The following is a 72,089-nucleotide window of genomic DNA, read 5'->3' on the forward strand; positions in this document are numbered from 1 at the left end:
ATAAATCATAAAAAGGCAATGTAATTGTATTTGTGACATTAGTTTTGACTTCTGTTTTCATTGGTTCTTTTTAACTATACATGACAATAGAATTCATTTTGACATAATTATAAAAGCATTTTTATAATTTGTTCTAATTCTGTCCCCAGTACATCCACTTCTCCTTCCTTCCTCCCACTGTTCCCTTCCCTCTATTCTATTAGTCTTTCTGCTATTTACTCATAGTTGTATTTTTTTAATCAGCATCTTGTGGATGAACATGATGGTGAGATTCACTGTGGCATATTCATATATGTACACAGGAATATTAGGTCAGAGTCATTCCTATCCCATCTCTCCTCTCTCCCTTTCATTCCCCTTTGTCTACCCCACTGATCATTCTTCTATTGACTTCTGTTTCTTTTTTTTTATTTGTTCTCATTAGCTATACATGACAGCAGAATGCATTTCGATCATTGTACATAAATGGAACACAACTTTTCATTTCTCTTGTTGTACATGATGTAGAGTCATACTGTATATGCAGTCACACAAGTACCTAGGGTAACAATGTTCATCTCATTCCACCAGACTTCTGTTTCTAAATGAAGACGACTTCCTAGGATTTTATCTACAAGTGAAAACCACCCAGCTTTTAAAAATAATGTACCCATAATTTAAGTCTTGAGGATAGTCCCTACCGAGAAACATGGACTTTTTCATACAAGCATCCTGTTTTTTAAAAATATAACCCTAAATTAAAGGGATGAAAAAATGCCACTGCTTTCATGAAACAAATAATGGATGCCTTGTTTTCATAATAAACATTTAAGAGAGCTTGTTCCTAATGGAAACTATTGTTACTGATTAAAAATCTTCTTGGGGAGGAAAAAAGTACCTTCGTATACAATCTCCATTGGGGATGCAAATTGGACAGAAACATACACCAAAGGATTTGCATTTAATCAAATCCAAAGCAAGTCATTTCAGAAGCATCTCCACTGAGTACAGAAGGCTTTTCCACTAGGATCAGGCTGAGCTCTCCAGGGGATCAGGATCCCTTACCAAGGAGTGGACACCATTTGCAGAGGCCCTGTACTGCTGCTTCTAAGAAGGAAATTCACCAAAATCATCCAGAATGGAGAGTGGTAAGTCAAGGTCAATTGTTACAATTTTTTTAAAATTTAATAATTCTAATTTTTATTTTTGACATCACAAAATTATAACACAAAGCAAAGGTAAAGAAGAAATAGCACTAATTTTGACTAGAACATATAAAAATACTGACCAGAAACCAACTATTTAGAACTCTTGGTAACATGTTAACAATTCTAGACACATTTAATTATTAATTATTAGATGTAATTTTGCTGTATTGAATTTAGGTATGTACTCTGAAAGATCCATTTAACTAACATTATTTTTATAAAATTATTATCTGAATATTAATGCATTATTCTCTACAATTGTGAAATTTTATGTTAAATGAAACAACTTCTGTTAAGTCCTCAATTATGAAGTCCAGAAATACCTTTATTCAGGCATCTTGCTTTCAGCTCTTAAGGCTAGGATGAAAGGCAATACACTAACACATGATAAGTAAGAGATTCTCATTTCCTGGATTCAAACTACATACAGATCTTCATCCTGAAGATACGAGTATTAGTGTCAATATAGAGAATAAAACCCCACCTGTTCAGGAATAAATTTGAGATATAAACTTTAGCATTTAAAATGTTAATAAATAATGACAGATAAAATATTTCAAAAATGCTTTGTAAGCTATCTTGAAAAAATATTTTTTAAAATCACAGATCTTCTTATCAAAAAGATAAGGAGATAGTTAGAAAATCACCTATCTTCTGCAACATGGAATTGGTTACTGGCAGTAGTGCTGTTTTGTGATCCAACTATGAGCCTTACAAGGTGGGAATGGAGGGGATGTCAGGAGAGACTGTGGATAGCAATAGTGTCGGCAAACCAAACTTCACCTAAATCCTAATATATTGACTAATTTGGCCTTCCATCCTTAAAATTTTCAGTCTTTCTGATTTCATAAGCAGTATGCATTATTTTCTATTTAATAATTTGAACATTTAATTAGTGGACAAATTTGGAGACTCTATGTTGCCTCTCCTTGTATCTCCTTGGAGGTTTCCCACAGTAAAACTAATATATTCTCTTCCTAGATCAGAAGTAGAATACAAACAATAGCTTCTAGCATGCCCGGCACTAGTACTATTTACTCCCGGGCAGACATCTGCCTTCCCCTCAGTGAGAGGGCTCGATCCTCAGCAAGGCAAGCCTGTTGGGGTGGAAAGAGAGGCCCCCAAAGGATAAGAGGGGTAGCTTAGCCAGACAGTGACCCAACATACCATATTGCCACTGCATTTTCTGGAACCTCATTGTTGGCCCTTTCCTGACAGGCAGAGAATGGAACAAAGATGCAGAATATCCAACAATAACCCATCATTCGGATTTTTACTCTGTTCTGTCTTGATTGACAATGTGCCTCCATGCCAAAGTCACGAGGGATGATAGTTCAGAGACATCATCTACTATCTTCATTGTCCAGTTGCAGAACTCAAAATAGAAATGCTTCTTTTCTAAAGTAACTTTCTTTTTTATTTGTGTTTGTTTCACGTGCTCTCTTTATTTCCTTACCTTCTGTCACAAGCTTAGACTCTCTAATGAATTTCAAAGTAAAAAATGCCCTCCACAAAAATGTCATCAGAAATGTAGAATTAGAATGAATTTCAAATATGGAAAGTGGACTTACCATTTAATCACTAAGAATGGTTTAGGAATCACCTGCATTTTAATTATTAAATCAATTTCAGAATATACCAGTGTGATTTGATGCAAAAAAATGTTTAATTTTCAAAATAATATTAAAGTGATAGCTGCATTAAATCTATTATGGACTAAACTCTCCATCAAAAAAGGGGGAAGAATAAGGATGTCACAAGGCTAAAACAATTTGCTGGGCTGGGGGCATAGATCAGTGGTAGAGCACTTGCCTAGCAGGCTCAAGACCTAGGTTTGATCCCCAGCATTGCAAAAAATAAAATATTTTTTTCTAATAAAAATAAAAAAACATTCTCTGTATGAACATAATTGCAATCATACAGTGCCAAATTTTTATTCCAAATTCTAAAGGAAAAATTGATTGCTATTTATAAATTTGCTTGTGCTTTCTCTCCGGAAACACTTGTCTTTGTTTTCTTAACAACTAATCTGAATGCAAGTTTGTATCTAGAGGATTTGAATAAAAACTCTTAAGCTCTCCTGGTTTATGCAGGTGTGGATTCTTTAAATAGACACATGCACAGAAAAAAAATGTTTGAGACTAGGAATACTGGCAATATTTTTTGAACTCTATATATCATGTCTGTCTTAAAAAAAAAATAGAAAAGGAGATTCAGAAATTTCCCAAAACTCAAAAATCATGAAAAATACTCCAGATGGGATTTTAAATAATTTGTTCAGGCTCCATGCTTTGTCAAAGTCAATTTCCCTTCTGAGCTGTTGTAAAGTGTAGGTGTTGGCCTTCCTGGACCACAGCATGGGAGCATCCTTTTAGCCATGTTCCCATGAAACCCCCAAAGAAAGGACATCTCCACCTTTGTCTTATGAAAGTATTCTTTCCCAAGTTCTAAGCCCATGGCCTTTCTTGCCTTCACTTTCCTCAATTTCTCTAAGGCATTTTGTATATACTACAAGCACTTATTGAGAACCTGGGTGTCAGATGCATAACAGAACTGGTGGTAACCCACTTGCTCTCTGATCCTTCTTCCTTCATTCCCTTGATGTTTCTGCTCTGGTACACAGTGACCTTTTGGGCCTTGCCCCTTCCCCCACCCTGCACCCCTCCCACAGTGGCCCTTCTCCGTCCCTTCCTTCCCCTGGGCTCAGAACTGCAGCCATTTCCCAATGCTCTGTACTTGAACTGTACTCTTCTATTGCAAAGTCCACCTTGGAAAACTTTATTTTCATTGCTTTAATTCTCATAGTTTTTAAGATGTTTCTTGGATGTAGAGTTCTAGCCCAGGTTCTAGTTTTAGGTACGGGATATTTTTAATTTAATTTGATTATGTCACCACAACCTCAAAGTCAACATAGTCAAAATTGAATTCTTCTTTCCCTATCAGAATCAACACTCTACTCTGCCTTCTTAGATTTCTCCTCTTAATCATGGTGTTGTTTTATTGTGTGTGTGTTGTTGTTGTTTTTGTTGTTGTTTTTCTCTTAAATCTGCCCTTTCCCTGTCACATCCAGGTTTGAGGCTAGCCTCTGTTTGTAATTTCTTACTCCCTCCACTTCTTCATCTTTAGCCATTCTAGGATCTACGCTCAGATCCATCTTTCAAAAAATTTTTCAACTCTTCCAAAAAATATGATACACAATATTCTTATGTTGAAAAAAATCTAATTGTTTCCATCACCTATGACATAAAGCATAATCATGCCCTAACTGCATGAAGGACAGCGCTTCCATGATATTGTGTCACCTAGTGACATCATAGTCATTTTAAATTGCATAAGTACACTCTCTGGTGTTTGCACAATGATGAAATCACCTAACGACACATTTCTCAGAACACGTTCCAGTCTCTAAGCAATGTATGCCTACGTATATTTATATAGTCAGGTTTTTAAGATCTTCAGCACCTCATTATCAACAGCAACAACAAAATGCTTTCAACAGATGTTTACTGGAAAGCTGCGTGGAACTTAAGAGTCTTGCAAGGAGCAAACAATAAATCTCTACATACAAAAATTTTACAGAACTTTATAAAGTGGCAAGTGCTACATGGGAATAAGTAGTGCAGGATAAGGGGGATCAAGCAAATTTTATGAGGAAGGTGCAACCTGAAATATGTTCTCATTGAGAAGCTGACATTTGAGCCAAGACTTGAAGGAGGAAAGAACAGTTAGCCATGTGGATAAAAGGAGGAAGAATATTCTAGCTGGTAGACATGGCCAGTGCAAAGTCTCAAGGCAAAAGTGCTTGGTACATTTCAGAAAACTGGCTACAGTACAATGGGCAAAGAGTAGAATCTTGGGAAACGAGAACAGAGGTATAAGCATAGGGTCACATAGGACCATTTTAAGGACTGTGGCTTTTACTCTGAGTGAAATGAAGAACCACTGTAGGATTTTGAAAAGAGCAGTGACCAAACTGGACTTTCTTTTTTGAAAGGATCACTATGGCTGCTCTGTTGAAAGCAGACTGAACCAGGGGTGAAGGGTAGTACAGGAGGACCAGTAGAAGGCTCCTGCAATAATCTCCATTAAATGACAATAGAGAGAACCTGGATATTAGAGATGGAGGTGAAGATAAGTCAGCAGACTCTGGATCTATTGTGTAGGTGGCCCTATTGTGTATTCCCCAAAAATGGTTGTGAAGTTGTAAAGGACTCCAGCCTTGAAATTGAGAAACTAAAAGGATGGAGTTGCCATCAACCGAGGTGGAGAGGACTTCAGGTAAAACCAAAATGAAAGGGAAGAATGAAAGTTCAGATTTGGACATGTAGAATTTGAGATGTCTACGGACATGCAAATATAGGTGGATATCCAAGTCTCAAGTCCAGGTCAGAGCTGGGCTATCCATTTGAAGTTCATCTATGTCTACAAGAAGTTCTGGTTATTTGCCATCTTGTAAATTTCATTCCTCTATTAATTACTATGTAGTTATTTTTTAAACTTATTTAGAAGAGGCATATTTCCCCTAAGCTCTTTGGCATACACAGAAAGTATGAATCACTAATTCAGATTGAAGTCATCACTTAAAAAGCCTTTCAGAATAAAGGGAAGCCAAGACTGTCTGGGAACACACAAATGACCCAGCCTGGACCTCTTCTTCAACTCCGCCCCCTCCTCCTCCACAGGCCCAAGTCCACACCTACTATCAATCACTCAGATGTTCCCCTTCTTGCTCAACCAGAACTGCCTGAATTTAGAATTGCCCCCCTGCCCAACACACTCTGCCACACACAGGAACCTCACTCATAAAGATATTCGTAGTTCTCAAACTTCAGAGAACACCATGGTTAGTTAAACCCATTCCTAAGGTTTCTAGGGTGCTTTGGGGTAGGACCTGAGAATCTACATTCCTACTAGGTTTCTAGCCAATGTTGATACTGAAGGTCTAGGAATCAAACTTTGAGAATCACCTGTGCTTATTCTTGATTTGACTCATCTTTCTGGTTCTGACCCTTGCCTTCTTCCAACCTTGAGTGTCTGAGTTACTCTCCTCCTCCAGGCTGCTGCATGTATATTGGGGCTGTCTTAGTCCCTGGCAATACCATTCTTCCCCACTTACCACCCACCCTTCCTTATTTTAGTGTCAGAGGCTGAGGACCAATTTGTGTCCTTGATTCCACTATATGTCTTCCTCTTTGAAGTCTCCTTCTCTCATTTTTCCCCTTTTCCAAAATCTTAAGTCTTTCCCTCCATTCCATTCAAATATCCTCAATTCCCACTACTGATAAATACACAGAGTTATAAAGCATAAGCAAACCTCTCTGTGACAATGTAATTCCTTCCAACCATCACCCAATCTCTTGCTTCCCCTTCTCATTCAAACTTCAAGAAGTAGTCGTCTCTCTCTCTCCTGTTTCCACTTCCTCCCCTGAATTATTGCCTGGGTTCTAGCCATGCACACTTCCAAAATCACTCTTGCTGAGGTCAACACCAGCCACTGGATTGAAAGCAATGGATGCTTTTCCATCTTTATCTTCCTAGACCACTTGTACTGGCATCCAATACTTTTCCTCCTTCCCCCCATCCCCTGGAAGTCTCTGCCTAAGTTCTACGTGCCTTATTCCCCCTGGCTTTTACTGGATCTTTTCCAACAGTCTTCACGTGTCCTCTTCATAAGGCTTTCTTCCCCTCCTCTGACAGCCCTTCAAATAGAAGTGCTCCCCAGATTTCCATCTTGAATCATTCAGTACCGAGCTTCCCAACCAACCTGTCAGAAATCAGTGCTCAGGGCCTTCCCTAGATGCTGATCCTCTCAGCCCTTGCAAGTACCCCAGCCTGTTATCCCAGAGTGCCAGACACATTATTGTTTTCTCCGTATGTCATCATGTGACTGTCACAGGCTCCCTTGGGGATTCCATCCTCCTCCCTGGTTTCAATTGTCAAAAGTGTCATGATGACTCTGAAACTTACATCCTAGAGCCATAGTGGAAGCTTGAAAATCACCTGGAGTCTTCCCTCTCCTTTCTTTCCCATACCTACATAATTTTACACCTATCTGATCCTTGCCTGCTTATCTCAGACCCCAGCACCTCTTGCCTGAATTATTCCAGAATCTTCCTGACTGATCTCTATGAGTCTTTATGATTCTCAAATCTACCTTCCACACAGCTGCCAGAAGAGTCTATCCAAAATGCAAATCTAACTACACCACTCCCTAGCTTAAGAGCCTCCAGTGGCTCATTGCCGACAGGATGAAGTCCAAGCTCCTGTATACCAGAAACACCATGGTTAGTTAAACCTTACTTGTTTCCCCAGCCTCACTTCCTCCCTCACACCTCTTTCTGTTCTGCAGTCCAGACCTTTACCCAGGCTGCCTGTACATCTGGAATGTTCTTGCCTTCTAGAGTCATCTAGAAGGTCAGGCCCCATTCCTAGGGTTTCACCTCCCCCAGGCCTTCTCTGTTAAGCCTCAGCTCAGAAGCTGTCCCAGTCCTCTCCCTGCTCCCCCAGGAAGCGGCGCAGTCTGTTTCTCAGAATATCTTAGCCTTATTTCTATTGTAGCATCACAATTATCTATAATATATTTCTTTTCCAATAGATACCATGTTCTTTTGTATTCTGTCAACACATAGAAAATAGTCAATAAATAACTGATAAATAAATGTAGCCTTAGGCTGTTCAAAAAAATAAATAAATAAGATACTCTCAATTCTAGAAGCAACATTTAGATTCCTTTGGAACAAACCTCTGGTCTTTGTGTTTTATGTTTGAGACTTATTTGAAAGGAGTACTTCAAGCCTCTTTAATTAAAACACAGACAGGGGCTGGGGATATAGCTCAGTGATAGAGTGCTTGCTTTTCATGCATAAGGCCCTGGGTTCAACCCCAGCACCACACACACACACACACACAAAAGACAGACATACCAAAATTAGGCCAAAGGACCCTTCAAATAATTTTGTTTTGTTTAAATCAGGTTGTATGTGGTTTTCTTTGAATTATGTTTTGGAACATAGATTTTTTCAACTCCTGCCCTCCTCCCCATTCCTCCACAGCCCCAAGTCCACACCTACCATCAATCATTTGGATATTCTCCTTCTTGCTCAACCAGGACTGCCTGGGTTTACAGGCCCAGAAACTTGGTAGTTTCCAAAGCATTTTCATATGCATATATTATTTTTTACTTACAAACCTCTGAATATAGCAAAAAAGAGATCATATCCATTTTAACAGGGGGAAAAATGAAACTGAAAAAATTGTGATTTTTTTTTTTCCCCAAGTCAGTGACTAACATGTAGCTGTGTAAACCCTGACTCAGGCCATCAACTTCCCCCACCCATTGCACCACCCTGCCTCTGGTTATAACTTCAGTTATTTTGTTGTTGTTTGTTTTGTTTGTTTTTTTCCCCTTTCTTTCCTCCTCTCATTCTTTTTGTGATACAATTTTATTTGTATGTCAAGTATCTGTAAATTCAGATTAGAGAATATTTTTGGTTATGTGCTTCATACATTTATATACTAATAACTTCTGACATATATGTTGATGCTAAATTCTGTCCCAGCTGACTTGGCTGGAAAGCCAGCCACACTTCAATTAAAAGGGATTGAAGCCATCCAACCTACTACAGAATACCAATTCAATAGGCAAAATGTATCTTGAAATGTGTCTAGTTCAATCACTAACTTGGTGTTTAAATGCTTTCTAAAACAGTTCAAACAGTTCTCCTGCCATTGCTTGATTATCCCCAGTGACACGGAGCTCACAATCCCTAGAAGGGACGTTGACAAATTTTAGAACCATGAAATAGGTTTTCTCTATATCTTCATGCAATTTCCTCTTGCTAAAAGTGAAATAGTCAATGTAAATTGCAAATCACTATGATATCTTCAGTAAGTGCATGTAGCAAGTGCTCAAAAATTATTTGTTAAGTGAACAAATAACTCTTCCCTTACTGTTGGCTAGTTTTAAAGCAGTAATTCCTCATGTCACCATATTTTTAAAAACAAAGCACACTCTTTTAGTGTAGTAAATAAATGACTTTCCTCTTAGGAATGATCATCCAGTTGACCTGCTCCTTCATCAGGTACCAAGATGTGGGACAGCCAAACAGCCTGTGACCTGAGTCATGCAAATCTAACTTCTTCTACATGTAATAAGAATCATTATTTCAATTTCTATCCAATCCCTTATCTGGTGATTAAAACCTAAGTTATCAATCTTGCTGGAGTAAATCTTGACAAATCAAAGTAGAAAAAAAGAGGACATTTTAAAGAGCTCTTGTGCAGAAGACACAGAGTGTTTCTTGTTTTACTTATACAGAGCCTGGGTGAGTTTCCATCAAGGACCAGAGTTTGGACTCTACTGAAGCCACTTCATATTCCAGATCTCTACTATTTGAATGGGAAAACGGCATCAAGATTATTAACCCTGAGTACATCCCTGGGAGGTTGACCTTACTACCCCATCTAGATCTGACTGACTATCCTCTTTGCTTAAGTCCCAGGAGATTACAGCAAACGAGTATACCAAGGCGTGAGAGTGAAGCACACGGTCAAAGATCTCCTGGCAGAAAAACGATCCAGACAGAGTGACTCCAGACTTAACGTGAGTCCCAGCTTGACACACACTGAAGCCTTAGGGTCCCGGCCCATGATTGAGGGTGGCCATCTCCCCTCTCCCTTCCTCCACGCACCAATCTTCTGCTCCTGGGTCTTATATTCTCAAGAGCAAAGCTCTTATTTACCTGGAACACATTATAGAATGATGTTATTGTTGTGGGTTTTTTTCCTTTTTATTTCTCCTGAGATGAATGACCTTGGCCTGCAGAGCACACCCCCTTGACAGTCTCCTGACTCACCCAGATGTGCCAACATCTCCACTTTAGCATTCCCTCCTCCTGTTGCCCTGTTCATCCTATTGTACGCTGGTTTGGGGAAAGAATTTTTATATCTCTATTTATCTGTATTGATTATATGCCCTTAGAAATAGAATGCACATTCCCTCAGAGCTATATGTTTTGTAAATCACAGTGGAGTACAAGGAATATGAACATAGAGGGAATAATGGTCCTTCCAGGGACAAGCTGTATGACCCTGGGAAAGTCACTTGACTTCTCTGGACCCAACATGAAATGAATTAAACTCTAGGGTTCATTATAATGTAACAATCTCTAAACTATTATTAACATCACAGCACATTTGTTAGCTACCAGCAGTGTTCTAAGAGTGATCTTATTGGCTGGTCATTTTAGCTGGTGGCAATGAAAAGATGATGTGTCCTCACTTTTTCATTTCCCCTAGTCATGAATTAACAAAGACTCAGTTTGTGGAAATAACACTGACCTTCCTTCATATGGCATTCTAAATCCAACAGAGATAACTTAGAAAAATTTATCTTGGTACCATAAAAAAATCAGATTTTAAAATATTAGTAGAAGGTACTTGTATTGCATTTATCACTTCACTCTAAACCTCTGTCATCTATATCTTCATAAATGTCTGAGCTCTGTGTCTAAAATATTTCAGTGGCTTCATCCAAATCTCCAAGACTAATTCAAGAATGGCAATAGGATTTGGCTATCAAGGTCTGTAAATAGCTACCTATTCTGCTAAGTGCCATACAATAACAAGAACATTGGGCATCTGTTGGGCATCTCCAGATAACCAGGAATAAATGAGGCCGCTGTGTACAGGATCTAGTGCAGGGTCTGATGCACACTGGCACTGCATGTCTGCTGAAAGTGGGCACAGTGTTCAACACAGCTCCAAAAGCAAACTCCTGGAACACACTTCAAGTGAATCAACTCCAGCTCCAATTTCCTCATCCAAGAACATCCTGTATTGCTCATTTTCTGCTGTCCTCTTTTAAACCACCTCTCCTAGCTCCACAAATGGAACTTACCTGATACAGAGAAATCTGAACAATCAGTTCTTGTCTGATTCTTGTTTGGTGTTTCTCCTATGCCTGCTCAAAAGCATCTGGAGTGTATGCTAAAAATATCCTTCCAGCTTAGTTTCCTGGTGGGGAGGGGCAGGAGGAAACTCGGTCTACCCAACTTCAAGTGGAAGTAACGTGAGGGCTTGGCCATGGATACAGGCACAACAGACAAGGGAGTAACTGGATTGTGAAACCTGATACAAATCCCAGGCAAATTGTCAGTTATAAGGGTAGGAATCATGCCTTAGGATAAGACCCACCATTAAGAAGCGGACATTCTGTCTGCCTAGTGTGAGGGAAGAGGTGACCCACACCTTGCTGCCGTCATCAATACCGTGATGCAAATGACAAAGCACCACTCCAGAGTTCTATAGAAAGACATGTGATATAAGAGTCACAAAGATACACTGCATAGCCAAATGGTGGATAAAACTTTTCCCCTCTAAAATTTTACCTAATGTGATTTTTGTCCACGATCAGTGATAGTCATGTCATGAATTTTATGTTTTCTCTTTAGTTTTTTAAGTTTTTACTTTTTAAAAAATTAAATGATATAAGCATAATAATAAGTTATATTATTGTATTTTAAAATACAGATTCCTGGGCTTATCCCACATCTACTAACAGAGTCATTAGGTGGGGGCCAGGGAGTAGTCTTTTTGTCATTTTTTATAGGCTTTAACATCACCATTTACAAACTTTACCACAGACCAAAGAGCAAATGTCCAAGCCTCACACCACATCCAAGGCTCCTCTCAGATAAGAACTGGATGAGCTATTGGTACTGCCCTAGTGACACTGAGTTATTGAGAGAGTAGGTTCAAGGAACATGGAGTACCAACATAGTCCCTGCCATTAAACCATAAATAACCTGGTGGAAAGGAAACATAAAAATATTTGTATTTAAAAAACACAAAATCATATAACCAAGCACTAGACTGAATGCTTAAGACCAAAGACCAGACTATAAAGCCATGTGACACAAAATCTGCAATAATTCTTATGTAAGGACAGAGACAGTGCCCCTCTTCATGCATCATCTCACTTCACAGACACACTAGCCTGTGAGGTTGATGTTTACAGTCCCATTTATAGATGAGTAAGCTGCCACCAAGAGAAGAGCAGTGACTGTTTCCAAGATGCCCAGTTAGCAAGCAGCACATTTTCTGGACTCCTAATTTCATATTTAAAAGAAAAGATCATGTGGACTAGCACAGAAGAAACTGCTACCTTCAAAAATAATAATAAAATGGATGAAAAAATATGATGCAGAAAGAAGTGAGACTAGAAAGTATAAACAAGCTCTGACCACAGTAGCAACTAATTCTCCAGTGCTTAGCACATAGGTGTTACAAGCTCACCCTTTCCTGTGTTTTCTATTGTGTTACCCAATATCTCAGTGCTAGTATCTTACCATCAATAATCTTTTAAATTTGGGTCACTAAATACAGAACAACCAAATGTGGGGTGATTTGCACTTACAGCATCTCACAGAGGTGATTGTGTTGTCTACCTGCTCGTGTCTTGTCCTCTACCCACTATTCTAGAATATCTGAAAATCTCAAGGAGGACACCACATTCAGTTATCATCTACTCTTCAGATTCATGTTGATCCTGAGATGTAATTTTTAAAAATTCAATGATTAGCTTTTATGGAACTACATTGAAATAGTGTCATTAAAAAATGTTGGCAATAAGAAATCTGATTATATATTGTAGGTATTAGATGATGGTTCATTATTTTGCTGGGAAGTGTGCAGGAATCACAGAGCACCATGTTGTGGGTAAACACTGATGGGTTTCTGATAATATGGGTAACACTGAGACTACCTCCTCTTTTTCATACCATTGCACTAGGAGACAATGAGTCTAATATCTCAGTTCACATAGGGAAGCCATCCATGAGGCCAGCTCAAAACTTTGGCTGACAGAAGGTCTAGTGACCCAAGGCCCTATGAAGCAGCTTTACTGTATTGTGTTAGGCAAAAAGAAAGAGAAGAAAAGAAGAAAATGGGGAAAAAAATCAAGAAGCCCATGTGAAATCCCTGGGACCTGTGAATATTGCCTCATAGGGGAAAATTTGTGATTAAGTTAAGACTTGCACGGAGGCCACGGGGGAGTTTTGAGAGAGAAAAACACATGCAGAGAAGACATGAAAGAAGGTAAAGTGACTACTTCAGCAGAGATTGTGATGAGGCTACAAGTCAAGGAATCCCAGCAGCCACCAAAAGCCTGGCGAGGCAAGGAACAGATTCCCCTGGATCCCCTGTGGTGACACCCAGATTTTAGACTATGGTCCCCAGAACTAGAAGATAGATTCTGATGGATACAGCAGTCCCGGAAAACCAGTGCACACATATTATGAAAACTATGTCTGTCCCTGGGGACAAGTAGGCTCCAGGAAGGAATTATCCAATGCCCAAATCACTGCTCTTCTCTCTGTCACAACACTCTGACAAGTTTACACAAACCATGCTGATCCATCTTTACCAGTCTCCCTCAATGACATCTGTTTTTGATACCATTTTCACATCTTTGCTGTGGGCATAAAAGAAAAACACCATTTTAAAAACAAAAAGCTTGAATCAAGAAATTTTCACCAAAGACTGGAAATTAAAAACACTTCTATACATTTTAGCCATAATTCTGTGGCTTCACAACTACAATTGTGTGTACATCTATTTAAAAATCATGGCTTTTCTTTTTTCTTTCTCAAAATTGTTCTGTTATTATTTACTACATTAATAGATCGTCTGCCAGAATAAATAAATATGAGTCATTCACTAACATCCAGTACCAAAAAGTATATAATTAGATTTCTGATTGCCACATTTTCTTTCAATTACACTATTTCAATGGAGTTCCATAAAAGCTATTCATTGAATTTTTTTTAAAATAACATCACAAAATTCAATAAACTCTGTTATCTATAAAAACAGAAGCAGTAAGTCTAATAGCTGCAATTTTTCAGTTTTGTTTCAAAATTCAGTGAACAATTTGCAGGCTATTTAGCTTTCTAATCAAGTTTTTCTGAAGCTATCATAAAGATTCATTTAAAATCATTGAATATACAACAGCTGGCAGGAGGGAAAATTTGTAAAAACTTGCTGAGTAGGAAATGGAAATTGGTTTAAAATTAAAATTGCATGGGAAATGGAGGAACACTGTGTGGTATGCAGAAGATTAAGAAGAGAGCTGGAAGCGGGTTCTGATGATCAATCTGTTCTGTTGATTTGTGATTTATGGACACAGTTAATAGGTCTCCTGCTCTGCTCATTCATCAAAATTCCACCGTCAGTAAAAACAGTGAAATCAGTATGAATGTTCTTTAAATTACACGAAGAAAAATAAGATTTCTGGTTCTGTTTTTGGAGGAAAAGGTTGAGGAGGAATATCCCAAGTAGGAAATACATATAGACTTTGTGGCCTTCAATTATACATATTGTGTAGATAACAGAGCAAATTTTAACTGCTTCTATTTGGCAGGATTCATTCATACCCACCTGAAGTGTTTGTCCTTCACTTATAATTACTTACAATTATTTTCTCTTTCTACATTTTCTCAAGTCCTGATGTTTAAATTAACAGTTTAAATATCTATGTCAAGAACACCTTGGATAAAGCCATATTGTCAGGTGGAGTTCTTAGTTAATAATTTGTCCTAATTGTTTTTGGAGTGACAACCCTGTAAGTAATGGAAAGAATTATGACAATAGCACATATCTGGAGTAAAAAATTGAAGGAACATAAGGTAAATGGGTGTCATATAGTGGGTTTATGATACAGAGTCATTGAGAGTGTTTGATCTTGGTGAGATGTAGGCAAGCTCGAACTGTAGACCAGATGTACACTGGCTAGCTTGGGTCCCAATAACTGTCTTTGCATCAGAACTTCTAGATGGAGGTTTGTTTAGTTGCATATCCAGCTGCTGTTTTGCTATACCAGTCATGGGCACAGGTAAGTTATCACTGACTACAAACATGTGATGTCCAGATCTGTAATTTGCATTTGGATTTCTTGTGAAGTAGTAGGGGGAAAAATACACAATGGGAAACTGTATATTATGACATCTCAAAGTTTCTTTGACTTCCCTGCAACTTTGGAAAACATATAAGACATTTCTCCTACCCCAAAGAGAAAGTTCCCCTTCCTCAGTCTCTTGGAATGCCATGTTGTGACAATAAGTGATCTTGGAAAGTTCCCTTCTCCTCTCTGAGCCTCAGTATCCTTGTCAATAGAAACAGAGTTGGGCCATGTCTCTAAAATTTCTCTCATCTCAGTGGTCATTTTCTAAATAAATTTGATTATGTTTATTTGAGGTTTAGGTGATGTTATAGAACACATATAGAAAGTAAAATGATTACTACAGTGAAACAAATTAACATATATATCATTTCACATAATTACTTTCTTGTGACAACAGCAGCTAAAATCTACTTAAAATCTCTAAAATCTCTAACATAATACAATATTATCAACTATAGTTTCCATGTTTATGTGAGATCTCTAATGCTGATACTTTGTATCCTTTAAATGACAACTCAGAGTCCATTTTTAAGACTTCAGCTTTAAAACATTTATCCTGTTCTTTTATGTTCTTTATTCTTGCTATTCACATTTCATTCACATTTGTATTGCTGTTTAGGATTTAAAATAAACCTGAATGTGCAAGAACTAGCAATTACCTTGTACCCAGTTTGAAATATCCTTAAGCTGATGTTTCAGATAGCTCTGTCACCTGAGTTTACTGAACTTCATCCTGTAAGACCCAGGGGGCATAGCATGGTGAAGAGTTTTGGCTCTGGATCCAGATGACCTAAATTCAATTCCCAGTTCTGCCATTTTCCAACTATGTGCTGATGGTAAAGTTACCCAACCTTGCTGTTAAAGGAAGACAATAATTCTACCTTGCCAATTTATCATAAAGGTTGTATTTAATATTTGCCAAGGGCATGCCACATAATAGGTGCTTTATTAATGTGATTTCTGTTAAAAACTATTACATTCAAGTAGTGATGCTGGTTAGTATTCAAAGAAATAAGAAACCCACTGCCTTGAAGAAATAAACAGTTCAGTTGAAGAGGAAGAAATTATATATGAAATATGTGATTAAAATACCAAGGTGGCTTTGCTCTGAGTGCCAAAATCATGACAGTGAGCATCAGTGAACACTATAGTTCAGAAGGGGTAAGTCAGAGTGTAGGTGGAGGAAGTATCCATGGAGGAGGGTGTTCCTTGAGCTAAGATTTGAAGGAAAAGGATGACAAGTGAGCAGTGAGCAGGGGTGGAGAGTCCCAGCAGAACACAGAGAGCCAGCAGAGGCTAAGGTATAGGGGGGCGCTCTACCTGCCATTGTGCAGTGAGGGAACCTACTTTGTCTGCAGAGCGGAGAAACAGAAGAGACTGTTGAGAGGCCTGTCTAGTGCACAATCCTTCAAAACTCAGCTTCGGGCCCACCTGGGAAGGTCTCAGACAGTTCCTTCTGCTCCCAGAGCCTCCAGCATATTTTTCTGCTAAATTGTTTATTATATTACACTGTAATTGCTTGTTTTCTTAAACCCCTTCCAGTGACTAATATCCTGAAATCTCTGATTGTCCTTCTGGAGCCTCTGGCCCAGGATGAATGGCAGTGTGGTAGGGTGGTTAGGACTTGCATGTCAGAACAAGACAGACCTTGGTAATGACTCTAGCATATGAAAGGGATCCAATTTCTCTGGAAGTCCATTTCTTCTGATGTAAATGGGGACAGTGATATCCAACACAGAAAGCTCCATGAGAGAAAAATTAGGTAATGTTGGCAAAGCACCTGGCACAACACATGGCATGTTGTAAGTGTTCAACAAATGGCAGCTTTTATGGTTTTTTTATAGTACCCGACACATGGCAGCATTTGATAAATATTACAGCAAGGTGTGCAGCGCTAAGGTAGACACCAGATTATGGGGAGCTCTGAATAATGGCCTTGGGAGTCAAATATCCCTGCCCTCATTACTACAAATTCTAACATAAATACGTCAAACCATTAGAAAAGTCCACTTGACAACTTTGTAGATCTGAAAAATTTATTCACTATGAGTGAAGGAAACAATAAATTAGTAGAAGCAAGAGCTAGCAATCTTATTTTTTTCATTGATTGGGTTTTTAACTTTTTTATTTTTAATTGACATGTAGTAATTATACATATTTATGGGGTACAGTGTGACATTTCAATACACATATCAATGCATAATGATCAGGGTGATTGGTGTATCCATCACTTGAAGCATTTATCATTTCTTTGTGTTGGGAACATTCAAAATTCTTTTGAAATATATGACTAAATGTTCTCAACCATAGTTATTCTTCTGTCATTCCATAGTTATACTATGGAACATTGGAAGTTAATCCTCCTATCTAGCCACACACCTGCTCCTGCTAGCCATCCTCTCTCCAGCCCATCTATTCCCTTACTGACCTTGACAACCTCTGTTAACCACTATTCTACTCTAAACTTCTATGAGATTAATGTTTTTAGTTTCCAAACATTAGTGAGAGAGCATGTGGTATTTTGTCTTTCTGTGCCTGACTTATTTTGCTTAATATAATGTCATCCAATTCCATTCGTGTTGCCACAAATGATAGTATTTCTTCTTTGTATAACTGAATAATATTCCATTGAGGGTGTACACCTTACCATCTTTTTCCATTCATCCATCAATGGATACCTCAGTTGATTCCATATCTTGGCTATTGTAAATGATGCTGTAATAAACATGGTAGCAACGATCTTAATTTTATACTAACCCAGCAATACTACCCTCCTCCATTATGCAGGTTAAGATGGTTAGAGTTGAAGTTCCCACTTGGTACATTTCATTAAGATCATTTCAGCTGCTCCCATTCCACAGTGCTAAATATCCAAAGCCTTGACAAGTCTTGGATAATGAACCAGGAATTATATACTTGTCCATCATAAACTACTATTTTTATGAGAAATCTAGCTCCAAATTACAGGAAGAAAGAAATAAAAGCTTTGATCAAGATTTACTACCAACATACTGATCTAACAAGTAATTTTACTTTCTCGAGCCTACATTTCCTCAATGTAAAAAAATTTTAAAAGTGGTGCAGATGGGAGGAGATTAGTGTTCACAGTGTCTCATTGTGTCCCTTCTCACTACTGGGTACAGCTGTTTTTCTTCCTGACTCAATAGATTTTCTCAGAACTCAAAATATTCTACCCACAGGCACCCCAACCCCAAATCTCCAATTTCCAACACCAAGCTGAACCCCTTCTTTATTCTGAGAAAGATTTAAATCCTCTTTCCTCTAGTTGAACTAGAAGTTTGTAAATTCCCTGTTTGCCAGGAAAACCGAAAACAGAAAATCACATAAAGCACAAAAATTATTATGTGGCCTATAAATGTCCTTCCACATCTGGTCAAAGACTAACATGGGTGAGATGGCTGAGGTGACTTTCAGGCATGAATCCCCTTTCATCATCTCTCTCTAGGATAAATAAGGAACCACAATAATAATAACTGTCATTTACTGCTGAGCTCTGAAATAGGGACTTGAAAAATATTTTCATTTCTCTATTTAAAATATATTTCATTTATCAACAAGAGCACAACAGCCTCAGGAGGGTGGCCCTGATAACTATTTTTCAGATAAGGAAAATCAAAATTAGGTAGAAAGCAGTGGAGCTTGGATTTTTGACACAGGTTTGTAAGGTAAGTCTTTCTTACACCCAAAGTATTATGTTCTTAAGTTTATATAGCCACAGCAAAGAAGACAAGTTTTGGAGTAACCACTTTCCTTCAGGTCCTCCTGCTCGCCCATCTCACCCCTTAGACTTCATACACGGTGTTTGACTCCAGTTACATTTTCGGCTCCCTGCAGGCCACACATGTCTCTCTCCCGTCATTGCAGTGTGTCTGAAAGGGTCCAGGAATGCCACACCCAGCCTGAACAGAATAGGACCTTCCTTTCCTATGATTTACAGACATCTGAGAAGAAATGAGACCCAAGAAGTTTTTCATTTCCTTCTAGAACTTACTCTGGTTCTGTCCCAGAGTCCCAGAACCTGCCTCCATCATTCCTGCCCCTCCATCATTTCTACCTCTCCTGGATCTCTAGTCTCCTGCAGCCATCCATGGTTTCACCCTCTCTGAAGAGCACCTCCTGATTCAGAGTCCAGGTATACCACTGACCTTGCAGAAGCCGCTTTTCTGCTCTCCTGGTGATCTCTAGGGCCAACCTCACACAACCCATTTCTCTCTGGCCTCTTCTTGTCTGAAGCTTACTTCCTTCCCTGCTGTGTCTTGTGATGAAGTGTGACTACCATTCTGATTGAGGTTGGTATCCTATGACTCACTTCTGGGACTTGAGGTAGGCTGCCCCTTCACTCACTTGAGCAGGCAGCATATCAGCTCCCCCTTTTGAGACCCAGAAAGACTCCTAAACCCAGGAAACACAGCATTTCCTACCTCAGTTTACCCAGTGTCTCTGATGACCCCATCCTTCTGATGCTCTTCTAACCCCCATGGTGTCTGTACTTTTGTATATACATAAAAGCACCTTACTCATATTCTTTTTTTTTCTTTTTAAAATTTATTTGTTATAATTTCTTATATAAGACAGCAGAATGCATTTCAATTGATAGTACACAAATGGAGCACAATTTTCATTTCTTTGGTTGTACACAAAGTAGAGTCACATCATTCATGTCTTCATACATGTATCTAGGATAATGATGTCCATATCATTCCACTATCTTTCCTGCCCCCATTCCGTCTCCCTTCCACTCCCTCCCTTTTGCCTTATCCAAAGTTCCTCCATTTCTCCCATGCTCCCCACCCTACCCCCATTATGGATCAGCATCCACTTATCAGAGAAAACATTCAGCCTTTGGATTTTTAGGATTGGCTTACTTCCCTTAGCATGATATTCTCCAACTCCATCCATTTACCTGAAAATGCCATGATTTTATTCTCTTTTAATGCTGAGTAATATTTCTTTTTTTTATTTGAAATAATAAAATATTTTATTGAAGAAAAATAGATAAATATGCTTCTGTTTTAGAGGTAAAATGTGTTTCTGTCTTAGAATCTGCAGATAGATCTTTTGTTGGAAAAAGAGGTGAAGTATCATATATCATTGGAGATACTCAATTTTTTTATCTTCAATTTCACTTATTAATATATTCATTTATACAAATTTGAGCATTACATAATATGTGTATATATTAAAATATTACTTGGTACCCCATAAATATCTATAATTTTTGTATAACTTAATTTAAAAAGTAGTAGTCATTGGTCAATTTTACTTTTCATATGTTTCCAAAAACCATAAGATAACTGCATTTTAAAATTACTTATTTCCACCACCAGCCCAGAATATAGATTTTTAAACTATTTAAATTTTATATATGGTCCTATCTGACCATATATAAAGCAGAACTAGACTATATAGCACTATTTTTCAAGATGCACATATTTAGGTCTTTCAAAATAGATAAAATGTAGTAAAGAAAATTGTCTTTTTAAACTTCTTATGAAGTCACAATAAAATCTAAAACTGGAGCAATGTTATTGTGTATATATACCACAATTTCTTTATCATTCATCTATTGAAGGGCACCTATGTTGGCTCCACAATTTAGCTATTGAGAATTGAACTGCCAAAAACATTTATGTGGTTGTGTCACTATAGTATACTGTTTTTAAATCCTTTGGGTTTAAACCAAGGAGTGGGATAGCTGGGCCAAATGGTGGTTCCATTTCAAGTTTTCTAAGGAATCTCCATACTACTTTCCATAATGGTTGCATCAATTTGCAGACCCACCAGCAATGTATGAGTGTGCCTTCTTCCCCACATCCTCGACAACACTTATTGTTTGCATTCTTGATAGCTGCCATTCTGACTGGAGTGAGATGAAACCTTAGAGTACTTTTGATTTTCATTTCTCTAAATGCCAGAGATGTTGAACATTTTTTCAAATATTTGTTGATCAATTGTTCTTAATAAATACAAAAGCCACTAAGGAAAGGGAAGGAAGTTTCCTAATGCACGTATTTCCTTATGGAACATGGGGAAAGATTGAGGGAAGAAGACCATCAATGCTCTCATTTCCTCATGTTCCATGCTTAAGAGAGACAGAACTCTTTCCTAATATATAAATCTAATTTTCATTAAGATCTACATCCGAAAAGCACTAAAACTTGAACAATTTGTGCACTGCACTACTTCTTTTTGGTATTCTAGTTGTGCTAAACAATAAGGAAAAGGCCAGAAGAAACAGCAAAAAAACATTCAGACCTCAAAACAAGAGGGTTGACCACACATAAATTCAAGGGAGAATTACAGTCATGACTGTATTTTCAGATCTAAGAACACAGATGGATGGGATATTGAATTGATAGCCGGAAAAACGGTCAGCTCTAGACTAAGGCACCCCAACCCCTGAAGACATATGACTGAAAAAGTCAGCCCCGTGGCTATTTCAGGAAATACTCTTCTCTGATTTCCTAGAATTCATCATAAAAATTATTTCGCATCTCTTCAGCTTTTGCAAACTGAACTCACCCTACAATGTGTCCTAGCTTTAGTGAGATTGCATGCTTGTCTGGGCACAAAAAAAATAAATGACCATCAGATGGCCTAATGTACATCTTCCTGCTTTGCTATTGTTTTATTTTTCTTATGTTTTTTGAGATTTTTGTTTTTTCTATATTATCTTTATTTTTCTTATATTTTTAGAAGTACCTTTTGTTCTTTGTGTTTGATTACTAACACTCTTAGGAAAACTGCAGTTTTTCTTTAATTAATGCATCTCATTTGCCCTTGTTATTTTTTTCTGAATTCCAGAAGAATTTATTTCTTATTATTTGTAATTTTTACAAGATTATTGACAAAGGGAATCCATGTCCATCCTGGGAGTGTCTCCCCCACACCTCTCGCTCTTTCTCATAGCACAGTAGTTTGCATATTGCCTGTTAACATTGCTAACCAAGCCCTTCATGAACCCAGAAAAAAATCAAAAAAAACGAAAAAAAACATTTTTTTGAGCAGGCAATGCCTTGTAAACTCAAAATGCCATCGTTTGAATACAGCTACACACTATACTCTTGGCATTCATTTGAATGAATGCTTTATTTTCTAAGGCTTTCTAAAGGGCCCATTGTCTGAATTTAATTAGCCCACTGTCCTGACCTGTTTAGAGAACCAAACCACATTTCCAGGGCTTTCTGTGTTCCCCACCCAACCACCTGCTCCTTCACAATTGCAGAAATTTTTTTTTTATTAATAATAAAAGCGAACCTTTTGCAAGCAACTTATTTTTTCAGCTGTTCTACTAGTTCTGTCTTTTTCTTTTTAAATGTCATGAAATTTAAAATAATTCCTGCTGGTAAATTCTTTCATGCAGCTTGCAAAAATAATCAGGTTTTGCAGCAAAACAGCCATTGCAAGTCCATCTGGCAGGGTTGAAGTTCTGCAGATTCTGTTCTGGCCAAAGTACATCCCAGTGACTCCTGTTGTTCTAACTTAGCTACATAAATACAAATAGCATTCCAAAGGCACACCAAGATCCAGGGGTAAAAAAATATATTTCATTTTGTAACTTAGGCAACAGCAATCATTTTTTCACAGAGACAGCCTGGGTATAATTTTATGCCAAGCAGGAGAGTTTTAACAGTAAAAAAAAAAAATTGTAAGAAACTGTCAGAAAGTTGGAATTCTGTAACTGTGTGAGCCTTCCAAAGGACATAAAATAATTCATAACCCAGAAATTTAAGACACTTGGAATCGTAGTTTTTAAAAATCTGAGATTTGCAATAAAGATAGAAGACCTAATGGCTATTTATTTTCATTACCTAGTTGCTTTAATTACACAAGAAATACCTTGTAAAATTTTCAAATAGAAACAAAGAGTATAAGATGGAGAATAGGAGTCTACTGAAGTCTCCCAGTCCCCTCCCCACTCTGTTACATCTTAAGGATAACTACCTTTAGTTTCATGTGCATTCTTCCAGATTTTGTTAACATTTTATTTTAGAGAAATTAAGTTGTTGCATCAACAAGTTAATGAATATCAAATATGTTATATAATCACATGTTCTATTACAAAAATGCATAAATTAATATGTTCACGGTAAATTCCTTTCCCTCAGAATTTGACATGTTTGTTTGTTTGTTGTACAAGGGATGTTTAACCACAGGGACATTTAACCACTGAGCCACATCCCCAGCCCTTTTTTATATTTTATTTAGAAACAGGGTCTTGCTAAGTTACTAAGGGCCTCACTAAATAGCTGAGGCTGGCTTTGAACTTGGGCTCCTCCTGCCTCAGCCTCACAAGCTGCTGGGATTACAAGTATGTACCACCACACCAGGCTGAACATGGTTTTGTGCCTTTATTATACCTTTATACAATTGAAGGCATTAAACAAATCATTAATACTTTTATATCAATAACATAGTCCCTACTGTTGATGGTGGAGATAAAAGTGGCACAAAATCAGGCAAGCTTTTTTCTTAAGAGTTAAGTCCCCTAGAGCCCAGGCTTTGTAGATGCAAGGTGTTTTTGAGGATATCTGTTTCAATGTTGCTTCCTCAATTAAAAATCCTTATTGGCCTTCAGATTGGACCTATACAGTGTACCATTAAATTGAATCATTGAAAAATGTTTTTTTTCCCCCTTGTAAGTAGGACCAACCCACTCTGTACACACATGCATCAGCCAGAAGGTTGTAATGAAGAAAAGAAGGAGAGAGCACTGAGATTGCAGAGCACCCAGGACACTTGTCTAGCAATCCTCAGCACCTACGGGCACATATTAGACTTTGCTAATACATCCTCTAAAGGATGCCAAATAGATGTGGATAGAAATGTCACCTGATGACCTCCTGAAATACCATCAGACACTTGCCAATGGATCTCTGATCAAGTACAATATCCACATCATCAACCTTTCAGATCTGTCATTTCAACCTCAGATTCAATTTGCCTAGGACATCACTTTTGCCATGTCTACACTGCTAAGAAATCATAGTCTGCTAGTAGGCAAATTTGAAATACTTAGCATCACTGAAAAAGCACTGTACAATCTGGCTTCTGCATCTTTCTCCAGCTTCTCTTCAACCCTCCTGTCTTCACACTTCCTGCTTGCATTTCCCTGCTGCTGACATGCTGTCCCACACATTCCAGGCTTTGGTTTTCTCCATGATGTCAACACCTTTATGCTAATCTGATTACTGATTTCCTTTCGTCCTTCAGAACCAGACTCAGACATCACCTACATTATGATGTGTTCGATCACATTCTCCCAGGACAATAAATCACCCCCAATCCTCTACCTGCACAAAACTGTGGTTAGAGTAGATGGAGGTTAAAATCTAAACTATGTCGTCACTAGCTCTATGACCTTGGACAAGTCCTTCACAACATCGATGACTTTTTCAATCTATAAACTAGGGATAACAACAATCTATCTCATTGATTAATGGTATGGAGTTGATGATAAAATACATGTAAAACATTAAGCACACTGCAGAGTACATAAAGCTCTCAAATCTTCGTTGTCACTAAAGATCATGAGACACACTCATAAAGCATTTGGCACAGAGTCTGATAGGAAGTAGGTAACAGGAAATGCTAGTCCTCTGAACTACTTTAATTATTGCACTAACTACATATATATCCACATACACACACATAAATATTTATGTAACTATTTTCCCTATGAAACCATATGCTAAGAATAGAATTCATATCTCATCCTTCTTCATATCTCTGGCAATCACTACAATCCTGGAGCACAGTAGGCAAAGAATGTATTTTTATTTTATCAGCAAAGTGAAACTTCAACTCCCAACAAATCAACTCGCTGATTATTTCTTGAAGAAAAGCTGTGATTTCCCTCCCAGGTGTTTGGTTTACAAAATTCCTCACACCTGGGAGCTTCCTTTTCTCTTTTTGCATCCCCTCAGCTTCAGCACCCAACCCTAACCCTCAGCACACCAATTTCCTGCTTTTATAACTTCCAGTTTGTAGATCATGGACCACACACCTAGAAACGAGGTGCATACTGTTAGGCATCACAAGCAACTCTTTCTTGAGCATGTCTGTATCAGATACTTATTTCTGTATAGGAAACCACCTTAATCTTAGCAGTTTAAAACAATAGCTATTATTATTTCTTACGGTTGACACACAGTTTGTGTGTTCCAATTCCTTTATTGTTTCCCCAGTTGAATTTAGCTGAAAAGTCTAGAATGACCTTTCTCCCTGATCTCTAGTTGGTGCTGCTGGTTATCAGCAGGAGCACCTGGATTCACTTCCACCTAGGAGACTGGATCAGCTTCCTTTTGAAGAGGTTAAAGGGCATTTCAAGCAGATGAAGATGAAATCTGCAAATCCCTTTAAGGCCTAGACTCTGAAATTTCCGTATTACTTCAGCCATATTCTATTGGCCTAAGCAAGTCACAAAGTCATCCTAAATTCAAGGTAGAGATATAGACTTCACTTCCTGATGCAAGGAGCTACTGAAAAAAAGTCTATATTTAATTTGTCACAGATAACTTGTCTCCTTAAGTAGGTCCTAATCTAAGCAGTTGATTGAATTTTTTTCCTAGCACCTGCAAAATCCAGCACTGTGCCTTCCACATATGGTTGGCCAATAAAATCCTTGTGGTTCAATTGAGGGACTAGTGTACTTCTTATGTCTTGAAAGCTCAGTCTTGGGTTTCAATACTAGTTTTTTAATTCATAAGATGTGTGACCTTGGGTATATTACTTATCTTTCCTGATGTTTTATTTCTCCTTTTGTAAAACAGAGAATATCTACTTTCTACTATGATAATATCATATAGAGCACCTGGAACATAGTAGATGCTTATAAGTGTGGTTTTTATCCATTATGGAGTATTTTTCTTATTTTTGATTTAAAATGTAACTCAAGCTGGGTGTGGTGGTACATGCCTGTAATCCCAGTGATTTAGGAAGCTGAGGCAGGAAGATCATGAGTTCAGAGCCAGCTTCAGCAATTTAGCAAGGTCCTAAGCAGCTTAGCGAGAACTTTCTCAAAATAAAACATAAAAAGGGCTGGAGATATGGCTCAGTGGTTAAGCACCTCTGGGTTCAATCCCCAGTACTAAAAAAAATTATCTTAAAGAAGTGGCCTACAAGTCATAACCTGTTTCGAAGATTGCAAAAGTAATAAAATGTATTAGAATTGTTTGAGAAAGTATAATCACCATATAAGATTCGACACCAATCAGAATGCCCCTGGTTCTACCACATACTTATCACATTAACTAAAGCATCAAATTCTCTATTCTCATTTTTGTCTTGCGAAGAAAGTGTTCTATTCCAACAAGGTACTCATTTAAAGGCTGTGTTAGCCTATGGCGTATCTTTACATTCATTTTAAAGTAGGAGGAAAATCATATGATGTTTTGGTGGGTCTACATTCAGACATTAAGATGTGGTATTAGAATGTTCAAGATAATATCATCAGTTCTACTTCCTCCCAACCAGATATAAAATGATCAGAAATTAAATGTATAAAATTTTATGAATTCCTTGAAGAGAGTAACTTCCTATTCACAAGTGGCTACAATTACTAGTATGTAAGAATTAGTAACAATATCTTTAGATTTAAAGGGATACTTTCTAAATGATATAATTCAAATTTAAAGATAAAATTATGCAGCAGTGTGAAAATGTCAGGCCGGTAAGCGATCTCTTCCTAGTACCTTTGAACATATTATTTCAACTCAGTTGGCACCTAAAAATATTATAGGGTCATAAAAATGATAATAAATGTATTCAAGGGAGACTCCTAATCTTATCACTTTATTACCTTGGTGACCTATTAGTTCAAATTAACTCATTTTCATGGAGGGGCTTTTGGGGCAGCTGTGAGACTGCTGTGTTAGCTACAGGAAGTTTCAGACTGGCAAATTTCATTCAAATATAAACCTCTAAATTTGGCTACCTGGCATTGCAGCATCCTGTTGTTTGCAGTATGCAAAATAAAAATTATATACCATCTCACTTGGTCAAAAGCTATGGGCTCTTCAATATTCATTTTAATATGATTTCTGGAGGACTAGTAGGCCAACAGGCAACAGTGTGAATGTGATATATTGATCAAGGAAGACAGGAATGTGAGTTTTCCCTTCGCATGAGGGTGCATGCTGAAGGCTCCGGGTTTAGGCTCTTCTCTCCCGAACTATAAAATCTGTGAATGGATGGAGAAGTGAGCACCCGCTCTGAAATCTGTCCATGAAATCCTTCTCAGTCCCATGTAGACCCTTTAGAATTCTTTTATGTTCTATGAGATGAACTGAAGAGATGCATTATCATTTATTTTTATATTGATCCATCAAAATATTTTTGAGGCCACCACAGAAGGGACAGTACTACATATAACTACAAAATAATTAATTTGATGAAAATGTTCCATATTATATTCATGGTGGTGGGTCAAAATTCACCAAATTGTATGCTTAAAAATTGTGAATTTTATTATATGTAAATTATACCTCAATAAAGTTCCTCTCTCAAATAGAATATCACTTGAAAGAGGAAGGAGTATGTAGATAATCTTTAAATTTGAATTATATAATTCAGACAAGAGGGTATCCAATCCCACTTGATCTTTGTGTGTTTTTATGTAATCATATGATCTCTCTAGATGTCCCTAAGTCTACTTTATACTGGTATTTGTAAACAATGATGATTTCCTTTTTTAAATTTTTGAGTTATTAAAATGCTTGGGAAACTAATGGTCAAGATAATAGTTACTGAAATCAGAGAGGTCCTTGTTTGATCCCACCCACTGCCACCACCACAAGCAGCCTCACCTGTAACTGAAGGGAACTTGTGTTATACTCTTATTATTTCAGCTTCCTCATCAGTAAAATGAGAAAATATTACTTATCTTCTGAGTTTGTTGTGAAAATTAAATAAGATAATACACATAATATCGTAGGGTATAACAATGCCTGTGTTATGAAACTACTACTACTTATTGCTTATGCACTACTTCTACTACAATTTAAATCCCTGCTATAAGAATCATAGAAAAAGAAAAGCTTTTGTGCTGTGTAAACACCAAGAAGGCATCTACATCAAGGTTCAATATTTAGGGATTCAATTCTGCTCCAGGGAGGCTAGATAGTCTCAGTTGGGGAGAGCCCTCCCCCGCCCCAAAAAAAGCCAGATTCTGTATACAACAAATTTTAATGAGTTTTTGAGCTAATGAAATGGTAAGGAAAATCTTTAAATCTGGAGGTAGGATAACAGGGTTGGAATGGGAGGTTGGGAAAAGGTTTGGCAGAAATTAAGGCATTGAATGATAAAAAGATGATCATGTCGAAAAGAAGTTTCCCTGAGGATAAGTATCCAAACTGGCTTTACTTGTAAAGACGGGTCCTTGAGCTATAGCCAAGGCTGGGATGTTGAGTTTATCCTGGGGGCTCCAGGATTAATCTGAAGAATCTGAAAGGGAACCTGGCTCCAGAGAATTATAAATATAAATCTTCTGGAGGAAAGCAACCTCAGTTTAGGACCCCAGTTTTTCACACAACCAAATGAGTCTCAATAAAAGATCACCAATACATGGTGGTGCACACCTGCAATCTCAGAAGCTCAGGATGATGAGGCAGGAGGATTTGGAGTTCAAAGCCAGCCTCAGCAACTTAGCAAGGCCCTAATCAACAGAGGAGATCCCATCTCTAAATAAAATACAAAAAGAGCTAGGGATGTGGCTCAGTGGTTGAGTGAGTGGCCCCTGAGTTCAATCTCAGGCACCAAAAAAAAAAAAAAAAGAAAAAAGAACCAAATCACTCTGAAAGAGTCATCAAAAGCAATAAATTTAAATTCACAGGACTTTTAAATATTATAATTACCAAAAGAAAAGTAACTTAAATAATGAACAGTCAACATCAAAATTTACCAAGCAGAATTTTTAAAAAATGGAATATATAGAAATAATAATTACTCTACAAAAGGGACTAAACCATTAAAAAAAGTTATACATCCAAGAGACCCCCAAATTTTTCAAGCTGTCAATGATAAGCCCTAAAATGTAAATGATTTCATAGTACTGACATTTAAAAATTCCTGCCTCAGTTCTAAATTGTTTTTGTTATGCCTTTGAATAAACCATTATGTCTTTAAAAAAAACTATAAAATCAATATAAATTGTTTAATATGAGTGAAATGGCAAATTAACAAAATCTAAGGAAAGAGTTAGTGAACTAGACATGGATCTGAAGAAATCCATATCAATCTATCCAAAAATAAAGAACAGAAAATTATGGATATAAAGAAAGATTATGAAATTTAGAAGATAAAAGTAAAAGGTCTAAAATATATATAAACAGTTTCAGAAGAACAGAATAAGGCAAAATTTGAAAAGATGTGGTTGAAAATTCTCCAGAATTTATGAAAGAAATGACTCCCTCCACAAATTAAGTATGTGCTAAATCAAGCATGATAAATAAAATGAAATCTATGATAAAGTGAACTGAATTTGAAGAGCCTCCATGACAATGGGAGTGTTAAAAGCAATCAGGAAGAAAAGATCAACAAAGAATAACTGGAAGATTAATAGCAGACTTTTTAATAGCAATCATGGAAACCAAAAGACAGTGGAATGATATCTGTAAGTGCTGAGGAGAAAACATCCTATGAAGTTATAATTATAAATCCAGAAACTATCTTTTGAGTACAAGTCAAAAGAAATTATATTTTTCAAATAAATAAAATCTGAAACAGTTTAATACCAAAAACCACCTACACTTAAGGAATTTTCTAGAGAATTCATTTAGAAGAAAGAAATGGATCTAGAAAATCTGAAAGAAGAGCAGCAAAGAAAATGGTATACATGTAAGGTAAACCTAATACATGTTTACTTAATAAAGTGATAATGATCATTTGTGAAGGTTTAATATAAAGAAAGAAAGTAAAATTTAAGAAAATAGCATATACATGAGAATTAGGAGAGGAGTGGTAAAAGTTAATGTCCTCAGCTTCCTGTCTTTCAGTGACAGGGTTCAGATGTTATTTGTAGCTTTTGTTAAACCTGCATGGTAAAATTTTATGGGTAACCATAAGGAATGGAAATAGAAGGTGTCATTTCCACAGCAGGTAGAAGGAAAATTATATAAGGGAAAGGAACAGAAGAGGCTTCTTTTCATCAAATATTTGTTTTTTAAAAAATCAACCAAACTTATAAAGTCTCTGTAAATCCTTCAGATTTAAAAATGATTTGGGGAAATAGTGCTGATAGCTCCATGGTAGCAATTTAACCAAGGCAGAAAGAGGAGGGGGAGGAAAGAAGATGCAAGGACTACTGGTGATAGAAGAGGAAGCTAGGAAAAGTTTTATGGCTGAGTCATCAAGGGTGAAGAGACAGTGGCATATCCTGGTCTCTCTCCGGGCTTGGGGCAGAAGTAGGAAGCAGGGCCATGCCAGCTGATGACAGAGGCTGAGGGGAGAACAGGGTGCTGTTGTGGTAGTTATGGGCAGCTTTGGTGCTGGAAAGGTCCACACATCAAATTGGGTATGTGTACTTTGACTTAAAGAAGACTTCATCCTGGCCCCAGCTTGGCCACAGAGATCAAGGAAATAGGTAGACAGAGAAGGTGGAAGAACTATGGGACATCTCCCCAGGCAGCACCCAGGACAGCTACCACCCTGCCACTCCCCGATCATACTGGAAAGGAGGCAGAAGCCAGAAGGTATAAGGATTGACACAATCCTTGAAGGACAAAACCAGCCAGACAAGAGCCAGAAACAAGAGGGTAACACTGGACAACATGGATCCTAGCAGCATGGGATGATGTGCCCAGACACAGGCACATCTATGGTTAAATCATGCAAATGTTAGGGGACCCTGATCTTTACCCACTCCTGGCCACTACATGCCCAAGAGTTCCCTCCTTCCACTCAAATATGTGAACTTATTGAACAGGAAAAACACATAAATTAAAGCATACTTAGAGGAATATAGCACAGATTTAAAGGTACTTAAAAATACAGCAGGTTACAGCACTTTCCCCTCACCCCCACCATTATCCTCAGTTTCATTTTCCACAGTTTCAGTTACCCACAGCCAACTGCTGTCTGAAAATGTTAAATGGAAAATTCCAGAAATAAACAATTGGTGATTTTTTTTAATTGTGCACCGTTCGGAGTAGCAAGATAAAATCTCATGCCATCCCACTCTGTCCTGCTCAGAATGTGAATCATAGCTTTGTCTAGTATGACAACACTGTATATACTGCCCACAAGTGAGTCACTCAGCAGCCCTCTCAGTTATCATGTCACTGTCATGGTATCACAGTGTGTACATTCAAGTAACCCTCATTTTACTTAATAACAGCCTCCAAAGTGCAAGAGTAATGATGCTGGTGATTTTATTACACAGTATACCATTATAATTGTTTTATCTTTAGTTATTATTAATCTCTTACTATGCCTAATTTATAAATTAAACTCTATCATCATATGTATAAGTAGGAAAAAAAAGTATATGGGGGTTTGGTACTATTCACAGATTCAGGCATCCACTGGGTGTCTTGGAACATATCCTCCACAAATAAGGGGGGACTAGTATAATAATAGCTCATGAGTATACACTTCCTAATCTGTGCCAGACACCATTATAAGTACTTGACATCTATGATCTCAGTTAATCTTCATGTCAATCTTCATGTACCCAAGATCCGACAACAAACAAGAGGCAGTGATGGAACTCAAACACTGGTTCCAGAATATTTATTTTTAATATTATGCTGACTCTGAGGGGTGGAGGATATTTTGCCTGCAAAAGGCAAAATTCATGGTTTGAGCTATGGACTGAATGTTTATGTCCTTCTCAAAATTCATATGTTAAATCCCTAATTCTCATTGTGATGGTATTTGGAGGTGGGGCCTTACACAGATAATTAGGTCCCAAGAGTAGAGCAGAAAGAGGCACAAGTGAGATGATTTCTCTCTTTGCCATATAAAGATTCAGAAAGACACGAGAAAGAAGGCCCTAGTCATGACTTCAGACTTCCAGTCCCCTGAACTATGAGAAATAAATTATCATTTAAGCCAGCCACCCAGTCTATGGTATTTGTTATAGAATCTGGAGCTAAGACTGTTGGGGAATAATGGATTGTCTTCAAATATTTGAACGTCTGTACATGGAACAAGGGTTAAACTTTGTTTATATGGACCAAAAAGATTAGAACTAGGAGAGTGTTTTCTTTCCATCCTTCTGTATATAGTCAAAGTTCCCCGAAGAAGAAATGGGCCTCCCCAGAAGGTGCTGAGTTCTGTCACTGGCTATCAGATGTTCTTAGTGTTGGTAACATGCAGAGAATTTAAACACTGAGGAGTGGGTGGTTAGGTGAGACTATAAAATCTCTTGCAATTCCTGAGAGTATATAGATTCTTGAGGGTCAGGAGTAAAAGTCAGTACCAAAGAACTGGATGCCAAGGCTTCTTAACTTCCATAGCAACTATATAATCCACTACTTTGCTAGGGATCATTCTGGAGTTAGAATTTGTGTTTGAATGTTTCAAGACTCTACATGCCCAGATAGCTTGAGTGGTTGTGTCCTCCTCAAACTTTATATGTCCTTCAGAGGTAGGCACAGACAGCACCTCCTCCAGAATGTTCCCCAACCACCGCTAACACCATCGCAGGTGCCTACATCACCCCACTTTTCCCTGATCATGCCACTTCTCACACTACAGAGAGTATTGTCTGTTTGGTCATCAACCTCCCCCCAAGTTCATTTCCCAGGGCTATTGTAACAAATTACCACAAACAGATGGTTTAAAGCAATAAAATTTATTTTCTCACCATTCTGAAGGTTAGAAGTCTGAAATTAAGATGTCAGAGTAATGTTCCCTCAGAAGCTGCTAGAAAAGAATCTATCCTCTCCTCTTCTGAACTTCTGATGATTGCCAGCAATTCTCGGCCTTTGGTAGCTTAAGGTTATATCTCTCAATTTTCTGCTTCCATCTTCACATAACCTTCTCCCCTCAGTCTGTATCTTGGTGTGTCCTCTTTTTTATAGGAACATCAGTTTTGTGCGATTCAGGGCCCACTCTATTTCAGTATGACCTCATCTTAATATAAGTAATTATGTCTTCAAAGGCCCTATTTCCAAATAAAGTTTTATCCACAAGGACCAGGGATTAAGACTCAGGTCTAGGATGGAGGCTACCAATTCTGTTTTAAAGCAGCTCTGAGCCTGCAGGGAGACAACAGGAGCAAAGCTCACCCTCCCAAGCTTAAAAAAAATTATGGGCAAGATATTATCATGGTGGAAGATATGTCCAAGGAATATTTACAAATATTTACAAATCTTAAGATAGATGAATGTGTGGAGATGGCAACTGTGGGCAACAGAACAATATTGGAATGGTGGTAATAGGAAGAAATAGAACCATCATGTTAAAAGCCTTAGAACAAGTATAAATAATGGCTGTTCAGCACAGAGATCCATGTCCCCTCTCCAAAGGGCTTGTTTTACTGTGATATAAAACTGGGTCATATAATTTTCATATTAAACTTTTTTGTTTAATAAATTTTTGTAATGGTAAAAAGAAAAAAAATTCAATCTATCATTTAGAGGACACAATTCAACCAACCACATCACCCAACCCCCCACACTCAATAGATTGTGGGCTCTTCATTTTACATATTTTTATTGTGTCTATCATGAACTACATTCTGTTCTGGACAAGCCACAGTCAAGGTCACTAGACTTGATGAAGCTTCTAAAAAAAAATCTACATAAAGATTGACAATAAAATGTGCCCTTTGGTGACTGAAGCCAAATGCCAAGTGTATGTAAGTACATATTGCAAAATATACAAACACTTGATACATATTTGATGAATAAGTATTAACAATGAAACACAAAGGATAAATCATTGTACTTCACCCAGCCAGTGGTCATCAACATGTTTACCAGAATCTGAGAGTTTGGTTTCTCTCTGTCCCTTGTAAAACTTTGTACTTCAGTACTTGAATTCTTACTCTCAGTTGACACCCACAATCCAATTCCTCAAGTAATGTATTCTGACTACCAGAAAATAAAGCTTGTAAAACCTGGTTTTTTAATTAAATTTGAGCTCTCCCCTAAAGAATACACTTGCACTCTGTTTGCCTTCCAGGGCAGTGTCAGCTCCTCCCAGTCTCCCTTCGTCCAAATGCCAGGTGAGTACTTCAATTCAATGGGCAATTAATTCCCTTTCAAAACGAAACTGAGCATTTGGACTCCTGTTTTGTTTTGTTTTGTTTGTTTTTTGTTGTTGGTGGTGGTTGGTTTGGGGTTTTTTCACAACTGCCTTACATGACTTTAACAAAATTTTTTCTTTAAAATAACTATTTTCAAAATGTAAAATCAGTGAAGACAGACCTCATTCAGTCATTCCTATATTTAGAATCTACTGTGCCTTGAAGTCAGCCTTTTGATCCCCAGCCTAGAAGAAACTTTTTGCACAAAGGCAAGAGGAATTAAGCCCCTGACAGTTTTTAAAACAAAGTTCTGACATGATATTATAGACGAAGTACCTACTTCAGACAGAAAGAGAAAGATACCTAAGGGCAGAGATGTGGAACTACCATTCACTGGGTGCTCTCTGCACATCAACCACTCAGTTGAGCATGATGTATTCATTTCAACACACATCTCATTAAATATTTCTGTGAGGATGGAAAAGGAGCATTCTTTTTCTTTTTTCTTTTCTTTTCTTTTTTTTTTTTAATAGAGTCTAAGTTGCCCAGCCTGTCACAGTCCTCCTGCTCATCCTCCAGAGTAGCTGGGGTTACAGATATACAGCACCAAACGAGGGGAATTCTTAGTAGAAGTCTGGGACATTCTCATCCACACATGCGCACACACAAAAAACCACTCCTCCAAGTGCTCAAACTCAGAAGTGCCATAGGCCTTCTCAATAGTTTTAGAGCCCACAGTACTGGGTAAGAAAAATAAATAAGGGCCTTAGAGGATTTCAAATAAACAAATGTCTCTGTGTCAAGTTTTCTAATCATATTTTATGCCATTGCACTGTGCTTTCATCTGCTCTCTTCTACACAGAGAAACTTCTGCAGCTTCTCTTTTCATCTAGAATTCTTTTTCCTCCCTTTAAGGAGAAAAAGGAAGGCTTTAAGAGAGCAGAGGTTTTTCCTTCATGGTTGTTTTTAATTAGAAGTTGGAAATAAAGATATGACAACCTGGAAGCTTTATTTACATATTCTTCATTCTGCTCTCAGATTTAACCACTCATTCCTATGGTCATAAATTTATGACATGAAACAGAAATCTATTTATGGATACTAATTTGAATTTACACAGGTTTTTCCCCAAAGAAGTTTGCTTATAATTAAAACTCTAACTGCAGCCTTCAAAATGCATGAGTAGTAGAAAAAAAATGCATGAGTATATTTGAAGTTTGGGGTTATAGAATTTAAGATGAAAGTGAAGTGAGTAGTATCATGCTAAAGGTTTTGATGGGGGAATTTTGATTGCTTATTCTGAATGAATAAATTTACATGCAATTGTTCAACACAATATTATGTTATTCATTTTATGGAAAATAAAATCTGCAAGCTCTGCCTCCAAAGAGCTTGCAGATTGGCTGGAAAGACATTGTGAGAGATGAAAGAGTAATAAGCATAGTATACATAACATAGTGTGCGGGTGGCCTAAGTTCTGTGTGTGTCATCATGCAGGACTGAGTCATGATAACAAAGAGGAAGGTTTCCATGAGATGGTCTTCTTTCCCTCAAGAGTGGGTGGGACACAGTTTAGAAGTCCTCTGCTCTGGTTGAGGGAAGTAAAGGGAAACATCACTTTTGTCTTTCCCCTACTTCTACCCCTCTGTGACTCAGGGGGTTGCTCTTAGCCAATTAGACCACGCTGACCCCACCTCCAGCTAGAATACTTAAACCATCGGTTTTACACACTCATCTCTACCCCCAAACATGAAGATCATGTATTTCCCGCTACAACTAAGATACGGGGTCAGAAAGTAGTTTTAAAACACATTTCTTCTCTTCTGGAACATCTCTCTGGCATTCTCTGGCACTAAAAGACTCCTCAGTTTCAGCTTTTCCGATTTCCACCCAAGCTTCGGTACTAGGCACTCTTCCTAAACGTAGTGCCCCGGAGAACTGAGTGATGGCCACAAGAGGGCAGCAAATAACATCAAACTCATCAAAGCAGAAAGGTCCTGAGTTCCTCTGAAATTGGCTTCTGTGCAACCATATTATCCCAAAGCAAGCCCTTTATTGATGCCTTCCCAGTGAGCGACATGGTGTTAAAGGTCAGTACACAAAAGAATTAGAATACAGAATACAACGTTCATCTGATCTGCGGTGGGGTTATCTTATCCGGAGATCCAGTCTCTCAGGTAATAAGTCCAGAAGCAGCCCATTGTATCACAGGGACAGAGCTCAGACACTCCATTCAATAAAATGGAAATGCCAAGAGATTCTTTGACTTAGATTTTTAAGCCCAGCCCTTCCTAGCATAGTGCCCAGTTCTGGAAGATAGAAGGGAAGTGTGATGCCTATGTGAATGGCTGAGCAGTTACAGTATCGTCTAAAATGAACTCATCCTTAAAGGCAGAGTGGACGTTAAACATAGTTACCCGGGCCAGCACAGTTTTTAACAGTAAAGCAGGCATATTTCGAGCTTTTCGAGACATTGTTCTATTTCTACATTAACACTGGTGTCAGGCAGGTATTAGGAACGTCCTTTCACACTAGAGCCACTCAGCGGCAACAGAGAGGCCCTGCCATTGCTGGGGTGGGCATTTTTGCCCACTTGTCTTTCGTTTGGCAACAGGTTCGCCGGTCATGTCAGGTTACTATGGCGTCAGAAGATCTTTTTTGTCGGACTCAGACTTCCACAACAGTAAACCGTTTTCAAATGACGTCTACACCTCCGGCGTGGCGAAGCCCTTTCCCGGCGAGTCGTCGGCAGGGCAGAGCCACGCGGCGCTGCTCGAGTCCTACCTGGCCGAGCCCTACGGGGACTACCGCCCGCCTGCCCTGACCCCAAGCCCGGGCTCTCTGTTCAGCGCCTCCCCGCTGCCGCCGCTCCTGCCGCCGCCCTTTCCCAGCGACCCGGCTCACTTGGTATTTGTGAGTACGCGTTATTTCAGGTACAGGGAGTAAGAGGAGGAGTAAGGGCTCTCTTGCATCAGCCCCGCCACGACCTGGGCAACCAGGTTGAGACCCCTGAGGCTGCTCTGCTGTTGCCCAAAGGGGCCAGGTCAGGCCGGCTCTGCCAGGACACCTGAGGGAGACTTGCTCAAAGATGGATGTTAACCTTGACAGCAAGCGTTCATCTAGGGATTTGAACTTAAAAACAAAACAAAAAACTATAAGGTAAAATTTACGTTCATTTTGCTAATAGTCTACAGATTTTGCCACATGTTCCCCAATGCCATTAGCACAAGTCATTATCATTCCTCCTGCTCATAAGAGAGAAGCATGTAGTGACATCTAGACATGGCTAGTTATCTTTCCGTGCAAGCACAGGTGGCTTCTTCCCACCCAGTGCTCTGCCTCCCACTTTCCCAAGAATATTTCTACCATAAAACATTGTTCTCTGGATCCTTCCAACTAGATGAGTTCATAGAGATCTGAAGGATGCTAAAACTCTTCATGAAAACTAAAACTGTAAAGCCTTCTTGCCATAAAGGTGAATCTCCAAAGGTGGGAGAGGGAATTAACATTATTGAGTACCTATTCTATACCAGGAATCTTTATGGGCTTTTGTTCATTTAATATGCACTAACTCGGGGAATATTTATGAAAGTCCCATTTCACAGATGAACAAAGTGAGGTGCCTAGTCAGTAGGGGAGTAAGTAGCACAGCTATGAAAGAGTTCAGCCCACTCCAAGAGAGGTAGGCTTGAGGAGGTAGCATCAAACCTACTTCTTCTCTCACTGAGGTCAGAGCAGCCTCCTCCACCCACTCCAGAGCTCACTGTGTAGCTGGAAGTCTACTCCTTCAAAAAGCCGGCCAAGGGCTGACTTACCCACTAGTGTAAAGGGTATTCTGGGACCCAGAGAAACCTGAGCCTCAAAAAGAAATGCAAGCAGTGCTTTATTGTAAACAATAGAATCCTGGGTACATGGCCATTTTATTCTTCTCACATTTCATTCATTTAATGTTGTTTTCTGGGAAAAGTAACCTCAATACATATAGGAAATCTCATTCAAGAGTAAAAAAAGAACCAAAACATTCCCCTCTGGTGTCAGGATGAAGCTGCCTGGGTGGGCTTTAATAGCAGAGGGAGGGTCCTGAGGATGCTCTGGAAGTTGGCTCCAGCAGCAACCCTCGCAACAGCAAAGCATCAACTAATACATAACCCCATTCTCTTCAGAGGGACTCGTGGGAGCAGACAGTGCCTGATGGCCTCAGCCAGACGGACCCCATGCCCGCCGATACTCTACAGACCTTGCCGCCCAGCACCAGCTGCCTCTCCCAGCTTGAGTCAGGAAGTGCCACACAGCACAGGAGCTCCACCTGGGGGACCTCCCTTGCTGGCACTCAGTCCTATTCTCTGCACACGCTGGAGGATCTGCACAACACATCTGGGTACCCCACCCCACCTCCTTACCCTTTTACCCCTTTCATGACAATGTCAAATGACCTACCACCAAAGGTGGTACCTCTCTCCCCAGATGAGGGGACAGACCCCTCTTCCCTTCATGACCATTCAACTTGGACCAAAGAAGACGGGAGTGTGGCCTGGGGGTCATACGAATGCCGCAGAGCTTACTGAGGGTGTGGACCAAAGGACTTCTGTGCTTTTCTTTAAGTTGGGTTCTGTATTCCAGGGATTGCTTTAGTTGTGCTGGCTCATTCGGAACTAGATTTTCAGGATAAGCCATAATGCCACCCTTTGTTAATGGACGATGGCATTTATTTGTAATCTTTACCACCATAACCCAGTTGAAATATAATACAGTGTCAATTAAATATACCATGGACCATATTCTAGTGAGGCAACCTTACAGTGAGGTCATTTTGGAAATTTAGTAGCCAATTCCATTCTGAATCTTCTGTTATCTTTGAAATATCATTTTGGGGCACTGATTTTTTTCCTTAAATTATGTAGATCATAAAACAGAATGGTTTTACTGTGTAATTTTTCTTAGTTATAAACCATGTGTATTATTTAATAAAAGAAATAGCTAGGGTATAATATAGGTTGGGGCACATAAAACAAAATTCATTTTATACCATATGACATTAAAGAGTGAAGTGTTATATGCATTTCCTTCATTGCAAGAGCATGTAAAGGCACTGTAAAAAGATATGGCACTGAGTGTAAATGTGTTACTGTCAATAAAAGAGGATGAGGTCCATAGATTACGTGTGTGTGTGTGTGTGTGTTTAAATACATAGTTTCGACTCTGTTTTAAAGCCTAGGGTATCAAAAAATTAATCCATCCCCCCCCCCAAAAAAAAAGCCAAAAATTTCATTTGATCAGTGACTGTCTAAATTAAGGTAGACATGGTCTCTCTGAGAAATAAGCCTAGGGTTATCAGAATGGATGAGTAAAATGGACAGTTGGTGATCAAGTCAGAATCTTGCATTTTTAAAAAAAATAGGAATAAGCTATTGACGAAAAACAGACCACCTAATGCCAAAAAGTAAAGTGGCTTGGAAGAAGAACATATTGTCAGGTGAGTCAGTGGCACCACACACAATGTCCCCTAACTGTGCCTTGCTGGTGGCTTACCAGTCAGAGATGTTATGGCTCTCACTGTGTAAAAATGAAGAAACAACATCTGAAACAATAATCTGTCTCCTGTAAGTCTGACTGGTGTGGGTTCCTTTGCCAATGATGCGAAACCCCCACCAAGCAGTGCACCTGTCTGCAGGCCAAGCCCATCATAAATGCCCTGCACACACTTTGACTGGAAGTACATAAATCAAGGCCCACGAATTACATGTACTGCCGCAGTCTTCTTGGCACAATTCAGGAGCCACTTGTCAAAAGAAACGAACTTTATTTTTAGAACCACACACGCCAAACAAAACAGCTCCTCAGGAAAAACCCTCAGAGCCCAACTGCCACCACCGGCTTCCCACAAGCCTCTCAACCTACCCCACTCCTCCTGCTCTTGAGGCCGCTTGGCTGGGTAGTGGGCGGAGCCAAAAAAGTCCCCCAGTGAGCAGCTCCATGGTCTGAAAGGGCAGGGAAACAGCCCAGTGAGCATCACTGCAGAGAAGCCAATCAGCTAGAAGTTGCTGCAGCCGCTGTGAGCCAATCATCAGCTGGCAGTCTGAAAGTTTGCTGGGGCCCCTTGGCTGTGGCTCTCAACAATGTACACCCTTCCTCCTGTCTTTCTACCACCGACCTTCCTTTACTTCCTTCTCACATGTTTCTGATCCCGCTGGTCCCTCCTTGCCATCTTCTGAAAGCCAAGACTCTCATTGTCCAGCTGGTTGCCCAAAACCCTTCAAAGCAGTCTCTATCACATCTTCTACAAGTACTCATTCTCTACTTCAGGTAGGTAGGAGTCCCGAAACTCACATAAAGGGATTTGTTCACACTTAGATGTAAATAATTGATATTTCTCCTTCTCTACTCCTTTAAGGATATTTTCTGGTTCAGCAATCACATTTCTAACGTATGGAGTACCAGCAGAGATGCTTGGGCAGGGAGCCTTCCTTTACCTCACCCCCTAAAACTCTCTCCCAGGACAGCCAATCAAGAATGAGCCTCACCTGCTGGGCAGTACTCCTCCAAGCCACCCAGCTCTTTTCTGGCAGCCTGGTATAAAACTTTTTGCCTTTTCTTAAATTTCATTTTGTATTAACAGGCAATAATTGTACACACTTGTAGAGGTTCAATGCAATGTTTCAATACATGTATATACGAAATGATGACCCAAGGTAATTAGCATATCACCTCAAACATAATTTCTTGATAGTAAAACATTAAAAATCCTCTCTTCCTAGTGTTTTTTAAATATATGATGTATTATTATTGACTATTATGGTTTGAATATGAAGTGTCCTCCAAAAACTCATGTGTTGAGGCCTTGATCCCTAGTGGAGTAGGGTTCAGAGGTGGGCTTTCACAAGTGGATCATCAATGGATTAATCCATTCATAGCTGAATGGACTACTGGGAGGTAGTGGGCCATGGTTGGAGGAATTGGGTCACCGGGGCATGCCCAGGGAAGGTATTTCTTGACTTCATCCCCTTCCATTCTCTTTCTGCTCCCTGACTTCCATGAGCTAAGCAGCTTTGCTTTATCATGCCCTTCCACCATCATGTTCTGTTTCACTTCAGGCCCAAGGCAATGGAGCCCACAGACCGTAGACTTAAACCATGAGCCAAAATAAGTCCTTTCTCTAAATTGTTCTTCTGAGGCATTTGTCACGGCTACGGAAAGCTAACACACTGACTGTAGTCACCCAACTGTGCAAGAGCAGAGCACACCAGAACTTATTCCTCCTAACTGTAACTCTGCACTACGTGTTGACCAACTTCTCCCCCCCCCACCTCCCTGCTTCAGCCTCTAAGAACCATTGTTCTATTCTCTATTTCTATGAGATTGACTTGCACATATTATTCACAGGAGTGAAATCATGGTGTATGATTTCAGCTCTACAGCTGGCTATTTCATTTAACATATGTCATTCATGTCCTACCAAGTTGTCACACAGGACAGGATTTTATCTTTTTGTGGCTGAATAGTATTACATTGTATCTATATAGCACATTTTCTCATTCATTTATCCACTGATGAACACTTAGGTTGGTTCTTTATCTTGGGTATTGTGAATAGAGTTGCAATAAATATGCAAATGTACATCCCTCTTCAAATTATCGAGGTTCCTCAAACAATTAGAAACATAAGTACCCTATGATCCAGCAATCTCACTCCTGGGAACAGACCCAGAGGAAATGAAATTAGCCTGAGCTTAATTTTGCTTAATATTTGTTTTTCAGTAAAAGGTAGCAATATTTAGTGTGGGAGAGAAAAACTCCTTCTTCTCCAGTGGAATTTGGGGCCTTAGTCCTGGTTCTAAATAACTTTCTCAGAGTCATCTGTCACCCAGCAGTTAACACATACATGAACAACAGATCTCTGCATCAGACAGAAGAGATCTTACCCCCTCTATGGATTTAGGGATCCTCATGGCAGTCTGAGTCATTTTTCTGAATTAATTGTGTAAAATATATAACTACTCACCATTTGTTATTAAGAAGCAACAACCCAATATTGTTAATGTAGAATATATATATATATATGTATATATATATATATATATACATATATATATACACACATGGAGATATATAGATATTTTATATAATATATAACATTAATATAATAATGATTATAGATAATATCTACATATTTCCACATAACTTCAGCTTTTGATTATAATGCTAAATATTAGACATGCTCATATCACTTACTTGGATGTTATCTGCCAATGTATTATGTCCATTCATCTCTTCACAACTTGAAGTTGCTTGGTTCTTAGTTAGGTAGAACTCAGTAAACAGACCTCCAAACTCAAGAAAATGCAGTGAGTGTAATGATGTATACATTCTTCTTAAAGCATCGAACCCCTTTCTTGGTGTTTAACAAAGTCAGTTAATAAAAAAGGAGAACACACAGGCCCATACATATGTACTATCCATTTTGGTTATCTAGCCTAAAAGTGCTTGGAGGGAACAAGAATAATGCTAATGAATTTCAAATAATAAATGATTTTCTTAAAAAAAAATTCTGTTTAGCTTTACAATGTGTTTCTCTACTTCTTATAATTTGTTTTATTGTTTTGGGAACATTTTTGCTAAAAAGTGAAAAAAAGCTACAAAATTAAAACATGAAAATTATGTTTATTTCCCTCTCCTATTTCCCAATTTTTGTTGTTAGTTGCTGTCTTAAAAATAATTTTATTATAAAAATTATTACTTACACTGTCATAATTGGAAATGACCACACATGATCAACAATTTCATTCCACCACTCATAAAATACCATGCCCTTAACAATCCAGAAAATGGGGCATTTGTCTTCTTTTCTACAAAGAAAGTGCTCCCTTCTCAAGTACTTCCAATTTTCTACTGCATGTGGAGACCAACCACACTTTCATTCCCAATACCAACATATGAAAAAGTGTACATTCTTCTCTCCTCCTCCTTCTTTGAACCTGCTCTCCTCTAGGAACGCTAGAGAAAATTCAAGAGCTTAGATTCAAAACTCCATCTCTTTCAGGCCCTGCCAGGATTTAGCATATATGTAAGATTTAAAGTAAGCAGAGATAGTAATGTCAAATTCGAACTACTTTAAAAAGCTGACTAGATAAGAAAGTCAAAAGAAGCCAAAAGTGAAAAGTATCCATGCAAAAACTGCAATGTAGACAGCCATCCGTGAATCACTGGAATCAGACAGTGCATGGAATTGGAAGTGTTTGTATTTCTCTTACAATGTTATTCAAACCCCAAAGAATGAGAGAAGAAAACCACATCTTTACCTTGTTTATTTAATAATACTTTTAAATGATCATTATGACCTGTCACAGCTCAGTTAATAATACAATGTCATGGTACTTGTGGTAGAGGAAGAAGAATGAAGTGCTCCAAAGGAAATTCTACAAAGGGAAAAGAATTACTAACCCCAATAGTAAAATATATATTTACATATATACACAGAAAAGTATCTTTGTAATCCATTTTCAAAATGTAAATCTAAATGATACAGTCAAAAGGAATTAAACATCAGTTATATTTAAAGTACCAAAATAACAATTGATGTCCAAGGTTTAATTCACATTGCATTATAGTGATTCTGTCAACCACACACCAAAATTATATTTATCCATTGGTTTCAATCACTGGGTTCTGTCTAAAGTATACTTTCTATTCAAAACAATATTGTACTATTCTTTTCACACACCATACTCACCACCTACTGACTCTAGAAAAGTTAAGTGCAAAATCACACACTCTAAAGAAAGTGATTCACTAGCTAAAGAAACAAGGAAGGACACATGGAGGGCTCATCACTGTTTCTCCAGCACCTGGCTCAGGGCTTTGCATGTTGTAAGTGTTCACTAAATGTATGGTAGGTTGAGTTAAAACTAGACCACAAAGATGAACAACTATTTAGTCCTTGACTCAGTAGATGACAGCTCCCTGAAACCAGTAAATGAGAAAATTCTCTCCAGTAGACAAGTTCTGCAAATTCAGACACTAGTTGGATCTTGGGCTTTAGTAGTTACATATTTAAGATAATTGATTTAGTGTTTTTAAATGTCTTTAAGAAAGGAAATTACTGAACTTTTGAAATAGCACAGGAAAATATTGAAAGTTCATTTAGCATTGACATGACTATATCAATAAGACTTTTAAATAAAAATTATTTGTTGCTTGGTATTATCTCTAGTGCTATTAAAACAAGTATGATAAACAAATCAGAAAGTAGAATCCCCCAGGGTCAAACTGAATAAATGATAATAAAACCTTCTACAGTAATTTGCAAATGATGATACCACATTATATTTGATTCTTGATACAGAAGTGCCCTACAACCATTGACCCCTACTAAATAATAATGTAGGTTTGCAATATGCAATGTAATTTTCAGTACATTAGGAGAAAAAGAAAACAGTAAAAATGTTACATATTCCAAAAGGAAAAACAATGGGAACCAAAATAATAATAATAATAATATCTAGGAATTAGTTATTTTTCACTGGTAAAATTGATAGGTGGTCCTGCTAACCTTTCCCCTAACAAAGTATTTTGAGTGGAAAAACTCAAGTTTCAATGCTTAATAAATTAATTTAGTCAAAAATAAAAGAACATTCAACCATTTTATTTCTTAACCTTGGTGATACATTCATAGATTTTCATCACAGTATTCTTTTTTTAAATATAGTTTTATGGTTATACATAGAAGTGGTTTCATCACAATCTTCTTGATGTATTTTTGTATGTCTCAAATATTGCATAATAAAAATGTTGTAAGTAAAAGATGAATTTTTTAAGAAGTGTATAATATGATGTCATTTTTTAAGGGATAAATTATCAGGTATTTGTTCCTCATGGAAACTTTGAAAGGAAAAAAGTTAAAACTTCAAGTGTATCTTATGGGAAGAGATTGACAAACCATTGAATAGCTTTCACCTAGTAGACTTCCTGTTCATTTTCATATGGGTCAAATGTTCATTCTAAGGCTTAATACTTACCTGTTTCCTCCATGTATTCAATTTTTGGAACTTGATATTTCCCACAAGAAATATGGTAACAGTGTCCAAACTCAAGGTGACAAAGGAACTTTGCATTAATAAGGAAAATTTAGAGCTGTAGTCAAATTTGGAGGGAATAAACTATCCCTTTTCCATATACTGAAAGTCTTTGAATATGCCGGTACCTAAGTATTATAAAACCTCCTAATTTGGGAGAAAAACATAATGCTCTGTAGTTTTATTTGCATACTAATGACTACCAAAGTTTTTTTTTTTTTTTCAGTTAAAATATTCAGTTTAAAACTTCAAAAGCAAATCTATTCTATTGATTCTGGTACCGCTGACTGATTTTAAGATGGTCAATGACAAACTGAAGGATTTCTGAGCTCAGTGGAAAGGACAACCAGAGACCTGAAAAACAGATTTATGAAGAGCCAGAGAAACTGCAGGTGGTGGCCTCAAGAACAGAAAGCTTGGGTAGAGAGTAGGCATGATAACTTCCTCATATGAGCATTAGACAGGGGCAGAACAGATAATCAACACATGGTTGTTCAATGAATGAATGAACTAAACAAAGTTGTAACAGAAAAGCACTCATGTGGAAGTGAGAGAACAGAGCCATTGACAGCAAAAACCACGACTTATTTCTTTGTATTCCTGGTGTTTGATACCATGCCTGGTACATAGTGCTCCTCAATTAATACCTAATTGAATTATGGCTCAATCACTGATCACCATATTGGACTTGGACTGTTCCAATCCAATCTTGGAACGGGTTGCCTTATAAATAATGAGCTCTCATTTCCTCTATACAGATTCTGCTATGAGCCAGGCTCTCAGCCAAGCAATGAAGCCAGAGGCTAAATAGCTATCAGCAGAGATATTGGGAAAAGACTCTAAGTCCCTCCTACTTCAAAGAGTCTTCCTAACACCAAATATTGAGTCCAATGTTATATTTTCAAGCCAAAGAGCCTGGTATAGTGGATTAAAACCCACAGTTTTTCAGTTTTTATTGTTTTTAATCAAAACCCCAAAGGGATTATCAGGACTTCAGGGCAGACACCCTAGAAGTGACAGTGTTTCCAGCAAGAGGGTTCCAGACTGAGAAGCACAGATGGTTAAGAAGCATAATTAACAGCTCATCCTCATCTCCAGCCAGTCTCTTCTTCAGGGTTCCAGCATTTCCAGAATACTCTCAAGTCAGTATGCTGTACCATCTTTGACTCCTTGCACAAATAAACTACACACCAAAACACTCCCACGAGCACAACACAGAGATGTGTGTGTATATCTTAAGAGTGCCACTTTTCCAATGCTACTTACAACTCATGAGAGGGTAACATTAAATTACCTTAGTAACTCCCAATCAACATCTATTTCTCATAAACAGAATGAAATGAAAAAGCTGGAATATATTAGAAAATATCAGAGTGCCTCACATGCATAAATATACATTGTTTCATGGATAGTTTGTTTTATAAATGTAGATATTGTTGCAGATATGTGTGAATTTCTTGTGGGCTAAAGTCCAGAAAATTTAAGAGCTTCTGTTATAAAAGATAAGAAAGACGACAATTGTAGTTAACACCAAGGGCCCTGGGTTAGACTTATTAAAATATGAATCCCAATTCCACCACTGATGTGCTCAATCATCTTGGAAAGCCTGCTTCCTTGTCTATAAAATGGAGGAACCATACAACACAGTGCCTGACATCAATGAACAACAGATGAGAACTTTAAAGAGTCTATGAGGCCAGGCACAGTGGTGCACACTGGTAATCCCAGTGGCACGGGAGGATGAGGCAGGAGGACCACGAGTTCAAAGCCAGCCTCAGCAAAAGCAAGGTGCTAAGCAACTCAGTGAGACCCTGTCTCTAAATAAAATACAAAATAGGGCTGTGGATGTGGCTCAGTGGTCTAGTGCCCCTGAGTTCAATCCCTAGTATCCCCCCAAAAATCTGTGAGGATTACCCATTTTTATGGGTTTCTGGGGTTCTTGGGGTAGAAGCAGTTGGTTGCTCAGGTGTCAGCATACATGCAGATTTATAAGGAGGAGTCCAGGATCTATTTAGAAAAGATTGTTCCCTACCTGCACAAGCATGGAGTTTGACTCTTAAATACCTGTGCTGGGATTTTGCAGTTACAGAAACATCAGAAACCAAAACTCCTTACTATTGGGCTAACAACCAGAATAGAGTGTGGGGAAGGGAAGGGGTTCTTCCTCAAACAGGGGTCAGGCATGGGGAAATTTAATTTTCTGAAGTTATTGACCAGCAACTTGATGTTCATCCCAGCAACAGGAGCCAACACAAAAGCCCAGGACTGCTGCCATGGCTCAGGCAGAGGCTTCTGGAAGAAAGGACACAGGTTCTTTTCTGTCCCTACAGACCCCACGATTTCCAAGGAATACCCCCCCCCCCAAGTCTCACATGCCTTCTCTAATGAGTAGCCTATCATTATTAAGAACCTCCATGATGTTGCCAAGGGAACAGAATGGCCTCCTGCCATCTCTGTCCATCTCCACGTGTAAAGGAAAGGTTAGGAAGGAGATCAAGCATGAAAATATGGAACATGGGGAAATAGAGGTAACATAGGGAACCAGAGAGAAAAACAGCAACACAGGCAAGAAACTGAGGAAAGCAGTTATAGGAAGAGAGACAAAGGAAAATGGTGTGTGTGTGGGGGGGGGGGGTGTTTAAAAAGCAAACCAAAAAATAAACAGAAGATAAAAGTAATGGAAGAAGCTATGAGGACAAGAGACCATCCCTAATTCCAAGCAGTGCCCTGGCATGGCAGATGACAGGACAATGCAGAGATAGGGACTTTCTCAATTCCCCCTGCCCTTTCCTTCCTCACATCTGGTCTTCAAACCTAGCTTCTATCAGGACACAGGCCCAGGGCCTTTGGAGAAATAAGCTCCAAACGCTGATATATCCCAAATGGATTTGGGACAAACACCTCCATCCTGCCTTCTACTGCCAGGAGCCACCTCAGGAATCCCCATTCCTGATCCTTTTCCCCCGCCTTATGGCTCCAGCTGTCAAGCAATTCACACTCATCATAGTCGCACACTGATCATTTTCAGAGATGCCCTTTCCTTGAGTTCTATATGATGCCCTTGTTCTGATACTTTGGGGCACATTCAGATATTTTTCTGAAGGCCTTTGGGGCTAATTATAATCCCTCACCCTAGAGAACTCATGAATGATTAAAAAACAGAGGGCTTTAACAATCACCTGGTCTGATATCCTGGGAATTATCCTTGTTATTTGTTATTTGCAAAGGAACCCCTGTCTCCTAGTGTTGCTACAGAGGATTTGCTCCCTCTCTGGCATAGCCCTGTCTCTTCCATCTTCCAAATCACAGGGAAGGGGCACAGCCAGTGCTTGGAGAAGATGAGCTAGCTAGCACAGCCTCAAGTCATTTGTGAGGGGCTCGGCCTAGCTCAAGGGTGCAGCCTGACCTCAAATCCCTTCCACCTCTCACCCCAAAGTAAGTTTAAAAAAAAAAATGTCCTTTCAACAAAAATGAGCAGGCACCCAGCTTGTCACCAATTTCTTACAGGTGCTTCTGCAGCTAGAAGGCAGGAGTAGCTCTAGAGGGAGAAAGACAAGAGCAGAAGGAGGGACCTCACAGTGCAGTGATGAAATACCAGCCTTAGAAAACTGTTCATGGGTGAGGCCCATGTGCATCCCCAGATACATGCAATGGATCAAAAGGTCTTAATGGGCAGGAATTTAGTGTTGAAACCTCAGTGTTTGGGACCAAGTAAGGCAGCAGAATGAAAAGGGAAGGGAAGCCCACATGTGGCCAGGTGAAGCCAGAAAGACACAAAGTGCAGAGGGAAGGCCTCTGCTGTCCTCTGGCCTGCAATCTGGGCCCACAGTGACCCCTTGTTGGGCCACACCCACGGGTTGCCATGTTCAGTCACCAAAACGTGAGATTTCCCCTTAAATGGAGATTGGGCATGTGGGAATCAGTCTGGCCAGCCAACCTGGCTCAGGTGGTCATGAGGGTCAATCTAAGTCACTCTGGGCTTCTGAGTTATTTTTGAGGCAGAAATACAGAGCATCTTTGAGGACACCTGCTCTGTCTGTGGGAAGGTGGACAAAATGCTCAAAATACAATAAAAGCAAGGGTCAGGACCTAAAGGGGTCTCACTCCCTGTTTCTCTGGACTCCCTATGGGGTGCCTGTCTGCAGGATTTCTGCAGAAGATAGTCCATTTTGTTAAGCCTTTGAATATTCAAATTGAAAGTATCGCGCAATCATTGATTGTCAAATCATGGGTTTCTAGAGGTTTTAAATACTTGGCATGAGGGGGGAAAAACTCAAACCTATACCCGAAGGTATAAAACATTAATTCTGTGTGTCTCCTGCTCCAGGGACCTGGGTGCAGCCAGATGCTTTGTGAAACTTTAAAAATGTCGCATCTCTGCCTTTCTCCCTGCACAGGAGCCCTCCTAGGCGCAGAGTTCCTGCAGCTGCAGCATCCAGCCTGCGACCCAGTTCCTGCTGACCACGATGTCCGGTAATTCGGCTGCTTCTTTGGGGGTCGGATCATGCGGGCCAGGGGCATTTCGATCAGGGTGTATTTCCACAGCTTTTCCTGCATACAACAGAGAGGCACAAAGTCAGAGCACGCCAGTAAGGGCCGGGCAGGATCCGGAGAGGGCGCGGGCCAAGCTGTGTCCGCTCCCACTTGGTGCCTGCTCCCCAGAGCAGAGGCCCAGAGCTCAAGTTGGCCGCTCCGGACATTGGAGTACCCCAGGACCCCCGCCCTCCCTCCCACTTTTCCACCGTCTTGACTTGAGACTTCGCGGCGCGGACCTTGCGCGCCCAGAAACGGCGGCGCGGGGGAGCTAGAGGTTCACCGTGAGCCGGTGACGCGAGCAGAGCGCATCGGTAGCACAAAACTGGGCTGTGGCGGTCTCTGTGTCGACCCCAAGACGCGTCTACTGCCCGTGGAGCCCCGAACCGAGCGAGGAAGTGGGAGCGAGAGGAAAGGAAACTGAATACGGAGAGGGCGCGGCGCCTGGGCTCTGCGGGCCAAGAGCAAGATTCCCTGGGTCTAGGAGAAGAAGAACGCGACCCCTTTCCTGGGGAGACCCTATCTCTGGTCTAGGGTGAGGGGTTCCCTGCTATCCGGCTGCGGTCCCTGCAGTGACCAGGCGAGGCGCTGGCGGTCTAGCACTGTCACCAGATGCCCAGGCTAAACGCACTGCCGCCCCCAGCCGCCGCGCTCGGCCCCACCCCGCGCGATTCCCAGACGCTCACTCCAGGGTCGAGGTCAGGGCAGGAGTCCTACAGGGCTCCTCGGCCGATCCCACCTCTAAAGCTCGCCCGGCCCGGCTTGGCCTTACAGCCTGCCCGGCCTACTCACTGCAGCTCTGCAGGGCCGTGGCCTTCTCTACACGGCGCTGGGGTCCCTCCGGCAGACCTCTGCGGCGCGCACCTGGCCATTTCGACTCGCCGGGGCAATCCGCCTGGTCCAGCCAGCTCAGGGGTGGCTCCTCCCGAAAGGCTTCCTCCTAACGATTGCGCGGTCCTCGGAAGCCTCCGGACGGCTTTTCCCAGAGCTCGCACTGTGCGGACTCTTCCCCAGGCTCCGTGCGCCGCTGGGAAATGCCTGCACCAGACAGGGAGGGGGTGGGGAGAGAGGGGAAGAAGGGGAGAGTTAGAGCAGGGCCTAAGGAGGGAGGAGGAAAATGTGGAGAGCGAGAAAGGCGGAGAAAAAGGGCGAAAGAGAGATGGCAGAAGAAAGAGAGGAGGGAGGGAGTGGACCGGGATCCTTTACTAGGTTCTCTCTCTGGTCCCACCGGCCCAGGTTAGGGCTGACCAAACCAAACTTTGTCCCAGGGCTGGCTTCCAGGCTAAGGGCAGGTAGAGGTCGTAGCCTCCCCAGAAGTCAGGCCTGGACTGGGGGAGATGGAAGAGACTTAACACTAGTGGGAACATCACGGTGAAGTGGGCTTCAGCTGCTATAAATCAGATCCATAATACCTTCTCCCAGCAGGCTGGACCCAGAACCCCAGGGTCTCCCACCTTAGCCAAGGTGGTGGGCAACCCTGAATTGGCCTCCATATTCCTGAGCAGAGTCACCTGTGTGCTGTTGTTCTAGGGATGGGCCCAGCCTGGGGTGAATGACTCCACAAATTTCCATGTGTTCTGTTCCCACTGGGGCCCTAGAAATTGCTCAGCCTCTCTTCATCCTTTGAAATTTCTGGCTACCTTAAACTATCTTTTAGCATTCTCATTGTGTTGTCCAAACCCAGAAACTTGGCCTTGGTGGACACAGCCTCTAAAGGGGGTCCTCATTATGCAGCCTGGTACCAGACCTTGGACTTGACCACTAACTCAGTTGCCTTTTCCCAGAAAAACCGAAGGTGTATCAAGGTGTCCGGGTGAAGATCACAGTGAAGGAGCTGTTGCAGCAAAGGAGGGCACACCAGGCAGCCTCAGGGGGAACCGTAAGCATGAACCCCTCATTCCCTCCCCAGCCCATAATAGACCTCATTCAGCCCTATACTAGGAAGGTGTGGAGGCCACCCCCAGACCCTGCCTTCCTCAGGTGTTCTTATAACATCTATGCCCAACTTCATCCCAGTTCACCCCAGGAAGCCACAATGAACAGGTGGGACATGTTGTGGGGATCAGGATTTGGGGGAGTTCATCTGTCACTGGTCAAAGTTGGGTATAAAAGTCTTGTTGGTTCTCTTCAGGAAAAGAGTCAGCCAGGTAAGTAGATTGTTGCTGTTTTAGGAAGACAGTGTAAGTCCAGCCCTCACATACCCATGGAAAATCTCTCCTAAAATTTACCTCATATAGGGGAGCACTTCCAGGTTAACCTATCTGTGAACCATCTTTCCCACCCTCCTTATTCTTTTGGAACTCAGCTTCTGAGGTCATTTGTCTGTAAATCACTAGTCATTGAAGTTCCCAACACAAGAGAGCCATATCTCTGGAGTATACATAGAACTGCTTCCTTAAGATGTATGGAGATCCAGGTTATTACAGAATTGGTCTGGGCAATCATAAGGTACCCTGACATACTGTATTCCTTTCTAAAGCACAAAGGATTGCTTAGGGAAGGGGCAGAACCCAACAAAAATGAGCGGAAGTCATCTCCCAGGAGAGGAGCTCTTACTGAAAGCCTCCATAGACAGTACATTGCTTGTGGGTTGGTTTGGGTGTGGAGGATCAGGCAGCTGGGGCTGGTATTGCCTCTATTAGGATTGGTCCTTATCCAACCTGTAGGCATATGCCCTATAACGGTTTTTGTGCCTGGTGCTGTTTATGTTCAATGTCCAACTTCACGAAATGGGCTTTTGGCAATGAATCTCCTGAAATGGGAGGAGGCAAAGTATGTAGGAGTAGTGAGACAGGTTTCAGAACCAGACGGCCTGAGTTCAGATCTCAGCTCCTCCATGGTCTGTATCCTCCAGCAAATTACTCCATCTTTCTTGCCTGTTTCCCTTTATCTTTTAAATTGAGGATAACAGGATTTTGTAAGGATTCAATGAGCTATTGCATATAAAGTGCTTGGAAGAGTGGTTTCCATACAGTGAGTGCCAATAAATATTATCTGGGGAAAGAAACTTAAATAAAATTACAACCAGGGATTGAAAGTCAGCTATTCAATAATCTTAATCTAACCCTCTGTTCAGAGTTTAGAGGTCAGGTGTGAGTTTGCTGTGAATTTGTAATACAGCTAGAGAAGTTAATATCTCTGCCTGCAGGATTTTGGGTCACTAAAAATTCATTACATTTATACAAGGCTTCACAGTGGTTCTTCATTAAAAGTACTTTTGCACACTCATTGTTTCATTTAGTTTATATAATAACCAGAGGGGATAAGTAGATCAGAAATCTGCATTCCTCTATTATAGCTAAAGTTCACAGTCTTTCAGTTGCTATTGGTTGAGCAAAAGGTAGGACCAAGGTTGTTTTATATTTAGTATTATATTTAGTATTAAAAAACCTTCCCACCTATTGACTCTCTAAGTTCTCTTTCAGAAAATCCATCCATACTAAGCAGGAGTTTGGTAACCTTGATCCTTTCAGTTCAGAGATGGTTATATATAATTAATAAAATTAGGTCTGAAACACCCTCCCGCTCCCCACTGTCCCAGTCAAGGTGTTCAGTACAAAACAATATCTTTCACTAATGAGCTTTGATACTTCTAGAATTCTGCCTCAACTGCACCTGCAGAAATCCCATTTGGGCAAAGCAACTTTATTGCTATAGGGTCCTTACAGACTGGTTTAACCACTGTTCCCTTGTTAGCAAGCTACAGAAGGTAAAGCAAGTGTAAAGCATTTCATTTGTGTATCCAATCAGTATCCCTGGAGCAGTTAAAACTTACTTTTTCTGAATCCCCACCCCCAACATAAAAATACACACACACACACACACACACACACACACACTCCTGGGGAGAAATAAAGCAGGACTCCTGACCCAGCACCTTGCAGGAAAAATACTACTTTGCTTCCTGGAAGATTTTGTCAGCCTATTCCCTCACAAGCACGTATAAGTAACACATAATTTCAGAAGGTGGGCCAGATATAAAATCCCTCACTGGGAGCCATCAGAAGGATCTGAGATTCTAGGAATGCTGCAAAAGTATATTCAGTAGGCAAGGATGGCAAATACCCAAGGGTAATTTATGCCTGCTCTTTGGTGTAGGTAGGCCTTTCTAGCTTAACGGAGATTATCTTCAATTGTTCAATTGTTAAAGGACACCTCTGGGAAACTTTAAGCCAAAGAGAGAATTAATAGTATCAAATATTACAAAACAGGAAGAAATTTATCTTAATTTGTTGTAAAGTCAGAGTAGTTTCCACAGTTAAAAATTTAAGCATGAAAACATGAAGTTATAGTTTGAGAGAAATATCCAGATCTCAAGCAGTGCCAGAGAAACTATGTGCATGTGCATGCCAGACTGATAATTTAACTTAAAAACACTGTCAACCAGATTAATTTGCAAATACTCTCTCTCATTCTCTCTCTCTCTCTCTCTCTCTCTCTCTCTCCCTCCCTCCCTCCCTCCCTCCCTCTCCCTCTCCCTCTCTTCTCCCTCGCTCTCTCTCATACACAGACACATTTCTTTTATCTTCAGGGTAAAGAGATAGTAATATATAAAAAAATATATATAAAATATATAATTTACCTTTTTTTTAATCATTAGTTTGTTTTTTAACAGCCTTGATGTGTTTTTATAAAGTAGAGATTGTAGGTTTTGTGCTGTTTGAAACCTAAGAGAAAGGTGCTTTTCTTTTTATTGTTGGGGCAAAGTAGAAAGTGAACCCATGACTAGAAAGATAATATCAAGTAGGATATTGTAAACATACCTCGGGGAGATAACAACAGGATAACAGGGAGCAGGCAAACAGGCCAATCCAGGGGAGAAATGGGGTTAAAGAGAGCTCTACAATGAAACAGATTTTTTAAAACCCACTCCTTCCAAGTCCTCCAGCTCAAGCTGTAGCCAAATATTTGCATAAAGAGCTGGTAAAGGATTCCAGCTTCCTGGTTCATGACATTACAGCATGGATCATTTTCAGAATGAACACCACCTCCTGTTTCAGCAGTGGCTGACTGTGCAGTTCTCCCAGTAGCTCAGTGTACGGAAGTGAGTATGCCCTGGAACCCAAGAGAGGTGTGGTGAGATCAACTTCCCAGACCAGAATCCCACAGCAATGCTGTCCCTTTAAAATTTAAAGCTGCCGCCTGAAATCTTTAAAAAAAAGTCCTAAATTACTCCATTAGTATAATTATCCATTCAACAGGAAAATGCAGGCTGCTTTGCTGTAAATAGTTTAAAGGCACAGTTTCATAAACATTAAATTTAAAATACAGTAATGAAAAGAGCAACATTTATTTTAAAATGGTAAAAAACATATAAGAGTTGAAATATTTCCTGACCTTAGACTAGAATATCGATTCTACTTCAACTGTTGTAATCAGCTTCAACTCCTGATTACACCTTTAAGAAAATATTTTCTATTTTAATAGTTCATAGATAGTAAGACTGTGAATATTTTTTAACAAAGGCTTAACAAAGTTAGGAATTATGTTCTTTCAGAAAAATGTATTCCTAAGACTAAGAAATCAGATATTATGTGAAAATTAAGGAAAACAACTAAGTTCTAGTTGAATTATATAAATGTGACTCCTCACTAATTGGAAACTAAATAGTTTAATAGGAAGGCACTTTGTTGAGTTTTCTCAAAGTGTTACATTTCTGTAACATAAAAATTATTTTTTTATCAAAATTAACACTTAAAAATTAAGTATATCAAAATTTAATATTAACTTTCTAATATCATGAAAAATACCCAAGCAAACAAAAAACATAAAAGTTGAATCTAAAAAAAATATATAGCATTGGTTGTATTTAAGGGAGACAACCTTTTTTAGAAGAAAGAATCTGGCTTACCTTACAGCAGCAGGAAACAGTTCCCGTCCGAGTCTTAGCTTTCCCTGTATGATATGCTTCTCTTTGCTTCATGGTCATATTCTTGCTTTGGCAGTTGTCCGGAGGCACCAGTATCCACCTTTCAGATCCAGTCGCACCATCTTCTGCAGGTCAGTACAGCCCGCATTACAGTTCCCTTAAAAACTTTTTCAAAAGTCCATCTCAAAGGTCTTCCAGTGCTTGATTCAGGGGTTAAGATAGGCACCACCATTTAATTGGAATCCAACCAATCAGAAGGTGAAAAAGGCATAGTGACTCCAGATGCAAGCCCAGCAAGGAAACTAGTGCAGGTTTTTGCCCTCATTTCTGAACTGTCTCTTCTCTCCTGCCTGTTCTGTCCCAAGACCATGTTCTTCACATTTATCCCAGTTTTTCATCTGCAAGTAACCCAACTTGATTACAAGATGAATTTTTTTTAGAATATGTTATATATTTTTTAATGCACTAGTAGTTGGAATATAGAACATCCTGAGACACTAAAATATGTTTTTGTTCTTGTTCATTTAGCTTCTAGCCGACAGGGGCTTCCCTCCCCTTCTTTTCTCTCTTCCCAGAAAGCAGTTCAAACAAGTGTAAGTTTTCCCAGCCCAATATGAATAAATCTATTACATAAACAGTCCTTCCTATGCCACTGCAGGTAAGAGTTTAAGAAGGTCATATATAAGAAAACCTGTGCTGATGGTGGTTCCCACTGAATGTGTCACTTTAACTTAAAGGAACTTGAGATTTAAAAAAAGAAGAAGAAGAGAGAAAGAAAGAAAGAAAAATTCAATATCCTTGAGCCCCTTTGGTGGGCATACTCCAAACCTCTCTTTCTTGAGCACTTAAGGATAATTATCACATGTCAGTCCTATTAATACTAAAATGGAAAAGGAGTGATGTTTCCGAATTGTTTTTGTTTTGTATTTAACATGGTTTTCAGTGTACTCTCCTGTTAACATGTCCACTAAGAAAATGCTTTGCTTTTTGTAATTTTAAATAAGTAGCACTGTTTTCCATAAAGAAGTTTCTGGTTTCCATTTTTATCCTTTGCATTGTCATTCATGTCACTTCTCAAAACCCTCTCCTCAAAATTTAAATTACTAAGTGTGAAAAGTTTGTGAAGACAATAACCCTGAATCAAGAGAATTATTTCCCACAGCATCAGAAGTTTTCTTAAAGCCTTGAACATACCTCTGATTTACTTCTAAGAGGGTTACCTGAATTACAGATAGGGACAGGCTGTCGATGCTTTTGTAGTCCGTGTCGGCAGAGGCTTGAACCATTATTCCACTTTGACACTTGGACACAGGTCAGGCCACCATGCCTCATTTTTACCCTAGCCACACTGAAATCAGTTGTCACAATGTTAACCAGATTCATTTCACTAATACTTGAATTAACTAAGATAACTAAAAAGTTACTGCCTACCTGTTTACTTTTCTGGAATTTCTTAAGTGCCTTTCCTAGAACAGTAACTCTTTAAAATTTTGAAGAAAACTCCATTCAAATCCATTTTGCAATTTTGCAAAAAAATTCTCCTTCTCTTCTAGGATTGTATTTTGAGCCTGAATCAATGTCTTCCACACCAAATTATTTTCAACCCCGAGAATTTAACACTTGTGTTTCTTGTGAAGAAAATCCAAGCTGCCTGGACCAGATCTTTGATTCCTATCTTCAGACTGACACACTGTCAGAGCCGTTGCCCAACTGCACGCAAAGTCCTCCACACTATTTCCCAGACAGCTTCCCGGCCACCCCTTTCTGCTTTAACCAGAGCCTGGTAATTTATCTTTATTTTTTATACAACCTGATTGTTGCTAACTCTGGGGTAGTGATGCTTTGTAAGAGTGTGCGTCATCTCCTGAGAAATTATACAAAGTCTATCAACAAGGAAACCATCCAGAAACAAGGAATCATTTAAAATTCAATGTATAAAGATAGTCACAGTTGCAGAGCATACGCCTTTGGATACACAATTATGATTTTCCAAGTAAGTTGATATGTGGCAATAAAAAGGTTTCCTGGTAATACTTAATGTTTTTTAAATTGTGAAGTTAAAACATCTACGAATTTGGAAATCGGTAGTTTAAACAATGGCCCTTGGATTTTTGAGATCTTGAAAACAGGATTAAGGCTGCTTGTACATACTATGAAATTTCATTCAGATAAAGGGGTTTTGTTGTTTTGTTACTGAGTTGACTCCAATAACTGGTTATTTGGATCTGCCGTAGGCATAGGAACTCATTTGGGTCTGAGATGGTTAGTAAAAATGAAGCCTAATCTTTTAATTAATTTGAATTTTGTGTTCTAGATAGATCTCAAGTGTTTGAAAATGTGTCATCTTTTTAAATGAAGTAAGGTTTCTATTAATAGATATTAGTTATTTTAGAAACTCATAATTTTTAAAACTTTAAAGTGTTTCTTTTTCTTTTTGAAGAAATTTGAATACTTTTTTATTTTGATTTTTTTCAGACGTCTATATGGGCATCAGACTAAATTTTGGAAGGAATTGAAATTAACACTACAGAATATGCATATTATTATGGGGAAAATACTGGGCCCCAAACACCTATTGCCCTTCTAAGAAAGCCTTCAAGTTTCTCGGTGACTTGCATAAAGAGAAGGAAGTGTGTACCTTTTTCCTCAGGGAACAAGACTTGTGTGATGGGAAGTAGCCTAGAGGCTGGGTCCTATTGGATCCAAGTTTTCCCTGGGCAGGTTCCGTGTTCACCTGGTTCTTCTCCATCAAGGGTGTGGAGAAATATCCAAGGTGCCACCTGCCCCTTATATTGTGACAAACAGCAGGATTCGATGTACAGGTGATCCGAAGCACAATAGGATTTTGTGGTTTAAGAACAAAACATCCTCTAATATATGGTAATAACAAAGGAAGCCAGTAAAGCAAGGCAATTTATTGTTGGGAAAGAAATAGGTAAATACAGAATGTGGTATCATGAAAATATGTAGTCAGCAAATAAAATTACTTCTGCAGACTTGGGTTGGGTGTTTGGGGTTTTTACCCCTAATTTTCTTACTCTGTGTGAATAAATCCACGGTGCTTGCTTCTTTTGATCCTGTTTAAGTTACTGAGCTCTTTGCTCCTTGGTTTTCACTCTCTAGACCCCAGGATCACCTTCAGATTCCTCCACTCTCTCTGGCTCCTTAGACTACAGTTACTCACCGGCTCAGCTGCCTTCATACCCTCCGGATAATTACAGTTCTCCCCCTTTTCTGGACACCCTAAACCATGGCCATTCTCAGGAAGACTACTCCTACCATCATTTGCCCTCGCATGCCCAGTACAACTGCTTCCCTGCAGCCACAGCCTCCGTCTGCTACTGCGCATCCTGTGAGGCGGAGCACTTGGAGGCAGTCAGAACAGCTGAGTACTTCTACCCCAGCACCGACTGCATGGACTTCGCACCCTCGGCCGCCACTGCCAGTGATTTCTATAAGAGGGAAACAAACTGTGACATCTGCTATAGTTAATAGAAACGACACTAATTTGGAACATGGCGTGGGTATAGCTACTTTTCTACCACATCTAGATAACACTTTGCATTATGCAACCTGTTAACAAAATATCACAGACACAGTTTACATGTCACTGTTTTCAATTTTCTGATGCTAATATAGGTATTAAGATGAAATCCTCAAACCTGGTCATAGTACCACACCTGCTGTACAAAAAAATGTCAACTCACAGTTGACATTTTTGTAGGGAATGTTCCATTGTTTTATTTTTCTGTATAACGAACAAATTCTCTCTTTTTTACTAATAAATAATTTTGCATTATTATTATATGCTGGGTTATTTTTTAAATTACCAACAATAATTTGACTTGATTTTTATCCAGTAGGCTAGGAAATTGATCACTAAACTTGAGTGGTCTCATCTTATTGATGATTTTAAAATTATTTTAGTGTGCTGAGATGCATGAGATGGAGGTTAGACACACTGTGAAGGTAATAAAGAGAAAATCTGCCCTGCCTCTAAATGGGGCTATTCATCAAAGAGCAGCATCAGAAAAAGTCATGGACTCATGTTTGCATATTGATTTATAGGACTGACTGTGTTATTCAAAACTGACTTTCAGAATTTACTTCCTCCAGTTAATCTGTTTGAAGAAACCCACTGTCTTTCAAGGTCCAGAATTACTTCAGCTACCTGTGATAGACTGTACTATTAAATCTTGTTCACTGAGGACAATCAAAGAACAGGATTAATACCTGAAGTGAAGTCTTGAGGGGCATTTTCCATGTCCCAAGTTTCAGCATCATGGCAGTAATAACTGATACCAGTAACACCATAGCCACCATATTTTAGCCCTTCTTGTGTGCCAGAATTGTCTGAGTTTTCTGGCACGTTATCTCATTTAGTCTTCATAATAGCATTGATAACAAAATGAAGAGTTTGAGGCTCAGAAAGTTTAAGTCACCTGCCCAGAGTTACCCAGCCAGTAAGCACCCAAGCTTGGGTCTGAAGGAATGCAAAGCCTGCTCCTTCCTCTCCAGTGGTTGAGCTACTCCTTGCAAAAGACTGTTCAGGAGCCTATAGGATCATTAAACCCCAGCTTTGTCATACAACATTGTTCCTATCACAACTAAGTCAGTCTTCCCCAGAAGAGCTAGTCTGTCCCCAGGATATCAAGATGACAAACACAAAGCTGCCAGAGTCCTGTGATGTGGGGCAGGAGAGAAGCTGACCCACTGCCATAGTCACTCAGTGGGCTTCTTCCTATCCTGAGTCAGAGATGCTTTCCAAATGATGCCACCTGATTGTCCTTTCCCTGGAGACTTAACTGAGACTTAGGCAAACAGGACGAGTCCCAGCCTGCCTCATGGAATAGCTATGCCAGGAAAATAGAACAATCGCTGCCTTCCTGACATGCCAATAAAACTAGATTCTTAATGGCTTGAAACTGGCCTGTTGTCAACAAATACCTATTGACACAGACCAAGGCCCCTTAGTACACCCTACCCCACTCCAGCAGTTATCTCCAAGGACAAAGAACAGAGAAACCAAGGATGTTTAGTGTTTGGTACCAATATAGCCCTTTCCTGGATGCCCTTCTCCTCCTCCTCCTTCTCCTTTTTCTTTTTCTTCTTCCCTGGCTTCAATCCTCTGCCTTCTGAATTAATTATCTTGCAGCTCTAACAGAGATCATTTCCCAGCCCCCTTATTTCTCATTCTTTCTTCCCACACTTCAAGGACCCATTAACACAATCCTCATAGCTCACAAATACTAAATTCTTTCAATAGGCCAGTGCTGGGGTATTATCTCATGTAATCCTCAACCCATCACATAAGATACATATTATCATTGTTCTCATTTCTATAGATGAAACTGAAGTTTGGAGAGATGAAATAAGTTGCCCAAGGTCACATCACATACAAATCAGTGTAAGAGTTCTCTAACTCAAGTTACCTGATGTTACAGTCTGAACTTCCAAAGGCCTCAATACACTTCCCATGCACTATACTTGGAAGAATAAACTTTTTGGAATGTGCTCTTTTGCCTTAAATTTCACATGTATATCTGTAGCCAGTTCCTCATGCCATAGACGCATCTAATAAAATTACAACTGGAAGTTTAAATGAATGAATAAGAACCATTAGACTAATTAAACAAAATGATAAGTGCTTACCATATGTAAAACTGATCACATGTCTTCAAAATACAAATCACAGTTTTAAAAAAGAGTTGATTTTATTTTTTTTTTAATTTTTTATTGTTGGTTGTTCAAAACATTACAAATTTCTTGACATATCATATTCCACACTTTGATTCAAGTGGGTTATGAACTCCCACCTTCACCCCATACACAGATTGCAGAATCACATCAGTTACACATCCATTGATTTACATATTGCCATACTAGTGTCTGTTGTGCTCCACTGCCTTTCCCATCCTCCACCATCCCCCTTCCCCACCTCTCCCCTCCCCTCCCATCCTCTCTCTCTACCCCCTCCACTGTATAACCCTGAGGGTCTCCTTCCATTTCCATGCAATTTCCCTTCTCTCTCCCTTTCCCTCCCACCTCTCATCCCTGTTAAATGTTAATCTTCTTCTCCTGCTCTTCGTCCCTACTCTGATCTTAGTTACTCTCCTTATATCAAAGAAGACATTTGGCATTTGTTTTTTAGGGATTGGCTAGCTTCACTTAGCATAATCTGCTCTAATGCCATCCATTTCCCTGCAAATTCTATGATTTTGTCATTTTTTAATGCAGAGTAATACTCCATTGTGTATAAATGCCACATTTTTTTTTATCCATTCGTCTGTTGAAGGGCATCTAGGTTGGTTCCACAGCCTTGCTATTGTGAATTGTGCTGCTATGAACATCGATGTAGCAGTGTCCCTGTAGCATGCTCTTTTTAAGTCTTTAGGGAATAGACCAAGAAGGGGAATAGCTGGGTCAAATGGTGGCTCCATTCCCAGCTTTCCAAGAAATCTCCATACTGCTTTCCAAATTGGCTGCACCAATCTGCAGTCCCACCAGCAATGTACAAGTGTACCCTTTTCCCCACATCCTCACCAGCACTTGTTGTTGTTTGACTTCATAATGGCTGCCAATCTTACTGGAGTGAGATGGTATCTTAGGGTGGTTTTGATTTGCATTTCTCTGACAGCTAGAGATGGTGAGCATTTTTTCATGTACTTGTTGATTGATTGTATGTCCTCCTCTGAGAAGTGTCTGTTCAGGTCCTTGGCCCATTTATTGATTGGGTTGTTTGTTCTCTTATTGTCTAATTTTTTGAGTTCTTTGTATACTCTGGATATTAGGGCTCTATCTGAAGTGTGAGGAGTAAAGATTTGTTCCCAGGGTGTAGGCTCCCTATTTACCTCTCTTATTGTTTCTTTTGCTGAGAAAAAACTTTTTAGTTTGAGTAAGTCCCATTTGTTGATTCTAGTTATTAACTTTTGTGCTATGGGTGTCCTATTGAGGAATTTGGAGCCCGACCCCACCGAATGTAGATCGTAGCCAACTTTTTCTTCTATCAGACGGCGTGTCTCTGATTTGATATCAAGCTCCTTGATCCATTTTGGATTCACTTTTGTGCATGGCGAGAGAAAGGGATTCAGTTTCATTTTGTTGCATATGGATTTCCAGTTTTCCCAGCACCATTTGTTGAAGATGCTATCCTTCCTCCATTGCATGCTTTTAGCCCCTTTATCAAATATAAGACAGTTGTAGTTTTGTGGATTGGTTTCTGTGTCCTCTATTCTGTACCATTGGTCCACCCGCCTGTTTTGGTACCAGTACCATGCTGTTTTTGTTACTATTGCTCTGTAGTATAGTTTGAAGTCTGGTATCGCTATACCGCCTGATTCACACTTCCTGCTTAGCATTGTTTTTGCTATTCTGGGTCTTTTATTTTTCCATATGAATTTCATGATTGCTTTCTCTATTTCTACAAGAAATGCCGTTGGGATTTTGATTGGCATTGCCTTAAACCTATAGAGAACTTTTGGTAATATCGCCATTTTGATGATGTTAGTTCTGCCTATCCATGAACAGGGTATATTTTTCCATCTTCTAAGATCTTCTTCTATTTCTCTCTTTAGGGTTCTGTAGTTTTCATTGTATAAGTCTTTCACCTCTTTTGTTAGGTTGATTCCCAAGTATTTTATTTTTTTTGAAGATATTGTGAATGGAGTGATTGTCCTCATTTCCATTTCAGAGGATTTGTCGCTGATATACAGGAATGCCTTTGATTTATGCGTGTTGATTTTATATCCTGCAACTTTGCTGAATTCATTTATTAGCTCTAATAGTTTCTTTGTAGAGTCTTTCGGGTCTGCTAGGTATAGAATCATATCATCTGCAAATAGTGATAATTTAAGTTCTTCTTTTCCTATTTTTATGCCTTTAATTTCTTTCGTCTGTCTAATTGCTCTGGCCAGTGTTTCGAGAACTATGTTGAACAGAAGTGGAGAGAGAGGGCATCCCTGTCTTGTTCCAGATTTTAGAGGGAATGCCTTCAGTTTTTCTCCATTCAGAATGATGCTAGCGTGAGGCTTAGCATAGATTGCTTTTACAATATTGAGGTATGTTCCTGTTATCCCTAGTTTTTCTAGAGTTTTGAACATAAAGGGATGCTGTACTTTCTCAAATGCTTTTTCCGCATCTATCGAGATGATCATATGGTTCTTATTTTTAAGTCTATTGATGTGGTGAATAACATTTATTGATTTCCGTATATTGAACCAGCCTTGCATCCCAGGGATGAATCCTACTTGATCATGGTGCACAATTTTTTTGATATGTTTTTGTATCCGATTCGCCAGAATTTTATTGAGGATTTTTGCATCTAGGTTCATTAGAGATATTGGTCTGTAGTTTTCTTTCTTTGAAGTGTCTTTGTCTGGTTTAGGTATCAGGGTGATGTTGGCCTCGTAGAATGAATTTGGAAGTTCTCCATCTTTTTCTATTTCCTGAAGTAGCTTGAAAAGTATTGGTATTAGTTCTTCTTTAAAGGTTTTGTAAAATTCTGCTGTATACCCATCCGGTCCTGGGCTTTTCTTAGTTGGTAGTCTTTTGATGGTTTCTTCTATTTCCTCAATTGATATTGGTCTGTTTAGGTTGTCTATATCCTCCTGACTCAATCTGGGCAGATCATATGACTTAAGAAATTTATCTATGCCTTCACTATCTTCTAATTTTATTGGAGTATAAGGATTCAAAATAGTTTTTGATTATCTTCTGTATTTCTGAAGTGTCTGTTGTGATATTGCCTTTTTCATCCCGTATGCTAGTAATTTGAGTTCTCTCTCTTCTTCTCTTCGCTAGCATGGCTGAGGGTCTGTCGATTTTGTTTATTTTTTCAAAGAACCAACTTTTAGTTTTGTCAATTTTTTCAATTGTTTCTTTTGTTTCGATTTCATTAATTTCAGCTCTGATTTTAATTATTTCTTGCCTTCTACTAATTTTGCTGTTGTTTTGCTCTTCTTTTTCAAGGATTTTGAGATGAAGTATGAGATCATTTATTTGTTGGTTTTTTCTTTTTTTAAGGAATGAACTCCAAGCAATGAATTTTCCTCTTAGAACTGCTTTCAATGTGTCCCATAGATTCCGATATGTTGTGTCTGTGTTTTCATTTATCTCTAAGAATTTTTTAATTTCCTCCTTGATGTCTTCTATAACCCATTGATCATTCAGTAACCTATTGTTCATTCTCCAAGTGATGTATGCTTTTTCCTTCCTTCTTTTATCGTTGATTTTCAGTTTCATTCCATTATGATTAGATAAGATGCATGGTATTATCTCTACTCCTTTATATTGTCTAAGAGTTGCCCTGTGACATAATATATGATCTATTTTTGAGAAGGATCCATGTGCTGCTGAGAAAAAAGTGTAACTGCTTGATGTTGGGTGGTATACTCTATATATGTCAATTAAGTCTAGGTTATTAATTGTGTTATTGAGTTCTATAGTTTCCTTATTCAACTTTTGTTTGGAAGATCTGTCCAGTGGCGAGAGAGGTGTGTTGAAGTCTCCCATGATTATGGTATGGTGGTCTATTAGACTCTTGAACTTGAGAAGAGTTTGTTTGATGAACATAGCTGCACCATTATTTGGGGCATAAATATTTATGATTGTTATGTCTTGTTGGTGTATGGTTCCCTTAAGCAGTATGTAGTGTCCCTCTTTATCCCTTTTGATTAACTTTGGCTTGAAATCTATTTTATTTGATATGAGTATGGACACTCCTGCTTGTTTCCGAAGTCCATATGAGTGATATGATTTTTCCCAACCTTTCACCTTCAGCCTATGTATGTCTTTTCCTATCAAATGCATCTCCTGTAGGCAACATATTGTTGGGTCTTGTTTTGTGATCCATTCTACTAGCCTGTGTCTCTTAATTGGTGAGTTTAAGCCATTAACATTTAGGGTTATTATTGAGATATGGGTTGTTCTTCCAGCCATATTTGTTTATTTCTGTTACTAAACATGGTTTGTTTTCCTCTTTGATTATTTTCCCCCCCTTTACTGTCCTACCTCCCACTGTTGGTTTTCATTGTTATTTTCCATTTCCTCTTCCTGTAATGTTTTGGCAAGGATGTTTTGAAGAGATGGTTTTCTAGCTGCGAATTCTTTAAACTTTTGTTTATCGTGGAAGGTTTTAATTTCATCTTCCATCCTGAAGCTTAATTTCACTGGATACACAATTCTTGGTTGGAACCCATTTTCTTTCAGTGTTTGAAATATGTTATTCCAGGATCTTCTAGCTTTCAGAGTCTGTGTTGAAAGGTCAGCTGTTATCCTGATTGGCTTACCCCTAAATGTAATCTGCTTCCTTTCTCTTGTACCTTTTAAAATTCTCTCCTTATTCTGTATGTTGGGAATCTTCATTATAATGTGTCTAGGTGTGGATCTCTTATGATTTTGCACATTCGGCGTCCTGTAGGCTTCTAGGATTTGGGATTCTGTCTCATTCTTCAAGTCTGGGAAGTTTTCTCGTATTATTTCATTGATTAGACTGCTCATTCCTTTGGTTTGGAGCTCTGTACCTTCCTGTATCCCAATGACTCTTAAGTTTGGTCTCTTAATGTTATCCCATATTTCTTGGATATTCTGCTCATGGTTTCTTAACAGTCTTGCTGAGCTATCTATGTTCTTTTCAAATTGAAAAACTTTGTCTTCATTGTCTGATGTTCTATCTTCTAAGTGTTCTACTCTGCTGGTAGTATTCTCCATTGAGTTTTTAAGTTGGTTTATTGCTTCCTGCATTTCTAGGATTTCTGTTTGTTTGTTTTTTATAACCTCTATCTCCCTGTATAGTTGATCCTTTGCTTCCTGGATTTGTTTGCGTAATTCATTGTCGAAGTGATCTTTCATTGTCTGATTTTGCTGTCTAATGTCTTCCTTGAGACTCCAGATCATCTGAAGCATGTGTATCCTGAATTCTTTATCTGACATTCCATCTGCGGCAGCTGTTACCTCTTCTAAAGTTGCGTTGACCTGCATTGCTTGTGGTCCTTTCTTTCCTTGTCTTTTCATACTGCTTGCGTATCTTTCCTGCAGGCACGGGCGGCGGCTCTGCTCTCTCCTTATTCCAATTGGGGTGTCGTGACTACCACGCCGGCAGGTCACTGGGCCTGTTCTGGGCGCTGGCGGCGGCTCTGTTCTGCCCCTACTCCAATTGGGGTGACGAGTGTACCACGCCAGTAGGCCCCCGGGCCTCGTCCGCCGGTCGGTTGCAGGTTTGCCTACCCTGAAGGCGCGGGCGGCGGCTCTACTCTGCCCCTACTCCAAATGGGGTGACGTGTCTGTCATACCGGCAGGCCACTGGGCCTGTCCCGCTGGTCGGTCGCAGATCTGCCCACCTTTTGGGCACAGGTGGTAGCTCTGCTCTGCCCCTACTCCAATTGGGGTGTCATGGCTACCCCGCCTGCGGGTCGCTGGGCCTGTTCCTGGCACGGGCGGCGACTCTGCTCTGCCCCTACTCCAATTAGGGTGGTGTGTGTACCACGCCGGCAGGCTCCTGGGCCTGATCCGCCGGTCTGTCGCAGGTCTGCCTACCTTGGAGGCGCGGGCGGCGGATCTGCCCTGCCCCTCCTACCACGCCTGTGGACCCCTGGGCCTAATCTGCAGGTTGGTCCCAGGTCTGCTCACCCTGCGGACACGGGTGGCGGTTCCGCTACGCCTCCACTCCAATTGGGGTCACGTGACCACCACACCGGCAGGGCCTGATCCGGGCGTGGGCGAAGGATCTGCTCTGCCCCTACTCCAGTTGGGGTGATGTGTGTACCACGCTGGCAGGCCACTGGGCCTGACCCGCCAGTCTGTCACAGGTCTGTTTACCTTGCAAGCGCGGGCGGTGGCTCTGCCCTGCCCCTCCTACCACGCCCGTGTACCACTGGGTCGCGGTTCTGCCCACCTTGCGGGCGCGGGTGGCGGCTCCGCTCCACCCCCTCTCCAATTGGGGTCACGCGGTCACCACGCTGGCGAGCCGCTGGGCCTGCTCCGGGCGCTGGCGGCGGCCCGGCTCCTCCCCTCTGGCTCGACGACAAATTGAGGAGACTCGGGTGTCTGTGCCTCACCCCCCCTACCAGGAGACCAACTGTTTCTGTCGCCGCTGGTATTGATGAAGTTCTGTCCTCCGCCGCTTTCTGATGACATCAGATCTCTGCCATGTTGGTATCCTATGTGAATGGCAGCATTTCGTTCCCCTTGCCGGGCAACCAAAGCAACGGGTGAGTCCTGACCGGCCCTCAGCAGGACCCGGACTGAGAAGCAGTTTCCGCGGGCTCCTAGCCCTGGGCCAGGGCAGTTCCGGGAGCCGGAACTCGGCCGCTCCGTGCTCGGTGTATGCTCCGATAAGAGTAGGCTCCATGAAGCAGCCCCCGCGGGCTCAGTTCCGGGAGCCGGAACTCGGCCGCTTAGTGCTTGGTGTATGCTCTGATAGGAGCAGGGTCCAAGAAGCAGCCTCCACAGGCTCCCCAGCCCTGGGCCAGGGCGGTTCCGGGAGCCGGAACTCGGCCGCCCCGCGCTCGGTGTTCGCTCCGATAAGAGCAGATTCTAAGAAGCACCCAGGCACTGAGCCCGAGCAATCTGTCTGCAATCCGCAGGCGAATGGCAGCCTGAAATTACCTGTTCTATGGCTGAATGAGCTGCAGTCATTCGAACACAGGGATGGTGACGTCAGCTTTCCAACATGGTGGCTGCTGGCCTCCTCTGTGGTCTGACCGGTGTGGAGAACCGAGATGGACCGCTTCCTTCCCCCGTCTCGAACCCAGAATTCAGCCCTGAGTATGGTGCTTACACGGCTGGCAGAAACTGCAGCACTGTATTCCTGCGTCGCTATCTCCTCGTTTCCCAGCGCGCGCTGCAGACTCTAGCCGCGGGGCGATTTGCTGAATAAGCAGTGTTACCCTCCCTGCGACAAACCTCTCGCGTTTGAGTCCCCGTAGCCGATCCTCGTGCGATGGAAATCCTTCCTCCAGGTTCCGGAGCACCCCACTATTGCTGGAAATTCCTAACAAGATAGCCTTTAGCCGTCCTGACTTGTCATACTCCCACACAGTGAAGCAGCACACGGGGGCAATGCACTCCCCTCGCCACCATCTTCCTAATCAAGGAGTTGATTTTAAAAATATAAATCTGCCAGAATTTCAGTTCAGATGGGTATGGGCTGATTGTATCAAACTCCTGGGAAACTTAAGGGTCAACTCTTGAAGTCAAGAGGTGAGATGAGACAAAACTAAATGCAGTGAACACTTAGAAACTGTTACCTTAAGCAGTGGCCAGAATGGGACATCTTGGCAGCTGGACCAAGCCTGCAGGTGAACATTTTGGAGCTATGTGTAGATATATAAGGATGACCAAAGTGATAGAGAGAGGAGAGAAGGCTTTTAGCTGATTTTTTTTTAAAAAAAAAGTCTTTAAAAATAATGTCTAGTTAGAGAGATGAAAGTTCAAAAAGATTTAGAACAAGCCCAGTGGAATTATGAATTCTATTAATATAATCCTGGACTCACTATCATTACAAACCAGCAAAGCTTACAGAACTAACCCCTGTGTGACCCACTGGTGAAGCTGCTCAGGAAAATGCCCATCCCCACACCCCTGGCCTCTCTTCCTCCTACAGATAAGAGTATGGAGATGATGCCCCACTGAAGAACAGGATTGGGTCAACAGGCTCTCTCAAACTCAGGGCTGGATTTTATGTGCACAGAGGGTGGCCATTTAGGGCCTGGTGGCTCTGCTCTAATTGGCCTCATTCCTTATGCTCCAAGAGGCCTTTGGAAAGATGAAGGGGCTAGAAGATGAACACATCTAAAATACAGCTTTGCATGTGTCCTAGATCACACTTTAGGAAACAGTTTCCTTTGTGCTGGGCTTTGGGAAAATATGCAAATTGGATGTGTGTGTGTGTGTGTGTGTGTGTTCCATTGGTTGTCGCCTGGAGAATAAGGAGGGAAAGGGAGATATCATCCCCTTACCCTGTCAAGATTGGACCTAAAGTACCACAGCTCACCTGGGACTATCCTGGTGAAGCCATGACCCTCCTCTCCCACTGCATAATTTTTGGTTGATTAACTCAGATTTTGAGAAGAGCTTTGCTTGTGTTACTGAAATCCTAGGAAAGTGTGACTCGTAAGGAAGGATGAGTTAGAGGGTAAACAGCACTTTCCCTGCAGTGGCTCCAGTACTGAGTCCCACTGTGGATGTGCAAAGAAGTTCCATGTGAGGAAGACTCATCTGAGGGGAGGGAGCTCGGCTAAGCATTGAGGTGCATCTTCGAGTAAGTTCCCTGTGAGAGGTTTAAGTTGGGTCTGCTTTTCTCCTGGACTGTAAGCCCAGTCCTATTTGGCATTATGTTTTAATTTTTCCCCTCCCACATTTTAATCCTCATTGCTTAACTCCAACTGTTCAGTAGAGTCTGATTTACCATGGAACTTTGAGAGAAAGTCAACAGAATACAAAGACTCTAAAGGAAGCATCTTCCCTCCCTGTTGAGACCCATATGGAGCTGGTAGTACCTTCTTTAGGGGACTTGGTGGAGGGCTCTCAGGAAGTGACCTGCAGCTGGTAAGCAGTGGCCCTTGGTGAAGGTCACAGTCATGGAGAAAGGCATCAAGTAAGAAGTAGCAGCTTATTGATACAGCTAGAGGAGAATGATGGCTGAAATTGAAGGAGTCACTCAAAGAAGAGCTAACTTTAGGACAAATACAAAATTGTTGCCCAGTGTATGATAAACTTATTGTCTCACCCTACATGATGAACATCTAAGTGGTTGCAAGAGGTTTAGATAAATTAGATTGATAATATTTTATTGCTAGAAAGGGCCCTAAAGATCATCTACTGCAGTGGTCCTCAACCATGGATTCATATGACAATGACCAGAAGAGATTTAACAATCACTGATGTCCAATTTATCATCCCAGACCAACAGATCACCATCTCTCAGGTGGGATTCAGGCATTAGGGAGAAAAAAATTAACTCTGCATTTTTAAATTATAGGAAGTTGCACAAACAATACAGAGAGTCTTATGTGCCCTTCAACAAACTTTTCCAGTAATGACTGTCATCCTAAATATCTATAAGACAATATCAAAATCAGGAAATTAACATTGGTACAATATGTTAACTAGGCTGTAGATCTTATTCTGTTGTCACCATTTTTATCTGCAACAAAAATTAAAAGTTTTTAAAAACTTTCCTGAAGATTCTAATTTGAAGCCAGTGTTGAGAACTGGTAACGCAATCAAGCTAACTCTCCTTTCACAAGGAAGGAAATTGAATCCAGGGTGGCAAAGTGACCTGTCCAAGGACAATTCCATCTTTGGCAAGGAAGACAGCTGACATTTCTATTCTAGTATTCTTTGCTCTACATAAAGTTACCTCTGCCCTTTGTGGTTACAAGCTAATGATGTGCTACGGCAAAAAAAAAAAAAAAAAAAGAGCTGTTCTGGGGAAAGGCAGGAGGTAGAAGAAGTATGTGCTTAATTTTTGAAGTTACCCTACAAGATAACATAAAACAACTCTTGGTAGTCCTTCCAACCTCATAGGCTATTGAAAACCATTTTGGAGAGTCATAAACCAGGCATGGTAGTACATACTATAATCCCAGCAAGGCAGGAGGATTGCAAATTTGAGGCCAGCCTTGGCAACTTAACAAGACCCTGTCTCAAAATAAAAAGGGATATGGGATGTAGCTCCGTGATAGAGCACCCTGGGTTCAATCCCTAATACCACAAAAATAAATGTTATGGTTTAAATATTAAGTGTCCCCCAAAAGCTCATATGTGAAATAATGAAAAAATGTTTAGAGGGTGAAATAGGTTATGAGGGCCTTAATCTAATCAGTGTGTTAATCTACTGGGGTTTATATTTTGTTTGTAGTGAGGGGACCTCCTTCTGCCTCTCCTGGTGCCATGTTCCCAGCTGCTATCCTCCCCACATCCTTCTGCCATGATCTTATCTCAGGTCCCAAGGAATGGAGTCAGCTGTCTATGGACTGAGATCTCTAAATCCATGAGATCCAAATAAAATTTTCCTTCTCTAAAATTGTCAGGTCTTTTGGTTGCAGCAGTGAGAAAGCTGACTAAAATAATAAGTAAATAAATAAAAGAGTCATAAAAAGTATGAGCTCTGGACAATAGCTAACTCCCTCATTTCAGCCCAATGTTTGTTATTGTCAGAGAATTCTGGCCTGAAAGGATCAGGGGTCTGACATCCGATGGAAATTCTTATATTCTTTGACTTTCTCCACTTCCGTGTAGCTCCTTTTGCTTGCTCAGTG

The 72,089-nt window shown here is 40.0% G+C and overlaps 2 protein-coding genes and 1 long non-coding RNA gene across 5 annotated transcripts; 2 read left to right on the top strand and 1 right to left on the bottom strand.

The window, feature by feature from the left end:
• Positions 1–1,117: 1,117 nt before the first annotated feature.
• Pou2af2 (POU class 2 homeobox associating factor 2) lies at positions 1,118–38,925 on the top strand. Its single transcript, XM_027930492.2, has 5 exons — positions 1,118–1,127; positions 9,683–9,789; positions 34,297–34,339; positions 36,975–37,273; positions 38,524–38,925. The coding sequence occupies exons 1-5, from the start codon at positions 1,118–1,120 to the stop codon at positions 38,923–38,925; spliced, it is 861 nt and encodes a 286-aa protein (XP_027786293.2).
• A 15,610-nt stretch (positions 38,926–54,535) lies between these two features.
• Positions 54,536–55,979, bottom strand: LOC139706904 (uncharacterized). The gene is made up of 2 exons (XR_011708598.1): positions 55,813–55,979; positions 54,536–55,016 (listed from the first exon to the last, which is right to left on the bottom strand). It is a non-coding gene; the product is annotated as an uncharacterized lncRNA (long non-coding RNA).
• Pou2af3 (POU class 2 homeobox associating factor 3) lies at positions 54,592–59,577 on the top strand. 3 transcript variants are annotated; one of them, XM_071616688.1, is made up of 4 exons: positions 54,592–55,005; positions 55,907–55,961; positions 57,384–57,613; positions 58,954–59,577. In XM_071616688.1, the coding sequence occupies exons 3-4, from the start codon at positions 57,407–57,409 to the stop codon at positions 59,320–59,322; spliced, it is 576 nt and encodes a 191-aa protein (XP_071472789.1). In that variant the 5' UTR covers positions 54,592–55,005; positions 55,907–55,961; positions 57,384–57,406; the 3' UTR covers positions 59,323–59,577. The 3 variants fall into 3 exon arrangements, with proteins under 3 accessions (XP_071472789.1, XP_027786541.3, XP_071472788.1); XM_027930740.3 differs by lacking the exon at positions 54,592–55,005 and having other exon boundaries at positions 55,728–55,961; XM_071616687.1 differs by lacking the exon at positions 54,592–55,005 and having other exon boundaries at positions 55,728–55,961; positions 57,468–57,613.
• The last annotated feature ends 12,512 nt before the right edge of the window (positions 59,578–72,089 follow it).

The sequence above is a fragment of the Marmota flaviventris genome, chromosome 9, assembly GCF_047511675.1.
Source record: "Marmota flaviventris isolate mMarFla1 chromosome 9, mMarFla1.hap1, whole genome shotgun sequence".
Taxonomy (NCBI): domain Eukaryota; kingdom Metazoa; phylum Chordata; class Mammalia; order Rodentia; family Sciuridae; genus Marmota; species Marmota flaviventris.

Coding starts and splice junctions, on each gene's coding strand:
- Pou2af3 (XM_027930740.3), top strand. CDS start 55,883: ATGGTCATATTCTTGCTTTGGCAGTTGTCCGGAGGCACCAGTATCCAC. Junction 55,962..57,383: donor AGTCGCACCATCTTCTGCAG/GTCAGTACAGCC, acceptor CTTCTCTTCTAG/GATTGTATTTTGAGCCTGAA. Junction 57,614..58,953: donor TCTGCTTTAACCAGAGCCTG/GTAATTTATCTT, acceptor TTCACTCTCTAG/ACCCCAGGATCACCTTCAGA.
- Pou2af2 (XM_027930492.2), top strand. Junction 34,340..36,974: donor TCCCTTCGTCCAAATGCCAG/GTGAGTACTTCA, acceptor GTTTGGCAACAG/GTTCGCCGGTCATGTCAGGT. Junction 37,274..38,523: donor ACCCGGCTCACTTGGTATTT/GTGAGTACGCGT, acceptor CATTCTCTTCAG/AGGGACTCGTGGGAGCAGAC.